This window comes from Arachis hypogaea, chromosome 18 (assembly GCF_003086295.3).
Source record: "Arachis hypogaea cultivar Tifrunner chromosome 18, arahy.Tifrunner.gnm2.J5K5, whole genome shotgun sequence".
NCBI lineage: Eukaryota > Viridiplantae > Streptophyta > Magnoliopsida > Fabales > Fabaceae > Arachis > Arachis hypogaea.
Window position 1 is genome coordinate 46,265,528 of NC_092053.1, and position 72,089 is coordinate 46,337,616.

General features: G+C 35.3%; 1 protein-coding gene across 29 annotated transcripts; it reads left to right on the forward strand.

Moving 5' to 3' along the window:
* Positions 1-28,430: 28,430 nt before the first annotated feature.
* On the forward strand, positions 28,431-33,028 carry LOC112772474 (beta-ketoacyl-[acyl-carrier-protein] synthase III, chloroplastic). 29 transcript variants are annotated; one of them, XM_072225335.1, is made up of 11 exons: positions 28,431-28,785; positions 29,026-29,499; positions 30,275-30,320; positions 30,409-30,538; positions 30,774-30,841; positions 30,949-31,094; positions 31,324-31,428; positions 31,508-31,626; positions 31,992-32,045; positions 32,552-32,731; positions 32,856-33,028. In XM_072225335.1, exons 3-8 carry the CDS (start codon positions 30,281-30,283, stop codon positions 31,619-31,621), a joined length of 603 nt encoding a protein of 200 aa, XP_072081436.1. In that variant the 5' UTR covers positions 28,431-28,785; positions 29,026-29,499; positions 30,275-30,280; the 3' UTR covers positions 31,622-31,626; positions 31,992-32,045; positions 32,552-32,731; positions 32,856-33,028. The 29 variants fall into 29 exon arrangements, with proteins under 29 accessions (XP_072081436.1, XP_072081442.1, XP_025673218.1 ...); XM_072225341.1 differs by having other exon boundaries at positions 28,452-28,785; positions 29,050-29,499; positions 30,958-31,094; XM_072225340.1 differs by having other exon boundaries at positions 28,550-28,785; positions 30,958-31,094.
* Positions 33,029-72,089: the final 39,061 nt, after the last annotated feature.

Consider the following 72,089-nt stretch of genomic DNA (forward strand, 5'->3'; position numbering starts at 1 on the left):
TTAAAGGACTAACTCTCTTCTGTCCACATCAATCACAGCTCTTGCTGTGGCTAGGAAGGGTCTTCCAAGGATGAGGATTCATCCTCATCCTTCCCAGTGTCTAGGATTATGAAGTCGGTTGGGATGTACAGGCCTTCAACCTTCACTAAGACATCCTCTACAAGTCCATAAGCCTGTTTCATTGATTTGTCTGCCATCTCTAATGAGATTCTTGCAGCTTGTACCTCAAAGATCCCTAGTTTCTCTACTACAGAGAGTGGCATGAGGTTTATACCTGACACCAGGTCACACAGAGCCTTCTCAAAGTTCATGGTGCCTATGGTACAAGGTATTAAGAACCTTCTAGGATCCGGTTTCTTCTGAGGTAATTTCTATTGAACCAAGGCATTCAGTTCATTGATGAACAATGGAGGTTCATCCTCCCAAGTCTCATTACCAAATAACTTAGTATTCAAATTCATGATTGCTCCTAGATACCGAGCAACTTGCTCTTCAACAATATCTTCATCCTCTTCAGAGGAAGAATACTCATCAGAGCTCATGAATGGCAACAGTAAGTTCCATGGAATCTCTATGGTCTCTATATGAGCCTTAGATTCCTTTGGTTCCTCAATAGGGAACTCCTTATTGGTTAGTGGACGTCCAGCAAGGTCTTCCTCACTGGAAATCACTGCCTTTTTACTCTCTCCAGGTTCGGCCACTTTGGATATATTGATGGCCTTGCACTCTCTTTTGGGATTCTCTTCTGTACTGCTTGGGAGAGTACTAGGAAGAGTTTCAGTAACTCTTTTACTCAGCTGACCCACTTGTGCCTCCAGATTTCTAATGGAGGACCTTGTTTCAGTCATGAAACTGAGAGTGGTCTTAGATAGATCAAAGACTATGGTAGCTAAGTCAGAGAGGCTCTGCTTAGAATTCTCTGTCTGTTGCTGAGAAGATGATGGAAAAGGTTTGCTATTGCCAAACCGAGTTTTTCCACCATTATTATTATTGAAGCCTTGTTGAGACTTCTGTTGATCCTTCCATGAGAAATTTGGATGATTTCTCCATGAAGGATTATAGGTATTTCTATAGGATTCTCCCATGTAATTCACCTCTTCTATTGCAGGATTCTCAGGGTCATAAGTTTCTCCTTCAGAGGAGGCTTCTTTAGTACTGTCAGATGTAGCTTGCATTCCAGTCAGATTCTGAGAAATCATATTGACTTGCTGAGTCAATATTTTGTTCTGAGCCAATATGGCATTCAGAGTATCAATCTCAAGAACTCCTTTCTTCTGAGTCATCCCATTATTCACAGGATTTCTTCCAGAAGTGTACATGAACTGGTTATTTGTAACCATTTCAATGAGTTCCTGGGCTTCTGCAGGTGTTTTCTTAAGATGAAGAGATCCACTAGCAGAGTGGTCCAATGACATCTTGGACAATTTAGACAGACCATCATAGAATATACATAAGATGCTCCATTCTGAAAGCATGTCAGAAGGACACCTTCTGATCAATTGTTTGTATCTTTCCCAAGCTTCATAGAGGGACTCACCTTCCTTCTGTCTGAAGGTTTGGACTTCTACTCTAAGCTTGCTCATCTTTTGAGGTGGAAAGAATTTAGCCAAGAAAGCATTGACCAACTTTTTCCAAGAGTTCAGGCTTTCTTTAGGTTGTGAGTCTAACCATATCCTAGCTCTGTCTCTTACAGCAAAGGGGAAAAGCAGAAGTCTGTAGACCTCGGGATCAACCCCATTGGTCTTAACAGTGTCACAGATTTGCAAGAATTCAGCTAAGAACTGATGAGGATCTTCCAATGGAAGTTTATAAAACTTGCAATTCTGTTGCATTAAAGAAACTAATTAAGGCTTAAGCTCAAATTTGTTTGCTTCAATTGTAGGAATTGAAATGCTTCTTCTATAGAAGTTGGAAGTTGGTGCAGTAAAGTCACCAAGCATCTTCCTTGCATCTCTAGCATTGTTGTTGGGTTCGGCTGCCATATCTGCTTATTTTTCGAAATTTTCTATAAGGTCCTTTCCGGAGTGTTGTGCTTTAGCTTCTCTTAGCTTCCTCTTCAGAGTCCTTTCAGGTTCAGGATCAGCTTCAACAAGAATGTCCTTATCCTTGTTCCTGCTCATATAAAAAAGAAGAGAACAAAGAGAATAGTGGAGTCCTCTATGTCACAGTATAGAGATTCCTTTATGTGAGTATAAGAATAGAAGAATAGAAGAATAAGAAGAGAGAGGAGATGAGTAATTCGAACAGAGAGAAGATGGAAGGGTTCGAATTATGAGTAGAAGAGAAGTGTTAGTGATTAAATAAATAAATAGAAGGAGATGAGAGAGAGTATTCAAATTTTAAGAAGAGGGAAAAGAAAATATTTTTATTTTTATTTAATTAATTAAGTTAGAATTCAAAATTTAAGAAAAGAAATAAAAGCAAATTAAAAACTAAATAAATTAATTAATTAAAAAGATTTTTGAAAAATTTGTTAGGTAGTTTTTTGAAATTAATGAGAGAGAAAAATAGTTAGGTGATTTTGAAAAAGATAAGAAATAGTAAAATTTTTAAAATTAAAACAAACAAGTCAAGTAGTTAGTTGAAACAGATTTGAAAATAAATTTTGAAAAGATAAGAAGTTAGAAAAAGATTTTGAAATTAAAATTTTAAAAAGATATGATTGAAATTTATTTTGAAAAAGAATTGAAAAAGAAATTAAAAAGATTTGATTTTTTTAAAATTAAAGTTGATGACTTGACTAACAAGAAACTAAAAGATATGATTCTAGAATTTAAAAATTGAACCTTTCTTAACAAGAAAGTAACAAACTTGAAATTTTTGAATCAAAACATTAATTGTTAGTAAAGTTTTCGAAAATATGAAATAAAATTAAGAAAAAGATTTTGAAAATTTATTTAAGAAATTCGAAAATATTAAGAAAAAAAATGAAAAAATTTGATTTTTGAAAAAGATTTGAAAAGATAAAGTTTTTAAATTGAAATTTTGACTTGACTAACAAGAAACAACTAAATTTTAAAAAATTTTTTACCAAGTCAACTCAAAATTTCGAAAATTATGAGAAGAATAATGAAAAGATATTTTTTTTTTTACTTTTGAATTTTTAATGAGGAGAGAGAAAAATAACAAAATGAAACAAAACATAAAAATTTAAGATCAAAATAAATAATGCATGCAAGAACACTTTGAATGTCAAGATGAACACCAAGAACACTTTGAAGATCATGATGAACATCAAGAATATATTTTTGAAAATTTTTAAGAAAAGAAAGACATGCAAGACACCCAACTTAGAAATTTTTAATGTTTAGACACTATGCATTTGAAAATGCATATGAAAAACAACAAAAAACACAAAACAAGAAAAATTAAAGATCAAACAAGGAAAATTATCAAGAACAACTTGAAGATCATGAAGAACATAATGAATGAATTTTCGAAAATTTTAAGAAAATAAAAAAAATGCAGTTGACACCAAACTTAAAATTTGACACAAGACTCAAACAAGAAACATAAAAATTTTTTTAGTTTTATGATTTTATTAAATTTTTTTGTATATTTTTCGAAAAATTATTTTGGAAAAAGAAAATAAAGAAATTCAAAATTTTTAATAAGAATTCCATAATTCATGCAATGTTAGTCTAAAGCTTCGGTTCAAAAGAATTAAACATGGCCAAATGGCCAACCAAGCTTTAGCATAACAAATACAGACATGTCCTTTCTACAATGGAAAGTGGAAACCTTAGTCCAAAAGATTAGACAAGGCTTAACAGCCAGCCAGGCTTCAACATATCTCATGAAACTCTAGAATTCATTCTTAAAAATTTTTTTATGAATTTTTCGAAAACTAAAATTTTTTTTTTGAAAATAAAAATAATAAAAACTTAAACATAAAATAAAATTACCCAATCTAAGCAACAAGATGAACCGTCAGTTGTTCAAACTCGAACAATCCCTGGCAACGGCGCCAAAAACTTGGTACACAAAATTGTGATCACACTTTTCACAACTCCGCACAACTAACCAGCAAGTGCACTGGGTCGTCCAAGTAATAAACCTTACGCGAGTAAGGGTCGATCCCACAGAGATTGTCGGCTTGAAGCAAGCTATGGTCATCCTATAAATCTTAGTCAGGCGGATTCAAATGGTTATGAGGTTTTGATAATTAAAAGATAAATAAAACGTAAATTAAAATAAAGATACTTATGTAATTCATTGGTGGGAATTTCAGATAAGCGTTTGGAGATGCTTTGTTGCTTCTGAACCTCTGCTTTCCTACTGTCTTCATCCAATCATGCGTGCTCCCTTCCATGGCAAGCTGTATAATCCTCTCAGTGAAAATGGTCCAAGTACGGTTTCTGCACGGCTAATCAACTGTCGGATTTCTCGTCTCGGATGAAGAATACCAGGTACAGCTACCACACGGCTAATCATCTATCGGTTCTCACTTGTGCCGGAATAGGATCTCTCTATCCTTTTGTACACTATCACTGCGCCCAACATTCGCGAGTTTGAAGCTCGTCACAGTCATCCCGTCCCAAATCCTACTCGGAATACCACAGACAAGGTTTAGAGTTTCCGGATCTCAGGAATGCTATGAATTGGCTCTAGCCTCTACCACGAAGGTTCTAACCTCATGGACTCAGTCCGTGGATTAGAGACCCAAGAGACTATACTCCGGCTGTCATCCAATGACTACGTTGAACATCATGTAGACCGCTTGTGGTTGTCAGGCACGCGGATCTTGGCTAAGCGAGTAACGAAGATAGTGGGTGATTGTCATGGGTGGCCAGCCTCCAAATTGTAACATAAAAAGTCCCAAGTGTCAAGAGGTACGAATACAATAGTAAAAAGTGCTATTTATATTAAACTAGTTACTAAGGATTACAGAAAATAAGTAACCAAGTGCAGATAGTGCAGAAATCCACTTCCGGGGCCCACTTGGTGTGTGCTTGGGCTGAGCATTGAGCTTTTCACGTGCATAGGCCATTTCTAGAGTTAAACGCCAGCTTGGATGCCAGTTTGGGCGTTTAACTCCAGTTCTAGTGCTAGTTCTGGCGTTTTATGCCAGAAAAGGGTCTCTGGCTGGCGTTTAGACGCCAGTTTGAGCCATCAAATCTCGGACAAAGTATGGACTATTATACATTGCTGGAAATCCCAAGATGTCTACTTTCCAACGCAACTGAGAGAGCACCAATTGGGCTTCTGTAGCTCCAGAAAATCCACTTCGCATGCAGGAGGGTCAGAATCCAACAGCATCTGTAGTCTTTTCTCAGCCAGAAAATACATGAAATTACAGAAAAACACACAAACTCATAGTAAAGTCCAGAAATATGATTTTTGCATAAAAGCTAATAAAAATATAATAAAAAGTAATTAAAACATGCTAATAACTACCTAAAAATAATGCCAAAAAGCGTATAAATTTTCCGCTCATCAGTATTGAATTCAATTTAGTTTATGCAGTTTCCATTTCTTCCCATCTGCAATTTCCCCTTCTACAATTTTTCATTTGAGTTTTCTTTGAGATGAGTTTACTTTTCATACAATTTACATTTCCTGCACTCTGCTTCTCTACCAATGTACTTTCTGCAAATTTAGTTTCTCTGCACTTTTTTCTTTGAGCTATGATCCACTAAACCCTAATTCATTAGGAGGAGAAACTCTATTTTAATTCACATGATTAAGTGAACATCTCCTTCTTCTCAATTCATTTGGATAGCTAAGAAACAACTTCTGTTTTGATTGAGACTCATTCACTCCGGAAGGGGATTTGAATCTATGAATTTTCATGTGAGCCTCGGAAGGGGAATCATGGAAATTAGAACTGAAGCTCTATTTCTCACAGCTCTCTTAATCAACACCATTCTGGAGGAATTGAGATCTTGAGATGTCTGTGTGGCTTATGAATGAGAGAAAATGCTTAATCTCTTCTCATGACAATTGGATCAAGGAATTGACGAGATTGATTGTGATTAGAGAGATTGGATTGCCAAGGAATTAGGTTCCAATCAATTTCAATCTGCCATAGATCTATTCATATGATTGAGAAAGAAGTTGAGACTGATGACAAGTCATCTTAGCCTAGTTTCACTAGCCTTTTTCTTTTGTTTTCAACTGAATTATGCACTTTCTTGAGCCATAAGCAAGCCAATTGGGTAGATTTTCATGTTTCCTTTGATTTAATCAACCATGTATGAATTCATGCTATTTCATGAGGTTTTATGCTATAATTGTCACATATTATGAAAGAATGAATATCTCATGATCTTGAGCATAGCTTTGATGTGTTTGGTTGATTAATGATAGGTGAAGAAAGCTTGGAGAAAGGTTGAAGCAAGAAGGAATGGTTAGGAGGAAGAGAGGACAAAAAGTTTGAGCAAAAGTTTGCCTCAAACTTTAGCTCAAACTTTTGGATTAATTGAAAATGAACCAGGAAGCAAAAAGCTGGAGCAAAAGTTAGCCTCAAACTTTTTGGCTAACTTTTGGCATGAAAAACACTCCCTGGATGAGCAAAAGTTTGCGCCAACGTTAGCCCCTAACTTTTTGGCTAACGTTGGCGCATGAAAAACTCTCCCTGGATGAGCAAAAGTTTGCGCCAACGTTAGCCCCTAACTTTTTGGCTAACGTTGGCACCATGAGTATGCAAGGGGAGGCCAACGTTGGAGCAAAAGTTAGACCCCTAACTTTTGCCCCAACGTTGGTATCAGCAAGGAAGGGTGGCTGATGTGAAAAGTTGGAGTAAAAGTTAGCCTCCAACTTTTACTCCAACTTTTACTCAAGCTTTCATGATTCCAACCCGGTTCAATTCGGTTCTTCTCCAAACTCCAAGAGCAATCAACCAAGGCCTCTATCAACCCAATTCCATCAAGAGCAAAGGCCCAATTGAAGGCTTGAAGACCATTTGAAGAAAGTGTATAAATAGCATAGGATTTAAGTTTTTAAGGGAGCTTCCCTTTTAGTTTTTGAGAATAGATTTCTTTTCGGTTTGCTTAGAGCTCACTTTTACATTTCTTAGCATTGTTGTTTTAATTCAAGAGAATTTGGGAGGAGAATTGATCTCTCTTCTTCCTTGTTCTTGCCCAGCACTCTTTACTTTTCTTGTCTTGGATTTTGGGTGGAGAATTGAAGAAATTCTGTTTCAATCTCACCTTGGGATCTTGTTTAATTTTTTGCTTAATTGAATTTCAGTCTCGGTTACTTGCTTCTTCATCTACTTTCTTTGCAATTTACAATTTCCTTTGCAATTGTGCTTGTTGGATCTAGGAAGGCATTGAGATCTAGACTCGGTTTTCTAGTCTCTTGGGTCCTGAGATCTGAATTCCAATTTTACATCCTCTGTTTACTGCTTTTCATGCTCATTTACTTTTCTGTTTTAGATCCGATTCGATCCAAGTCTTCTTCTATTTCTCTGCTTGTTGCAATTTTACGTTTCCTTGTTTAATTTCTGCAAATCCAATTCCCAATTCACTTTACAATTCAAGCCATTTACATTTCTTGCACTTTAAGATTCTGCAATTTACATTTCTTGCGTTCTAAGTTTCTGCCATTTAATTTCTTGCTCTTTAAGATTCAGCACTTTAAATTCCAGTTCTCTTTAATTTCATGCAATTTACCCATTTCCTTCACTTTCTATGCAATTTCAATTCTGCAAATCACAAATCTCTCAACCAAATCTTGATTCGCTTGACTAAATCAACCACTAAGCTAAAATTGCTCAATCCTTCAATCCCTGTGGGATCGACCTCACTCCCGTGAGTTATATTACTTGATGCGACCCGGTGCACTTGCCGGTTAGATTTGGGTGTTTTGGAGAAATTCGTTTTTCCACAAAAATATCCCATCAGAGACCCATTTGATTCATGATGGATTTAGATACCTCCAATCCCTGATGAATCTTTGTTTCTGTTATTCCTCATTTGATTGCTTTGAGTTTCATTTACTACCTCTGATTTACTGCTTTCTCTTCCTTTCGTTCTGTTAAGTAGATTTCACCACACTCTTTTCACTGTTAGCTTAACTAAATTCATCACTCACTAAAGTTGCTTGATCCATCAATCCCTGTGGGATGGACCTCACTTTTGTGAGTTATTACTACTTGATGCGACCCGGTATACTTGCCGGTTAGTCTGTGTGGAAATCTAATTTTCACGCCATCAGAGAGTAAAGAAATAAGTTGCAAATAGTCACTTTTTAACTTTGAATAATTACCTTTAGAACTCTTTAAAACTCACTTTAAAGACTTTGGTTAGTTCTTAGTAAGTTAAGTCATTTAAGAAAATTCCAGTCAGCAGTAACAACCGAAACCTGCAAAAAACATAATAACTATAGCACATAAAGAAAAACAAATACAACACGTACACAATCATAGAAAAATACAACAAGCAAGAACAATCAACTGCAAATGTGCAAACATCATGATGCATGTCTATCCCTAACGCAGGCCATGAACTCATGTGTCAGTTGCCTATCCGCTCCCAACATTACCCGGGCACGAGTCCCAGATATGGTTTTTCAGATGCATACAGTGTGCTCATAAGTCTTACGGCTAGGCCGCATACAGTGTGACTTTCAATGTTTTTCAATGTGCTTATATCTGAAAAACAATTCTCAGTGTGTGGGCGTCCCACTATACATTTGGCACTAAGGTCCAAATAATGTCACATCTGCTCTCCTGTGGCAGACAGTTTCTTAAAGTTTTTCTTTAACTTTGCTCTCTGCTCTCCTGTGGCAGAGGTTCTTTTAATTAATATATTCCTTTAATTTTTGTTCTCTGCTCTCCTGTGGTAGAGATTTCTTTAACTATCTCTCTTTTCTTTACTTTTCGTTCTCCTTCTTTTCTTTCTTATCAAACCAAACTCATATCATAATTTAAACGAAATCTCTTCTCAAAAGATTGGATTTAAAACATTATACTTTTCTTGATAAATTGAATTCAAATAGAATAAATCTTTTCTTAACTAAATAAATCTCAAATAATTTAACTTTTCAAAACCAAATCTTTTAAAATAGCATTTCAAACAAAGTCTCAAAGATTATAAAATTTCGGCAGCATTTCCTTTAAAATTCAGACTACGCCACCCTTCCAGGGTCCCAACCAAACAATCTCTCAATCATTTTGAATATCAAATCCTTTTCAATAATCAGACCATTTTCAAATATCAAATAATTTTCAATAATCAAATTGTTTTCTTTAAATCTAAGCCTCTTTTTGTTTCAATAAAACTCAGCTCTCTTTCAAACCTTTTGCTATTAAAACCAAAGGAACAAGCCGTACGTTCATTCAAACTTTACAAAACCTCCCGATCATATTCTTTTTACATTTAACATTAAACAAAATCACCTTTTCATTTATGGTTATAAGAGCCCAGACAGAACCTCCCTCACTTTCATAATTCCTTAATTCATATGTCATTTAATCAAAGCATAAATGTAACGTATTTTCAGCCACAATTCAAACAATCAAGAATTTAGATACGTTCATCAAACTCAATCATTCTCACAGTCAACAGTTATTCATCAAATTCAATTAGTCCAGACAAACACAATTTATTTGTAATTACTCAATAAACCTTTTAGCATTCTTAACTTAAAAACTATTAATTATTTTAAAATAAGACCCCCTACCTCCGTACAAAATCAAAGTCAACGAAGATTTCGAAAAAGCTTTCTGACCGAGCTGCTGAAGAGAAAAAATGTCAAAAATCGTCTGTGCCTCTTAGAACTTCAATTGGCCGAACTCAAGAGGAAGGAGAGCCACGCTACCGTCAGCTTCCACCGAACAAAAGTAACATCAACGCGTAGAGAAAGAAGATATGAATACTTTACCGGATTAAATTTTTTATTGGAATTACGGATCACAAGAAATCAAAGAAGATCAATAAAAATCACGGTTCTCTCTCTTTCTCTCGGTCACCTCCTTCTCTCTTTTCTTCATATTAGTTCGGTGATGAAAATATCCAAATGAAGCAAGATGATGATTATTGTGATTAAAGAATAAAATGGGGCATGTGTCATGTTTATATATATATATATATATATATATATATATATATATATATATATATATATATATAAAAGCCACTTGGCTTTCTTTCTTTTCGATTTTCCCTTAACGGCTTCCAGGGAAACTAGATGATGATGATGATGATGATGATGATGATGATGATGATGATGATGATGATGATGATGATGATGATGATGATGATGATGATGATGATGATGATGATGATGATGATGATGATGATGATGATGATGATGATGATGATGATGATGATGATGATGATGAATTTAAGTTTTGCTCTAATCAAAATATTTTTTTAATAAATAATTTAAATTTAATAAAATAAGTAGTAATTAAATTAAACTTCAATAATTATAAAATTCTATTTAATTATTTTTATTAAAAATAATTTTTTTTAAAATTATATTTCAATATAATATAATAATTTATAAATAGTCAATTATTTAATTTTTAAAAATCTGGGATCTTACATCAATTCTCACTAAACACATACAAAATCTCCCACTGAATAGATTGTGGAGGTTTTTAAAAATCCCAACAAAAGATCTCTGGCACCTCAAATTTTGGGGGTTTTAGAAACTCTCACAAACTACTTGGTGGGGGTTATAAACCTCCACATATAAAAAAATGCCATAAATAAATAAAAATTTTGTAGTGATAGTTACCTATATACGAGATAAATAAATTGTCATTATGCCAACACCTCGACTACAATCAAAAGAAACAGTGGTGAGATGATTAAAAAAAAACCACACCGTTTAAGTTTTTGGGAAGATATTTATTATCCCTAGTACTCGGATGGTTATTCTAGATAGTTTGGGAAATGTTCATTTTGTAACTCAATAGCCCATTATACACATTGTACAAATAGTCCATTGTCTCTCTAGCGGGACGCCATAGGGAAAGTATGAGGAACCAATGGAATATTTGTACAATGTGTACAATGGAGGTTTAGGGAGTATTAGAGATATAACTATTAGTGTTACATTTTTCATCAGCTGAAACTTTTGGGAAGAGTTGTATCATGACATGGTATTAGAGCGCTAGATCCGAAAGGTCAAGAGTTCGATCCTTGGTGAACCCCAAAATCAGTTTAAGCTTTTGGGAAGATGTTTCTTATCCCTAGTACTCGGATGGTTATTCTAGATAGTATGGGATGTTCATTTTGTAACTCAATAGTCCATTGTCTCCCTAGCGGGACTCCATATGGAAAGTATGAGGAGCCAATAGAATATTTGTACAATGTGTACAATAGAGGTTTAGGGAGTATTAGAGATATAACTATTAGTGTTACCTTTTTCCATCAGCTAAAACTTTTGGGATGAGTGGTATCATGACATGGTATTAGAGCGTTAGATCCGAAAGGTCAAGAGTTCGATCGTTGTTGAACCCCAAAATCAATTTAAGCTTTTGGGAAGATGTTTATTATCCCTAGTACTCGGATAGTTATTCTAGATAGTATGGGGGATGTTCATTTTGTAACTCAATAGCCCATTGTACATATTGTAGAAATAGTCCATTGTCTCCCTAGCGAGACTCCGTAGGGAAAGTATGAGGAGTGATAAACCCCTATTTTATGATGTATTTTGTGCTCAAATTGAATGTTTTTATCAATTCTTCACCCACTTATTCATATGAATTGCATGGTTTTACTTTTCCTTCCTTATTTTATGATATATGTGAAAAACATGTTTCTTATGCTTTAAAAATATTAATTTTATCATCCTTTATTACCATTTGATGCCGTGATTTTTGTGTTAAGTACTTTCAGGTCTCATAAGGTAGGAATGACTTAGAAGACAGAAAGGGAACATACAAAAATGGAAGGAAAAGCACAAAAATGGAGTTTTGAAGAAAAGGCAGCGGCGCGAACTCATGGACGACGCGAACGCGTGCTTAGCACGAAATGGCATCGACGCAAACGCGTGGATGACGCAGACGTGTGCCTTGAGCAGAACGCAAATGACACGTACGCGCGACCGACACGTACGCGTGACAAGGAAAACTCCAAACCATGCAAACGCGTGACAGACGCCACGTACAAGAATCTGCAAAAACACCCCCAGCGATTTCTGGACCCTTTTTCGGTCCAAATCCAAGTCAGAAACACAGAATATAAGCCAGAGAATGGTGGAATCAAATAACAACTCAGGATAGATACAATATTCATAGTTTAAGGTTTTATATGTAGTTTTTAGAGAGAGAGGTTCTCTCCTCTCTCTTAGGATTTAGGATTAGGATTTCTATTATGTTTAGGCTACTTCTCTTCATCACAGGTTCAATATTCCTTTAATTTATTTTCTACCTTTATTGATTCTATTACTTTAATTGTCATTTATCTTTTCAATTTGGCTTATGAATCATTCATGTGAGGATTTTCTTAATTAATATAAATTGAGGTATTTTCAGATTTAATTTTGCTTTATTTTATTTATGAATGCTTTTAATTTAATTTAAGATATTTTTTCCTTTTGGCTTTGGTTAAGTAATTAATAACAATTGAGTTGTCAAACTCAGATGTTGATTGAAATTGGAATTCCTTGCTGGTTAATTTGTACTCCAATAACTCTAGTCATTCCATAGGAGTTGACTAAGACTTGAGGATCAAATTAATTAGTCCACTTGACTCTCCTTTGTTTAGCAAGGATTAATTAAAGTGGGAGCAAAATCCAATTCTCATCACACCTGATAAGGATAACTAGGATAGGACTTCAATTTCTCATACCTTGCCAAGAGATTTTATTAATTATTAATTTATTTTTCTTGTTATTTAAATTACTTGTTCCCTATTTCAAAAACCCAAAAATATATCTTTTTTCATAACCAATAATAAATCATACCTCCCTGCAATTCCTTGAGAAGACGACCCGAGGTTTTAATACTTCAGTTATCAATTTTATTGGGTTTTGTTACTTGTGACAACCAAACTTTTGTACGAAAGAATTCTCTGTTGGTTTAGAAACTATACTTACAACGTGATTATATTTTTATAAAATTTCTTTACCGATAGAATTCCGATCGTCAAAATGGCACTGTTGCTGGGGAATTGCAAACGTGTGCCTTATTATTGGTTATTGTAAATATTTTATTTTGCTTGTTTATTTGCTTTGATTTTTGTTTTTAATTTTTTTATTTGTTACTATGAATTCTCACCCCCGTCGCTTTGAGTTTGGTTCTAATGTTATTGAAAGGAATGGAAGCTATAACAGGAACATGCATCAAGGTCAGAACAATCAGAGATGGACGGAGCCACGAGGATCTAATCAACCCTTTCAGCAACAACACCCTCCAAGATACCTTGGACCACGACCATTCCAGAATGCATGCCCAGACAACAGATATGGTGGACCCTTTCGTGACAACCAACACCTACCAAATTACTATGGTCAAAAGCCATTCCGAGGTGCATACCAAGATGATAGATATGGTGGACCCCCTTGTAATTACCGACAAGCCCCATCATATGCCTATGAACCACCTCCTCAACACAGCTTTGAACCACCACACTCACAAGCCCCCTACCACCATTCACCTCCATATGACCCTAACCATTATCCACACCAATTCTAATTCAATTACTCCCAAGAACCACCACTTCCCTATGCACCGTATCCATATCCATCAACCTAGGAATCCATTAAGGAACGTCTCAAGGAAACAGTAAAAAAATTTCACGCAACCCTTCACCAATTGAATCAAGCGATAAATCGATTACCTCCCCGATGTTCGGACACTCAAGAAACCCCCATGGCTTCATGTGGATAATATAATGAAGAAGGTAACATGAAGGAGATACTAGAAGCTCCAGTGGACAGTACGGAGCATGACTTTGTACTGGAACAAGTGGAGGAAGCTGTAATTATCGAAGAAGAAGAATTGGTTGAAGACTTAGGAGACGCTGAACCCCATGGGAATCCAGAATTGAGGAGAATTCTGTCAAGAATTTTGCAACTGATGCTAAGGAGGACAGTGCACAACCCCCAAAGCAGGTATCTTATGAAGAACTAGACGGAACAACTCAACAAGCGAGTTTCCTTGGTAATGAAAATCACAAGTTAAGACCTCCTAGTAATGAACTTGCTACCGCAAGTGAATTCTTTGAGATTGAAGAACTTTCCCCAAGTGAGTATGAAGATGATGCAGAGGTAGACTTTTCTCAACCTCCAAATTATGACTCGAGTGATGAGGAAGATATCGAAGACTTTGATCAAGACGTGGTTACAGCTGAAGAAAATTGCAAAGAAGTGGAAGAATTCATAGAAGAATACAAGGGAGTAAAGCTTGCAAAACCACTGGAAATACCTATCCCAAGGCCATTACCGCCCAATACAAAATTCAAGTGGGTAAAATCCTTAGCTTTTATCTTTACTTTTCCACTTGAATATGGTTTACTTGAAACAGATGGCCAGCTTAGAGCTATTTGCGGCTTTAAGAGTAAAAGGAAAATGGCTCACACTCAGAGCTGGTATGCAAGATTCAATGAGACTTCACACTTCAAATTGAAGTGCAAGGATTGGTATCAAGTTTGATTGAATGGGTCTCAGAAGACGTTTGGTCATCTTGGTGAGAATACAACTTCCAAACCGCCCGGCTGGAAAAATATAGATCGAGACAAAGGCGGATACAAAAGCAAGGTTTGGGATCCTGGAATCTATTCTGACATTCAACACCCCGGAAGCCTGAGAACCTGTTTGAAACTGCTCAAAGGCTTTACATGCCTTGTTTGGGACCCCGGAGGCTGTTAAAATTCCAAACACTGGTGGATATTTTTGGATGAATTCAAGCACAAGCCACCATAACAAAGAGCTCCCCAAATGTCCAACTTAAGGACTTTAACTAAAAGCGCTAGGTGGGAGACAACCCACCATGGTATGATCGTTCCTTTTTCAATTTTATTTCGTTTTGTTTGTTTTTGAGTTTTATTTTATTTTATTTTCATTGAACCTGGAATTATTCATAGCATCCACATTAGTATTGCATATTGCATACTGCATAATTGCATTAAAAAAAAAAGAAGAGCACCCCACGCGTGCGCATGGGCCACGCGTGGGCGTCGATTGGAAATCGGCATAAAGATCCAACACCCAGAAAGTTGGGCTGGAATCGTGCGGCTGGTGTGCATTTAGCACAAATTGACCCATGCATTCGCATCCCTGACGCCAACGCGTCGTTTGCACTACACACGCCCCACGCGAAAGCGTGGGCGACGCGTACGCGTCACATGGATTTTATGGACCCTATTAGAAACAGAGAGTTGCGGCAAAACGACGCTGGAATTGTGCGTTTAGCACAATTCTCAGCGACGCGTTCGCGTGCTTCACGCGTACGCGTCACTTACATTTTACCTTACTCACGGGATTGCGTCACTGACGCATTCGCGTCATTCCCCTTTTCACCCCAATCACGCGTTCACGTGACCCACGCGTCCGCGTGGATTCAAAAATCCCTAACCCCAAACCACGCGAAACCCTAACCATTTCACGTCACCCCCAAACCCCCCTTTGCACTCTCTCTTCTTCTTCATCCCCCAACCACCACCACTCCCAGCCATCCAACCCCATCGCTGCGCCGCCATCCCGATCGCCGCACCACCCTCGCCGAAACCCCTTCTTCTTCTTTTCTTTCTCTTCTTCTTTTCCCCCTCTCTTCCACTCCTTTCACCCATTGCCACCCCATCACCGGACAGCCACCACCGCGCCACACTCCCAAACCAAAATAATTAAAAATAGCATGTGCATTGAAAATGTTATGTTTATGTTTCAAAAAAAATCCTTTTAGTTAAATAAATAAATAAGGGGACAAAATTACCCCAATAATAAGTTTAGTAGAGAAATCAATGCACATGGAAGTAAAAATCAAAATAAAATTGGTACATGAGTATGTGACACAAAGTGGGAAAAATTGGGAAGACCAGGATAATTTTAAATTTTTATAGAGTATGTATATGTTAAGTGAGATCTTAGACTAAGCAAGGATTCAATTTATAGCTCACTTAGCCTTATATATACCCTTACCTTTACCTTGGCCCCATTACAACCTTGAAAAAGACCTCATGATGTTTGTATGTATACATTATATATTTGTTGATTGGTTAGATGAAGAACAAAGTTTTAGAAAGCATGAATAGAAAAGAATAGAGTGATTAACCCCAAACACTGAGTGACTAGAGATTAAACACAACTCCAGTGAGGGTTCAATAGCTCATTCCCATATATCCATGTTTAAATTGCTAATTGTCTTGCAAGATTGTGAATTATTAGAACCCAACTCAATTGTGAACATATTTTAATATGGTTTGACCTTAATTGTACATATATGATTCCTTGAAAATATGAAGCAAGTTAACCACATGTAAGCTTTATATATATAGGTGGATAATAACTAGAATTGCATGATTCATGTAGGTAGCTTGTTATTTAAATTACTTGTTCCCTATTTCAAAAACCAAAAAATATATCTTTTTACATAACCAATAATAAATTAAATCATACCTCCCTGCAATTTCTTGAGAAGACGACCCGAGGTTTCAATACTTCGGTTATCAATTTTATTGGGTTTTATTACTTGTGACAACCAAACTTTTGTACGAAAGGATTCTCTGTTGGTTTAGAAACTATACTTACAATGCGATTATATTTTTACAAAATTTCTTTACCGATAGAATTCCGATCGTCAAGGAGCCAATGAAATATTTGTACAATGTGTACAATGGAGGTTTAGGGAGTATTAGAGATATAACCATTAGTGTTACCTTTTTCCATCAGCTGAAACTTTTGGGATGAGTGGTATCATGACTTGGTATTAGAGCGCTAGATCCGAAAGGTCAAGAGTTTGATCCTTGGTGAACCCCAAAATCAGTTTAAGCTTTTGGGAAGATGTTTATTATCCCTAGTACTCGGATGGTTATTCTAGATAGTATGGGGGATGTTTATTTTGTAACTCAATAGCCCATTGTACACATTCACTACAAGAAAAAGGCGCATTTGTAACAAAAAATATTGTTACAAAACGTCAAAATTTTGAAACAAAAGTTTTTTGTAACAAAAAAAGGGTCCATTGCAGTAAGTCCCGTTACAAAAAGTTTCTGTAACGAAAAATGGAACTATTACAATTCAATACCATATTTTGTAACAATTTTTTCTGATACAAAAAACCAGAAGCCGTTACAAAAGTGGTAACAAATTTTGATCTTGAAGGTATTTTTCATGACAGTCAATTCTTTTCCTATCAAAAAATTTTGTTACAAAATGTAACATGATTTTGTAACATTTTTTTCTTTAGTTACGAAAGCAAATTAATTATTTTATAACAACTTTTTTTATTATAAATTACATGCATAATTTACTAAATTATTTTTTAAATTAACTAATATATTAACGATTTTAATAAGCAAGTTTACATTTATATAATATGCAAAAACATACATAAGTCAAACAAGATCCTTTTAGCTAAAATTGTCTTGAAACAAAATAACATTAGCTAGTGAGTACATTGATTAGTTCAACCAAAACATAAAAGTTCTAACATAGATTAGTGTCTCTATGCATCAAAACATTCTTGAGCCCTCAATGTAGCATATGGTCACCATTTCAGCACTCCTGTAAATAAGAAAAACCGAAACAAAAAAGTTAGAAACAAGATATAACACTAATTATAATTTTTTCACTAAGTTTTATCCAAAATGTTTAGAAAAATTTCGGCAGAACCTCCCCTAAAACTTGGATATTTCCACCGTCCACGGTTCCAACAAACACAACCAATTCACAACTTATGTCTCAGTCATACCCAACCAAATTTATCAAACCAAATAATAGGACATTTGTCATTTTTCAACCATGACACAAGTAAAATGTGATAAATAGATCCATATACAAATTAAAGTATACTAATATAAAATGGGAATCATCTACGAAAATGTATTAAAACCATAAGCAACTTTAGGAGTACCTTTAGGGTCTAGTTTGTTTCATTATCAAAGCGCGCTATGAGAGAGTTCACAACAGCTTGTTGAGCTTCCAATTGAGCTTTCACTCGAGTTTATTCTTCCTTTTGGCGTGTTTGTTGCTTTTTAAGTTTTTCTTTGAGCACATCTATTTTCTTTGTTAGCTCCTCACGGTCTTGCATTGCCTCTTGAAATTGTACTTGAATCCTTAACTTAGATTTCTAAGCCTTTATGCCATAACCTAGCATCACAGTGACTATCACTTTCAAAGGGCTCTATGTAAACTAAATTCTAAGGCGGTTCTCTATAACTCCACAATACAAACTATCCTAATTCAATGCATTGTAAAAAACACAAAATCAATAAAAAAATTGAATTAATATTTCTATGTTAATAATGATGATGTAGTTACCTAAAAACACAAAAATTTAAGAAAACAAAAAGTATCAAAATTACCAAAAAAATGCAAAAAATAGAATCAAAATAATAAGGCACTAGAGTAAAATAATAAGGCTCCATAGAACATGATAAAAGAAGAGTTTGCTAGCAAGCTTTCGTCCAAACTCAACAGCCTACACTACCAGACAACAATCACAAAGATAGTAATGACACCTAAGAATTGTACCAAGATAATCAATTAAAATATTCAGCAGATTTGTCTGATCATATGATTAACAAATATAAAATGATCAAAGAATATGAAACAAAGACTACATATGAGGATTTCTGCATAGGTTTTAGTTGTATATAGGGTAATTAAATCCATACCTCTGGGCTTTCTAGATACTGACCTTCAGACAAGAGTACTCTTGTGCATTAGTATTGACTTTAATTTCAGCTTCAAATCCCTTGGAATTACTCCCTTGCACTTCTTGAATAGAACTAGTTTCAGATTACAAATCCTTGCTCTCATCAACATTAATCAACTCAGATTTCACACCTTCAACATCATTCATCTTATCCCGATCTTCAGTATTGCTAACCTTTTCGATCGATTGAACGCTCTCTTCATTCTTATCCACTAAATTTTGATGTTCCATGGTTAAAAATTTAAAATGAACTTAAGATTTCCTCGTCAACAATGTGAAAACTAAAAGTTTACCCAATAAAACATAAGCCCTGCGATATTGCCAGTTACCAGTCCATATTTAAAATACTAATCATCTGATTGTTCTAATTTTAGACGGCAACAGAAAAATATAGTAAGATTAAGACTAAGAACTAGAGCAATAGTGAAGTATTCCAATTCCAATAGCAGAACACATCGAATAATCAGGACTGTGAGAATACAAACAAAACAAAACAAAAAATGGCATGATTAAGAAGCTAGGCAAGGCATGCAAACATAAATTCCATAATAACATAAATTCCATAATAATTTCAATTCTAATCCCTTGCTTCTAAATTTTGGTGAGATTATAGTCAACATCCCTAAGTTTCAGAATCCACAAGTTTCAGGTTTATATCACTTCATTTGATTAATTAATTATCAATTGGAAGTGGAGCCCTGTTTTCATAAACCAGTTCAGAGTTTCCAGCAAACAACCGACCTTCCAAGTGACTTATCTAAGTCTACAAAATAAATATGAACATGAAACTTGTACTCACTTAAAATAGACTGATAGATCTTTAAAATCCTTTTGAAATCAACTCAAAATTCTATTTAAATTAAAAGTTATAGCGTCTGAAAGTTAGTACTGCAGAACCAGAAAATCAGAAAAATCTACAGCAACTACTAAAGTTCAAAAAATCATATCTTCCAAACCACTTGGCCAAATTCCCTGAAATTTTTATGGAATTTTCAGGACACACTAAAGTTTTACAAAAAAATAATTTCATCTAAAAATTAGGTCTGGACTGCTCCCAAAAAGTCATTCGTTCTGCTGCCAATTATGCATATTTCTGTAAAAATTCTGCACAAAGTATTTCCCACAACCTCACATACCAAATCCTATATTCAAGCCTAGGATTCATCTAAAATCACATTTCTAACTTTATTTTGACTAACTAAAGTTGTACAAGAACTCTTAATTCAATATATCACAATTTCATATCATAGGTGCAAAGTAACCATATTATCACAGCATCTATTCTTCAGCATCTCATCTATAACATATCTCAAGTTCTGATTCATCAAATCAATTTCCAGCAGCCATAGCAACATTCCATACACAAAATCAACATCAACAAGTACTAGCAACAAGTATAACTTCAAAATACACAACATCGTCAATAATTATTACATTAAATCATTAAACCAATCACCAACTACAGCCATGATTCAACTCAATTCCAACAATTATTCACACAAAGCAACCATAAACCATTTGCAGTTACTCATTTAATTTTATTGGCATTCATAACTTAAAACATTTATTTTTCAAAACAAATCCCCTACCTCAGCTAGTCGAACTCAGAAATTAAACATGACAAACCCTCTTTTGTTCTAAATTTGCAGCAGCGGCAACATTTCAACATAACCAGAACAACAACAGTGTTAATTTCCTAAGGCAGCGACGATGGTTACACCAGGACAAAGGATTCGAATTGAATAGAAATCAAGAGCAAACACAACTCTGGAAATTTAGGACAAGGAATATACTAAATCAAATCGTTCACAAGCATGGCAGTGACAAATTGAAGTGTGTAAATGAAACAGAATTAAATAAAAGAATAGACCAGAACCAGAACAGTAATAGTGCTACCGACAACAACAGCAATGACGTCCTCCTTCAAGTTTGACGATGGAAGAACAACATCTCTAATAGCGGCTAACTCCGGCGGCAATAGGACATGACGGAGTCAAACCCTAGCAGTGGCGGTGGTGGTTTGACGGCGTGAAGGCATGGCGACGCGGAACAGGGCCTTGCTCCTACCCTGGTCCTTCGTGTTCGTCTCTCTCTCTCTTCGTGAAGCCCGCACACCGCGACAACCACGGCGGCGACAATGAAGCTCCAGCGGCGATGGAGGCAAGGCAGCGGCGCAGGCAGCAACGCTTCTCTCCTCTGCGCTACCTCTTCTCCCTCGACGACTCCTCCCTCTCTCCCGCGCGGTTTCTTGCATCGATGGCGGCTCGGCAGCAGCGGCAGTGACAAGCCCAATTCGACGGCGACATCGCGAACGGCTTCCCCTACGGCGGACCAGACGTGAGCAGAAGAAAGCTGAACGGCGGTGAGGCGCGACGCCGGCGCAGCAGCCTTCTCCTTCCTCTGTTTCCCTCACTCTCGTATCTCTCTCTCTCTTTGCTTTCTTTCTTTGGATTTCTGTTGCTGGGTGTTAACATTTTGAAAGAAAGGGAAGCGGTGTAGCGGTGATGAAAGGCTGAACGTGGCTAATTGAAGATTGAACAAGTAGTGGAGGGGAGGTTACGTGTGTGTGGATTGGGTAAAAAGGGTTAGGGTTTTAATTTGGGGATTAGGGTTTTGTGTATGAAATTGGAAATTTTAGATAATTTAATAATTTTAATAAAATTAGGGTAATAGAGTAATTGAAAACTAATTTTAATCTAATACTAATATTTATAAAAATATTTATTTAATTATGAACTTATTTTATTTTCAAATAAACACTCTAATTCAATAATTAGAGATAATCAAATTAATTTTCTTTAAAATTATAAAATAATCTTCAAAATCTAATTATTCAAATTAGCGCATATAAAATCCTCATTGTTTTTAAATCACTAAAATTTTAAATCAATAAAAAAATACTTAATTAATACAAAAATTTCTAAATATATGTTCTCAAATAAATAAAATAAATCATAAATAATTTATTATTACTTTTTCAAAATCTGAGTAACTGCACTACTAAGCTTCTTTTTACTTTCTGCATTTAGTAATGTAGTTTTTTTTCTTTTATATTTATTTACTTTTATTTATATTTATAATTTAACTTAAAATTTCTTTAAGTTCCATGAATTAAATTTTAATTAATTTTAAAATTTGATTAGGAATAAAAATTGTATATTAATTTTTTAGAAGAATCTAAAATAATATTTATAATTTTTAAAATTTTATTTTTTGAAACAAAATGAAATTATTTTGAAAAAAATATATACACAATTTTTTTTATTCTTAAAGTGTTTAACATTTTGAAAAAAAAAGTTGTAAAATATATTTATATTTTGTGACAAATAATTAACTTGTTACAAACAATATTAAATTTTGTGACAAATTAAATTTTTGTTACAAAACAATTAGAGTTTTTGAAACAGAAGGTTGTTTTGTTACAAAACAATTAGAATTTTTGAAACAAAAAAATATTTTGTTACAAAATATTCTGAATTTTTTCAACTTATTTTTTTGGTTACAAAATATTACTATATTTTGTAATAAAACACCATCTCATTACAAAAACTAACATTATTTGTAATAAAATAAAACAGGTTGTTACAAAATATTATCATGTTTTGTAACAACTTATTTCCTTTGTTACAAAACATTATCCTTTTGTAACAATCACTAATTCTTGTTACAAAATACTATTTTTTTTGTAACAATTTTAAATTTGATACAAATTTTTTGTTACAAATGTTCCATTTTCTTGTAGTGATTGTACAAATAGTCCATTGTCTCCCTAGCGGGACTCCATAGGGAAAGTATGAGGAGCCAATAGAATATTTGTACAATGTGTACAATGGAGGTTTAGGGAGTATTAGAGATATAACCATTAGTGTTACTTTTTTCCATCAACTGAAACTATTGGGATGAGTGGTATCATGCATGGTATTAGAGCACTAGATCCGAAAGGTCAAGAGTTTGATCCTTTGTGAACCCCAAAATCAGTTTAAACTTTTGGGAAGATGTTTATTATCCCTAGTGCTCGGATGGTTATTCTAGATAGTATGGGATGTTATTTTTGTAACTCAATAGCCCATTGTACACATTGAACAAATAGTCCATTGTCTCCCTAGCGGGACTCCATAGGAAAAGTATGAGGAGCCAATGGAATATTTGTACATTGTGTACAATGGAGGTTTAGGGAGTATTAGAGATATAACCATTAGTGTTACCTTTTTCCATCAGCTGAAACTTTTGGGATGAGTGGTATCATGACATGGTATTAGAGTGCTAGATCCGAAAGTTCAAGAGTTCGATCGTTGGTGAACCCCAAAATCAGTTTAAGCTTTTGGAAAGATGTTTATTATCCCTAGTACTCGGATGTTTATTCTAGATAGTTTGGGGGATGTTTATTTTGTAACTCAATAGCCCATTGTCTCCTTAGCGGGACTCTATTTCATATTCTTAATTTATAATAAACGGTAAAACATCTTAAAAAATATTGGTTTAATATCGCTAGATTTGATTTGAATTTTGGTTTAATCTGATGGGCGGTAACATTTGTTGCTCCTGCTCACCAACTCAAGGTCAGTCCTACTTTGAGTTCCAAGTACTAAGTTTTGTCTTAGATGGTCTCATTTTAAATATCTACACTTTCTCTTTATGCTTCTACTGTAGTCACTTCATTTTATTTATATTGAAGAGAAAAAGCTCATATAATCACCAACTCTAATTGTAAATTCTCGATTAATTTTTAAAAAAAAATATTTTTATCTTACTAGTAGAATATTTTAGTCAAGTTTTTTTTTCATTGCACAATAACGGTATTAATTATAACTAAATAATTATATTTAATTTGATTTTATTAGAATAATAATCCTCCATCATTTAATATTTTATTTGATTCATTAAACTACATAAATATTAAATGATTTAATAAATAATATATAAAGCAATGAAATAAATGAATTCATTTTTAATTTATTATTATTATTATTATTATTATTATTATTATTATAAAACGAGTATTAATTAATTGATACTTAAATAAATTATTTAAATTGGTCACATATATTTTTTAATTACTCTCTTGTTAGTACGGTTCAGTAAATAAAATGGTTATTCATCATTGTAGTGAATAAATATTTATTATTTTTAAATAAATTCATTTAATTCATTTAAAAATATTGAAAGATTCCAATTCTATATGCTACGATTTTATTTTGTTATTAATGTATATATACTTCTATATTATATATTCTATGATTCCTATATTCCTATATTATATATTCTATGATTCCTATATTCTCAGATAAATTATTTTTTTATTTTTCTTAAGATAATTTATATGTAAATCAACTAATCTTTATAACATATGATCTATTACACAATTTTGTTCTCTTAATATAGATAAATTGATGAATTTACTATATAAAATATAATTTATATTATTTAACATTCGAAATAAATAACTTAAGCCATTATCTAAGACAATAAATATAATAGTACAAATATCTACATATTTATTAATATTAAAAAAATATGCAAATAATATAAACATAATTTTTTTGGTAGAAAAGCAATAATAATGATTATTAATTAAGTTAATTACGTAATAAAAAATTGTGAATAATCTTTTAAATAATAATAAAAAATAAAATCACTTTTTTCACATATTATAAAGTTTATAAAAAAAATTTAGACAATAAATTAATCCTCAATAAATTATACATTAGCTCTGTTAAAAAAAATTAAATTATATATTAGAAATTATTATTTATGTACTAATATATATATATATATATATATATATATATGTATTATCGATTATTAAGTTATAATTAATTTTTAACTCAATTTTTGGTAATTAAAATTTAAATGCTGGATATTGTGCACCTAACTAATTTTGTTTTTGTTATTAAAATTTTAAAAATGTGACTTGTTAATCAATTTTAAATTCAAATTTAAATTTAAATTTGTGTAAGAAAATATTTTAAATTTTTTCACTAACCAGAATTAATTTTGAAATAAACAATTATTTTATACATCATATTATAAGGTATCATATTATAAGGTATTGTAGTCATTCATTTTTTCTTTAATGACAATTATTGTCAAATAAAATGATATAAAAATGGAAAAAATATATTTACTAATCTAAGAATAATAATTCATTTTTCAATAGAATAAATTATATATTGAATAACAAAAGTTATTATAGTTTCTTTTTACACAAATTAATACTCAACGCTAGTGTTTTGGTAATATTATCAATTAAGAAATATTAATTAATCTAATAGCTTTTGTAATGACATAAGTTTATAAGTTTAGAAGCTTGAAAATCATGTCATAAACTATAAAATTTTAATCGGTAACAACGTTGATCATATTGTTTGACTTCCTGAATTAATATGATACCAATAAATAAATCTGTCACAGTTAAATTTCAACAAAGATAAATATCCATAAGTATTGCTATCATCAAGGAGAGTTGTGCTACTTTCAAGACAAATACTATTTTCTTTTACTGTATTTTCTAACTCGGCAGGTCGAAAATTAATCATCCACGGATTGAAGCTCCATTTATTAAGGGTCTGCTGCTAGCCAATGAGGTGTTACATACACAACGCGAAATTCAAAACTCTAATACTTACTTAGATAGATGAGTGAGATGACCACTCAATCAATCTAAATCAGTTAAAATAAATACTAATTATTTTAAATATTTTTAATATTAAAAATAATTAAACTTTAATTTTAATTATAACATTGTAAAATATTTAATTATAATAACTATTATTATATATATTTTTTGTTTAATCTCTTTTAATAAAAAAAATTATATATTTTTATTAATTATCCCGTACAGTATACGAAAACATACACTAGTTATAGGTTTAAAACTAGGGATTAAATAACTTTCAACATATTTCATATTCTTTATTCATAATAAACAGTAAAAAATCTTGAAAAATATTGGTTTAATCCGTACTAGATTTGATTTGAATTTTGGTTTAATCTGATGGACGGTAACAGTTGTTGCTCCTGCTCACTGACTCAAGGTCAGTCCTACTATGAGTTTCAAGTACTAAGTTTTGCCTTAGATGGTCTCATTTTAAATATTTATACTTTCTCTTTCTGCTGCTTTTACTTACTTCATTTTTTTTTATATTGAAGAGAAAAAGCTCATATAATCACCAACTCTAATTGTAAATTCTCGATTAGTTTTTAAAAATATATATTTTTATCTTACTAATAGAATAGTTTAGTAAAGTTTTTTTTCATTGCACAATAACTTACTATTAAAATTTTTTATAGTAAAATTAGTATAAAATAACTGTCTTTTTGTCTCTTAAATTTAACAGATAAATACGACAGTAATTATTAATTATTGACAATATTTTACATGTCAAATTAAATCCAACGATAATATAAATTATTGTTGAATTGTGTAGTAAAATTTGACCATAAATTTATCAAGATTAAATAAATATTTTATGTCCATAGAAATATATGTTTATTTTTATTAAACAAAATTAGCCTTAAATTTTATTTGGTTGACGACGACTTTAGCTATAAACAATTAAAAACACAATATAATTAATTTATTCATTTACTCTATAACAATTTAACAACATGGAACCGGACATGGCTTAGGATGATCTGGATTTGGATAGATACAAACGCATCCCTTGTCTGGAAAACATTCTCCAGTCGTCAAATGGTTAGAATGAAAAAACACGCAAACATTATAACATGCCTCATTTGGGTTATTTGGATTTCTTGGAGGGGATGGACAATATTGTTTCCCTGCATAACCTACGCATGTTATCACGTTTCCCTCTGTTACCTGCATTTGGTTATTACCTACAAACATTCAGACATAAAATACAGTCATTAGCTAAGAAACTAAAATCATATAGCAATTGCTAAAAACAAAATATGTTATAACTAAAAAATCATACAATGTTTTGGTAAATAATTTTTTGAAAAATATATAAAATTTAAATTTTTAATGCATTTGTTATACGTGTATTAAAATAAAAAATTTAAGAACTTATGTTAAGAATAATCTTAATGTATGCGTTTAGATTCTATTTTATTTTTATTCTGAAAGAAAAATATAGAGAAAGAAATAGAAATACAAGAACAAGAATATTTTAAATGAACGATATGGACAAAAATTAAAAAGAAAAATATTTTATCCAAGAATAAAAAAAATGAAAGCAAAATTTATTTTTAAATTTTTTCTGTCTTTATATCTTTATTTTTATCAAATAAAATAGAGAGATGCTTTTTTTTTTCTATCTCCATCTCAAATATCTTTTTCTCCTATCTTAGGACAGCATCTACACAGAATATCTTAGGACAGCATCTACACAGAATCTCATAGTATGTTATCTAAACAATATATTGAATTGTTTTAATAAATTTGGTGCATACCAAAGCCTATGAAAATAATTAGTAAGAAGACGAGGAAATAAAAATATATTTTCATATCAGTGGGTTTGAAAATTTAATTCATACAGTATAGAAAAGATTGAAGAGATAGAGTTCTTAATATTTAACTATTTATAGGCATTCAACTGCAATAAAATTTTTTTACAAAATTGTAATTTGAATTAATTTAAAAATAATTTTCTCTTTATGTATATTTATTACAATAAATGGAATTTTATTTTAGTTATGTCACCTTTTCGCTCTTTAATTTGTGCATATTTATGTACTATTATAAACGAAAAATTAATTTTTTTTCCAATCATCCATTCTAAATCTATTATAAAAAAGATTTTTGTAGATATCTACCTATCGTACAGACAATAATACATATTAGAATTATATCTTTCTAATTATTTTTAAATTTATTTTTAATATATATATATATATATATATATATATATATATATTCCTTTTTATATCACATTGAATATCCCCATATTCCAACAAAATATTAAATGATGAATTAAAGCACAGTAATAAAATCTTAAAACAAAAAATTATATTTCTCTTTTTTGATTGAATTTCAGTAATAATTAGTATTTCAATTTGTTATCTGATTGTTCTTATCCCTTTAGACTATATATTTTGGAATTAAAAAATATATGAAATAAATAGAAAGAATATCTCATTCAAAATTTATACCAGAAGTGTCACATACTATCAAATTTTTACATAGTTTTTCCTATTAAAATATCTATACCTATAATTGATTATCGTTATATCTTGAAAATATATCCTAATTTTAGTTTATTCAAATAAATAAAATTAACCCTAATTGATTACATTTCTATTTTTGTTTATTTATATGTCATGATTGATTCATCCCTTTAAAATAGTGCATTAATTTGAAGACTCGCACCGAAAATATGATGCACCATGTTCTTGAGTTTTCCACCCACTCGTCGCCATTGATGAGTTTTATTATGTATATGTATATCTCAATCATATCTTTTAATTGATTATTTCTATAAATAAAAAGTTTAGTTGACTACATTCTGATTTTTCTAATTATATATACTTGGTAATAATTTCATTTTTAAATGGATTTATATTTCAGAACTAATTTAAAAAACAGATACTAGAATACATCAAGTCATTAAATTTTGTGTGCTGCTTTATCTAGCTATTTAAATATGTGGATAATTTATCTAAATAAAATAATTAGAATCCCTATAAGAAAAATGGGACTTAGCAGCCACAAATTGCCGGCATTTTTTCAAATTGCCGCAAATTGATTGAATTAGTGCGGTTCTTATTGCGTAAATGAACTCCGTTATAAATTGATTTGACTTGAGGCAGTTTTGGGTCCCAGGCGCAGCAAATAACCTTGTGTGGGGGTGGGGGAGGGGTTTCGTTTCGCTAAAATACCCAAACAAAAATTAATAGGCACCATTAAGCTTCACCTTTTGCACGCGAAGCCCAGCAGAGCAACGACGCCAATCGTCGACGTCCTCCCCAGCCATCCGTCTCGGTGTCGTCGTCGGCAGCCTTCCCCCTTGCCTTGTGAGTTGCAGATCGGCGCCGCTCCCCTCAATCTCGTACGTTCTTCTCCCTTATCCCAATTTAATTTTAGTGGCTGTTGATAAATTAATTTTGCATCAATTTCATCTCTATGCCTTCTGAATTTTGGTTTGAACAACACTAATCGATTGATTTTGCCTAAAATTTCCTTTCCCAAATTAACATTCTGATTCAATTTTTTCCCAATTTCTGAACTCTTGAATTCAACCCACCACCACCCTTCGTGTTTTGTCGTTTGTCTCCTATCATCCAACAAGGAGTTGCGTTCAATTTCTCGTCAGGCCAAAGAGAGACCCTCCTAATAGCCAAGAACCAACTGCCGCTCGCGGCCGTTCCACCCGTGACCGCCGCTTGCGAGTTCAGATGCGGTGGCTTTGGTGGTGGCCTCCGTATCATCGCCACTCTTACCCGAAGATCTGCGTTCGCCCCCATTGCTCCATGAACAAGGGTCACAAACGCTCTCTGCCTCCCCTTCACGGCAGCGTCGTCCCCCACACTGCTTGCTACCACCTCGTCGTTCGTCGCGTTCTTTCTCGTAGCTGCTCCGCCTACGACCGCCGCGTCTGTGAACCAGCAACGCAGCTTTGGTGTCGGTTCCCGATCCAATAGATCCTCGTCCTCCACCTTCCCCTTCGCGACGGCGTCGTCCTCGGAGCCACTTCTGGCCGTAAGTTCTCCATCGCCGTTGCCCCGAGTGGTGCCATGCAGCATCACTGTCCAACGCCATCGCGGTAGATAATTTTATATGTGCTTCTAAATCTTCTACTTGTTGAATTTCTTGTGTTATAATATCATAGATTGGGATTGATGATGCTGGAACTAGACCTTGAAATTTTGATTGGATTTCTAGATTTGAGATTTGAAATTCTGCTTGCTCTGTAGATTCTGTTGAGTCTTCTTGTTGTTGCTGTGGCTGAACATGAAAATCAAAAGTGGTTGTTGTTGAGCAGTTTATTGTTGAAGTCCCTGATGAACCTGAACCTTGATTTGCAAATTATTTTTCATAAAATTTTGCCAAAGATAAATCAGAGAAAAGAGATTTTGGATTTTCAATTAGATGAATCCTGTTTAGTACTTTAATTTCTGAGATTTTGTATTTTATAAGCGCAGTTGTGAAAGTTTAATTCCTATTTAGTATTTTAATTTCTTGAAGAAGATGAATCCTTTTTGTGTACCAACAAATATTGAATCTGACATACTTGCGATGGATTTAGTCTGTTGTTACATGGACACCATAAATTGGTGTTTTGTTTCGTACCAGGCTTTTATTTTGTCTATGTTATCTTCACATTTGTATATTGAATGCAGCAAACCACATCATAAGATGTGAAACTGTAAGTATTCATGCTTTAATATTACTCTCAGGATGGTGAATTTTTCGTATCCAATATTATACCTTTTATTTATTTATTTATTTAACTTTCTTTTTCAGAGACAATTTGGTGTAATGATACAATCATTGCATCAAAATGTATTGATAAATTTAATATGAAAATATTCCTACAGGATGTGATGCTTTGTGGTGGTTCAGATGCTGCTATTATACCCATTGGTATGATTCACTATTGATTCTTTTTCACCTGCATAAGGTTATCGTGCCATAAATCTAGCTGATATGAATCCACTAATCATTGGTACAGGTTTGGGAGGTTTTGTGGCATGCAAAGCCCTATCACAGAGGAATACAGACCCTACCAAAGCTTTACACCCTTGGGACATTGAAATACAACAAAAATCCTGCTCATTCTTGCTGCTACTCACCATGTTTTTGTATTGCTAATCTTTCAACATTTTTTAGTTTTAAAACAATACAACTATAATTATAATGAGATTTGATGAGCAAGTCTTGTATCCTTTCTTGTAATCTGAAAAGAATAGTTTATTAAAAACTAATGTTTCAATGGTCACAGATACAACTTTTTTTTTATCACAAAAATTCTGTCTTCTATGGATATGAGCTATGGCAAATTCAGTTTTTCTTATTAGGCTGTTTATGATATTTCAGAACCGAGATGGATTTGTCATGGGGAAGGAGCTGGAGTTTTACTTTTGGAAGACTTGGAGCATGCAAAGGTACAGGAAATCTGATCTAATAATTTTAGGATAGAACATCCTCACAAATATAATCAGAACATTTTAAAAATATTTTTGGAAATCTGGGATCATATTGCTTCATGAAGTGCATGCAGGCAGAGATAATTTGATAGCTTTAGGGGTAGATGCATCTAGGAAAGCTCTTGAGATGGCAAATGTTGACCCTGATGATCTTGACCTTATATTGATGTGCACGTCTACACTAGAGGATCTATTTGGTAGTGCTCCACAGGTATGGGTTCGGGATGTATCATCGTAGGCTCATAGCCATGTAATGTATAGTTTTACATTAGCAAATTTTTAGTGATAAATTAATGGAGCATTTGACCAATAATGGTGTTGCCAACTTCTTACAAATGAATTGAGTATTGAACCTATTCCTGTATTGATATCATTGCAACATTGGGTATCCAAACTTTGCTTTCTTAGCCTCTCCTATTGCTTTAACTTATGAATTTCAGATACAAAAACAACTTGGCTGCAAAGCAAATCCATTGGCTTATGACATTACAGCTGCATGTAGCGGATTTGTGTTGGGCTTAATATCAACTGCTTGTCACATTAGGGTATAAATTTGTTTATTTTGTTGACTCAATACTTGCTCAATGCAGTGAAGATAATTGTCCTTTCTCTTTATGGATGCAGGTGGTGGATTTCGTAATGTTCTTGTTATTGGGGCTGATGCTCTGTCAAGATATGTTGATTGGAGCGATAGAGGGAGTTGTATTCTCTTTGGGGATGCGGCTGGTGCTGTGCTAGTACAGGTAATTGTATATCTTCCTGGAATTTTCCAACATAAGTTTGTAAGAGAAAATCATAAATTACATCCTGGCTCTCATAAATACGACATATTGACCAGGGAACTCAATCCCTTGCCTCCATATTACTTTCTTAGTGTATACCCTTTTAAATATGATGTTCTTAGGAGATGTTACACACATGGTACTTTTCTTTCTTGTACTTGTTTATGCTGCTTCCACCAATTAAAGTTATTTTGCTATTTCATTTAATTTTGTTAGACTTCTATCAATTTCTTCAGAAAGGTATTCAGGTATTATATTTGAAAATTTGGTGAAATTTGGTATGTTGTATGTACCAAAGTGTGACCCTACTCTTACTATGTGATCAGCCCCATCAACTGGACATTAAATTTGCTGCAGTGGTTCAGGCATGCCATGACAAGGTAAACTTTTTTTTTTTAATATTTTTCTTCCCTTGAATCTTCATGAAGCTGGAAAAAGAGTTTTTTTCCTACAAAAAGAAAAAAAAGAAAAGTTATGTAGATGATGAGAGAGCTAATGATTTGGAAGTTGATGACTTGATTCATACTCATGTCTATAAAATATATATACACGAGTTTAGAAATGCTGTGTTTATTACTTTTCCAATATTTTAGCTGCTAATTGTTCTGGATATGAAAAGAGGAAATAATGGAACAAGTGAAGTTGAAATTTATAAATTTGAAGAGAAGTGAACCAAATCAATGCTCCTCAATTGGAGTGGATGCTCCTTTTAGTGGTTATGCCTTTCTAAGATACCAAAATGCATTTGTTGCTTTAGGCATTTGATTCTTCATTTTAAATTCTTGAAATATATTATTGGAACCAAACAATTCTGGTGATCTTTGAATGTAAAGATGTTGTCACGTTCTAATTTATGCAGAAAAGTTTGTTCTTCTCATGTTTCTAGATATGAAGCTCAACTCCAAAAGTTCTGTAACTTAATGGATTTTGTTTTCGATTCACCTACACCTGAAGCTCTGCATGGGAGTGCTTCTACAGTTGACCGGTTGAAGTATAAATTGGAGAATTCTAAGTTTTGGGCTCAGCTCCTGCGGCGTACACTCTCCTTGGGACAAAAAGGCATAGTGTAAGATTTACTTTCTCCAGATCAGTTTTAATTTCGTTGGAACTGGGACTTCATCTTCTCAAATGGATGTCTTATCTGTTAACGTATACTCTGATTTTGACTATAATACATCATTACTTGTCAGGGATTTGATGGAGTTGTTACTATCTCCAATCTCAAAAGTCCTGGACATGGTGTGAGGTTGTCATCTGCTTAATTACTATTTACATTTTTTAACTCAGTTAAATCTGTTCCCGAGATTGATGATGTTTAACATTTTAGTGAACTTAATTGATTATTCTTATTTGAGTGAGACAAGATCCAGAAGGATATTTCTTCTACATTATTTATATTCATTTCTATGTGTGGCTTTGAAGTATTGACAAGGTGACAGAGTTAATGAAAAATGGTCTAAACAATTGTAATTAGTCATTTTTAAGCACATGTATGAAATTGCGGCGGTTCAAAACCGTCGCAATTTTTTTTAAAACCCACTGACCGAATAGCGGCGGTTTCAGCAAAATTAATTATCTGATTTGCAGCGGTTGTGCCAGTAGTTCTGAGAAACTGCCGCTAAATCAAATCTCCACCCCCTAACTAGTGACGTTTCCAGAAGCGCCGGTATGCTGTTTTACGGTGGTTAAAAACCGCTGCAAATCCCACAAAAAACCGCTGCAATTTCCCGCTTCTCTTGTAGTGAATTTATATTTATGTAAATATAACAATTTAAAATTCATTACATTCGTATTTTTTTTTAATTTTATATAAATGGCTACTAACCACGATTTACTATTTGTACATAAACCGCGAGATTCTTACTGCGATTTCTGAAGAATATTGTTTGTGCATAAATTGTGAGATTTCTGCCACAATTTATGAAGATCAAAGATTGTACATATAAACTGTACGATCCCTACTTTGATTTATGAAGGCCGTAGACTTTATATATACCAATTAAAGGTAATTTGTCAAGGACAGAGTCATTTTCACAATGTATAGTGAGGAAGATAGTTTTTTAGCACTATTGTATTGCTTTGGGAAAATTTATAAAAGCAAAAGAGAGGGAATAAAGTTTTCCGACAAGAAACTCTTAAGTGTATTTATCCGTTTATTGAATATCTTGTTAGATCTAAAAACTAGTATTTTGCAGAAGCTTGAGGTGTTTGTGTAACAACTCTAATTTTTGAAAATTAAATAATTAGTTATTTGTGATTTATTTTATTTGTTGATAATTTTATTTTAAGAAAATTATTTTACTAAAGTTAATTAATGTTCAAGTACAATTTTTATTATAATTAGTTATTCTACACAAATTGAAATTAGAGTTTTGATAATAGAAAAATAATAAAAAGTTATATCATTTAATTTGAATAATTAATATTGATTTTAAACTATATTTTATAAAAATATGATTAATATGCTTATTTTATAATTTAAACTAGAAATAATTAATTGAACTTAGCAATATGTTGATAAACAATATTCTTAGATATTTTTAAGAGAATATATTTGGTTTTAAAATTACTCTACCCTCCAATTTTATCAAAATATATATTCATATCTATCCATATTCTTTTATAAAATCCCTAATTTCTAACCCTAATTTCCAAATTGGAAATCAAAAACCCTAATTCCCAAATTCACAAAAAACCCTAACCCTAGCACCCCTCACCACAGCCGCACCCCACCCCCTTTCACCCCCCTTTAGTGCAACTTCAAAAATGGGAAAATCAGAGAGGGAGAGTGAGGAAACGGAGAAGAGAATAGAGGAAGCAGGGGTTGTTCACCGTCACTGCCGCCTCCCTAGAGCTCGTCGCCGAGCTGCTTCACGTCGTCGTCCCGTCCATGGAGCCATAAGCTCGCGTCGCCGCTGATCCGTCCACAAGTCATCGTCGAGGGCACAGAATCGCGAAGAGAGAGAGACGCATGAACAAGAGAGGCCCGCAACCAGCCTTGTCACTGCCATCTTTGCGCCGCCACCGTCGCCCTCATCGCCGCTCCGTGGAGCCCGCTTCGTCACCGCCGTCGAGGTCTTCATCGTCGCCGTCATTGGAGGTCTATGAATAGAGAGAAGACGCAACAGAGGAGGAAGGAGAAGTCTTCTGTCACTGCAGCCACGTCTCTTCGCCGCCGCTACTGTCGATGGAAGTCGTCGCCGTCGCCGAGCCGCTGCATCGCCGGACACTGTATGGAGAAGCTAGGCAGTTCTGCTTCTGCCTCTGGTTTCTAGAATCCGAGAAGACGCAATCCCCGCTGCTAGAACTGTTATTGTTGGTCTGGCCCTGTTCTGGCTTTACTCTAAATTGTTACTGCTGCTGTTTGGCTGATGCTGAGGCCTTCCACCATCCCTGGAGCTGCCCAGAACTACTGTAGTTGCTGCCAAGGGGACAGAACAGATGTCGGAACCTGACAGAGTGCTGCTGCCGTCGATCGGAGATGCCAAACTGTTGCTGCTACTACTTTAAGATGATATGGCTACTATTAGAGTTGTTGCTGATGAGTGCAGTATTCCCAATTTCTATGGATTTCGACACTTTGAGGTAGGGGATTTATTTTTAAAATCAAACGTTTTTAATTTAGAATGCCTACAAGGTTAATTGGATAATTACAAATAGTTAACAATGGTTAAGTATTGATTAATTGATGTGAATTGCTTGACATGTGTTTGAGAATAGTTAGCTATTGTGATTATTGTGAATTATGAATTAGAATTGGATGCGGTTGTGATGACTTTAAATTATAAGTGAAATTAGATGCGGTTGTGAATTGTATTTTGAATTACTGATTTTTGTGATAAGTTGGCTGAGATTCTGATCTTGAATGAATTATTTTGAAATGTCTGATATATGATTTTGATAATCAAAAACAAAATTTTTTGGAATTTTCTATAAAATAGAAACGCGATATCGAACTAAAGGCTCAATATTAAATAGTTAATAAAAGAAATAGGTTAGTAACTCTTTACTTTTGGTACGATCATGACGTACTGGAAGTTGGGTCATTACAGTTTGGAATCAAGTGGATAAAAAAGTTATTTTATGAGATCCCTATTGCAGTTGTGTCAACCGGTGTGAAGTATGATACATTTGTGATAGGGTCTAATGAAGATCTACAGGATCTGATTAAGATCTACGAGTTCTATTTTAGGCTTCAAACACAAAAATCTCAATAAAACTCAATAAGTTAATATGTAAAATAATAAGAAAATAAAGAAAAGATGCTCACGCATCACTTGTGGAGGGAGAAAATGCAAAGTCGTGGTCTTTTTTCTTATCCAATCTACGACAGCATGTGACGCCACAAGAGGGCATTCTTGTTATCTCTGACAGGCACAATGGCATCAAAGCTGCCCTGGAGGCCCCTGACAGTGGTTAGCTACCACCACGTGCTTATCGAGCATTCTACATTTGTCAGGTGTTGGCAAACTTTTCAATGCTACTATTGAATGCTATATATGCGAAGACCGAGACAGAGTTTGACTATTGGTTTAATATTATGCGGACTGAGAATCTGGCTATGTGTGATTGGGCCAACCAAATAAAATATGATAAGTGGACCTAACATCAGGATAGCGGGAGACGGTTTGGCCACTGACCACTAATATCGTTTGTGAAGTCCATTTATGACAGGCTTGCAGAGTTGTTTGTTATCCGAGGACAAATGGTAGAGACGCAATTAGGGACTAGGCATCAATTTTGTCAGGCTTTGGTGAAAGCAATAGAGCGCAACCTGAGAGACTCCAGATGCTTCACCGTTACTTTGTTCAACAAGAATCATTTTGAGTATACTATGGCTGAGACGACTCCTACTGGTAACTTTTCGCTTGGCAACTATCGAGTTTCACTTAGATATCATATTTGCGATTGTAGGTATTTTTAGGCCTTGCATCACCTATGTTGTCATGCCATCGCATGCCGTGCTCACTCGCGCTTGAATCGGTCGACATATGTTCATGATGTCTACAGTATGAGTGAGGTGTTTAACGTTTACAAGATGGGGTTTGCACCACCTATTCGTCTTTTATCTGTGAAATATTTAATTTATAAATAATTCTGGTATTAGTCTTTTTTTACTAAAATTTGATTAGTACCAAATTAATTTTGTTACATAATGCAGCCAACTAGGTGTACTTATAATGTTAGGAAGCAACAAAATATGCCTCTACATGATCAGATCATACTTTATTGAAAAACTGTGGGTCAGAATTATTTATAAATTAAATATTTCACAGATAAAAGACGAATACATAAATTAATAAAAAATTTAAATTGATACCAATCAAATTTAATAAAAAAGACTAATACTTGAATTATTTGTAAATTAAATAATTCACATACAAAGGATAATACATACATTATCAACAAAATTAAATTCGTACTATTTAAAATTTAATAAATAAATCCTTAATGCTTAAATTATTTATAAATTAAATACTTCACACGTAAAAGTTTAACATATCAATTAACTAAAAAATTAATTTTTTACTAATTAAATTTTAACAGATAAATCACTAATACCTAAATTATTTATAAATTAAATAATTCAAAGATGAAAGACTAACACATAAATTAACAAAAAAAATTAAATTGGTACTGATCAAATTTTAACGGATAAATCACTAACATCTTCAAATTATTTATAAAAATATCCTAACCACACATCAAAGTGACATAAGATATGAACGAAACAACAAGCAACTAACATATAAAGAGAACAACTTATAAATAACTAACCTTTTTATTGATGCTTCCAGCTATGTGAGCAACACCGTTCAATCGGTACAAACGATTTTGTTCTCTCATGACCCCATCCTGCCGGAAAATCGCTGTCAAGTGATTCTCTTCCAAATTCTCTCAAACCCAAACACTCACACTCAGGAATGCAATTCGTCACTGGCTATCGCGGTTTTATGGAGATTTCATTTCCTTTATAAACCGCGGTAGGAATCTCGCAGTTTATGTACAATTTTTGGTCTTCATAAACCGTCACAGAGGTCCCGTGGTGTATGCACAAACGTTTCTCTTCATAAACCGCGGTAGGAGTCTCACGGTCTATATACAAATGTTAAACCGTGGATAGCATCCTCGATTTATATAGATTTTAAAGAGGACAGGCATGTAATGAATTTTAGATTATTGTATTTGCGTAAATATAAATTCCAATTATTTTATTTAGGTAAATTATCCTAAATTTATATACCAATAATGATAGATTGATTTTATCTCAACTCATATTTCATCTTTTTTATAAATAAAATCAATAATTAATTACATTTATATTTTTTAATTTTTTATTATTGAATCATTCTTAAATATAAAACGTGTACTTTTGACTCTTAAGTGTTCTCCATATATAAAATATTCAATATCAATAAAACAAAAAATCATAATGATTATAAAAGAGTAATATTAAAAACAACAACAACAATGGGTGCTACTCACATGTCATCTTCATTCCTGACTAGATGTTCTATCGGTCTTCTTCTCACATGTCCAAACCACCTGAGACGCGATTCAACCATCTTTTTCACAATGGGTGCTACTCCAACTCTCTCCCTTATATCTTCATTCCTTATTTTATCCAATCGCGTATGACCACTCATCCATCTCAACATCTTCATCTCTGCCACACTCAGCTTATGTTCGTGCTCCCCTTTAGCCACCCAACACTCCGTACCATACAACATAGCCGGTCTTATAGCGGTGCGATAGAATTTACCTTTAAGTTTTAAAGGCACTTTTTTGTCTCATATAAAACCAGATGCACTCCGCCATTTTAACCAACCTGCTTGGATCCTATGATTTACATCCTGTTCAATCTCTCCATTATCCTGTATAATGCACCTAAGATACTTAAAACTTTTAACTTTTCGTAGGATGTTTTCTCCATTCTTCACCTCTATATTGAGATTTTCCCTTCTCAGACTGAACTTACATTCCATATATTCCGTCTTGCTACGGCTTATGCGCAGACCATACACTTCTAGAGCTTCTCTCCATAACTCTAACTTCTTATTTAGGTCTTCCCTTGACTCTCCCATAAGGACGATATCATCGGCAAAAAGCATGCACCATGGCACAGGCTCTTGGATGTGCTCTGTGAGTACTTCCAAGACTAATTTGAAAAGGTATGGACTTAAGGATGATCCCTGGTGTAATCCTATACCAATAGGGAATTCCTCTGTCACACCACCTTGAGTCTTCACACTAGTTGTGGCCCCATCATACATGTCTTTAATTGCCCGAATATATGCGATCCTTACTCTCCTCTTTTCTAAAACCTTCCATAAGACCTCCCTTGGTACCCTATCATATGCTTTTTCCAAATCAATAAACACCATATGTAGATCCCTTTTATTACTATGATACCTCTCCATCATCCTTCTTAATAGGTATATCGCTTCAGTGGTAGATCTACCTGGCATAAATCCAAATTGGTTCTCTGTTACTTGTGTCTCTTTTCTCAACCTCCGTTCTATCACCCTTTCCCATAACTTCATAGTATGACTCATAAGCTTAATCCCTCTATAGTTTTCGCAACTTTGTATATCCCCCTTATTCTTGTAAATAGGTACCAAGGTGTTCTTTCTCCACTCATCAGGCATCTTCTTTGACCTTAAAATCTCATTAAAAAGCATGGTTAACCAGTTGATGCCTTTTTCTCCAAGACCCTTCCAAACCTCAATCGGGATATTATCAGGTCCTACTGCCCTGCCATTTTTCATCTGCTTTAGAGCCTCTTTTACCTCGAAGTCTCGAATCCTTCGATAGTAGTCAAAGTTTTGATCTTCTTCCCTTGTGCATAATCGACCAAGGCACGAAAGAGTCTTCTGTCCCTCATTAAATAACTCGTAGAAGTAGCTCTTCCACCTTTCATTAATCTTCTCCTCTTGAGCCAACACCTCTCCATCCTTATCCTTTATGCACTTAACCTGATCCAAATCTCTCGTTCTTCTTTCCCGGCTCTTTGCGATTCTATATATACCTTTTTCTCCTTCTTTCGTGCCCAAAGACTGGTAGAGACCCTCATATGCTCTTGTTCTTGCTTCACTTACAGCCACTTTTGTCTCTTTCTTAGCCGCCTTATATTTTTCCCAGTTATCTGCGTTGCGGCATAAAGACCACTCTTTAAAGCATTCCCTTTTTATCTTTATCTTTTCTTGTGTACTCGCATTCGACCACCAGGACTCCTTGTCTCTTAGTCCTATTCCTTTAGATTCACCAAAACTTTCTTTTGCTGCTCTTCTAATAACTTCTGCCATCTCCCTCCACATCTCTTCCGTGCTTCCATTCCCATCCCACTTTACCTGTTATCCTACCCGTCTTAGGAAGCTTCTTTGTTCCTCACCTTTCATCCGCTACCACCTCGTCCTTGGGTTCTTCGTATGATGTCTTTTCCTCAACTTTTGCTCAACGTGAAAATCCATGACGAGCACCCTATGTTGTGTTGTCAAACTCTCTCCCGGGATAATTTTACAGTTAATGCAAAATTTCCGGTCGACTCTCCTCAACAGGAAGAAGTCGATTTGAGAGCTTGTCATGCCACTCTTATAGGTTATAAGATGTTCGTCTCTCTTTTTAAAACATGTATTTGCAATGAGAAGATCAAATGTTGAGGAAAAGTCCAAAATAGTTTTACCCTCGGCATTGATCACCCCAAAATCATGGCCTCCATGAATACTCCCATATCCAGTCACTTCTCTCCCAACATGGCCATTTAAATCTCCTCCTAAGAAAATCTTATCTCCCAAAGGTATGCCTTGAACCAAACTCTCTAGATCCTCCCAAAACCTTATCTTGTGTTGTTCGTCCGAACCCACTTGCGGTGCATAGGCGCTAATCACATGGAAAGCACCTCCCTCCACCACAAGTTTGATAGAGATGATCCGATCTCCCACCCTCTTGACATCCACTACGTTCTTCTTCCACTACTTATCCACAATTATTCCAACCCCATTCCTATTCTTCACCTTTCCTGTATACCAAAGTTTGAAACCAGAAGTATCCAACTCCCTAGCCTTTGCACCAACCCATTTTGTTTCTTGTAGGCACATAATGTTAGTCTTTCTCCTTGTCATGGTGTCCACCACCTCCATGGACTTTTCTGTTAGAGTGCCTATGTTCTATGTCCCAAATCTCAACCTTCTGTCGCTTCGACCTTTACCTTTTACTTTGTGAACTAGCTTATTTATCCTCGTCCGTTCACGAAAACGCGAGAACCCTTGCTCTTTTAACACTACATCCGGGCACCGATGCAGCGGCTTTTGCTTTGACACTGTACTCCAGCCATACGGCGCGTTGCTTCTGGGCAACGACCTAGCTTTAGGGCAATAATATCTTTGATTCATGTCATGGGGGTTCGGCTATATTTTTATGTTGGTTGCCGAAGACCTAACACAACCCGCCTCTTTTATCCGGGCTTGGGACCGGCTATGTACCGCAAGTGTAACATAGGCGGAGTTAGTAATATTAAAAAAAGTAAAAATTTAAAATAATCTTATTTAATTTAATATTTTATTTTTATGTATATAATATTTATAAATACATAATTATTATTATAATTAATATTAGGTATATTTATTCCAGTAACAATTAATGTAAATAAAAGTTAAAAATATACCAATTCTCCATAGAAAAATGAAGTGAAGTTAGTTTTGAAAAACCTGGTTAAATCGAAAATGAGTTTTATTTTATTACTTCTACTTAAAGAGTTATGTTTTGCGAATTTCTAATGAATTTTAAAAAAATGGATAATTGCAATAAACTCAACACAGAGTTGAAGTTGGTTTGATAACTTGGTTAAGAAAAATTAGATTTTTATGGTTTTGTTAATTTGTGAAATCAATTTGTGATTTAACTTATTTGATTTTGATTGACAACAAAAACAGTAAAGAAGTGAGTAATGTTAACTAAGAAAGGAGATTTCATTAATTAGTTAAAGAGTTAAAAAGGTAAATTATTTTATCAATCAACAGGTTCGAGTTTAGGAAGTGCGAATACGAGATAATTTTAATGGAGCTAATTAATAGATGTTGAGTTAAGAAAAAATAATTAACACATTAATGATAACAAACATGTTAATTGGGTTAATAACCCAAATGGGTGTTCGATGAATCAGTTCAAGTGTGCAGGCCCAAAGTTATTTTGTTACAGCCCAAATCAATAAAGCCTAATGCACTCAAAGCTGCGGAATGAACATTAATCCACTAAAGAACCCGATTGCAATCAAGCAAAACTGAAGCTACCCTAAGCTAACTTCACAAGTTCACTTCGGATAAACACTAGAAAGAGAAAGAGAGCTTCACTTACAAACTCAAACACCAAAGATGAACGAAAGAGAAAGTTATTCAAGAAAGCAATGTCCAATCAAGCAAATCAAAAGCATGTTAAGCAAGTTCAAAAGTTAAAGGTAATTTGTTTCCATTTGCATGCAAGTTAATTGCTTGACATCTTCTCCCACTCTTTTCACCACCATTTCGAGCAACAAGAGAAAAGTGGTGGCTGAACTTTACCTGCTGTAAATTAATGCTTACAATGTTGACGATTAGATTCTTGCTAGTAAAGAATTTTATAAAAATAATCGCGTTGTAGATATAGTTTCTAAACCAACAAAAATTCTTTCGTACAAAAATTTGGTTGTCACAAGTAACAAAACCCAATAAAATTTATAACCGAAGTATTTAAATCTCGGGTCGTCTCTCAAGGAATTGCAGGGAAGTATGAATTATTATTGGTTCTGGAAAAGGGTATATTTTTAGGTTTTTGAAATAGGGGACAGGAAAATAAATTGGCAGGAAATTAAATCTTAATTATCATAAAAACCATTGCAAGGTATGAGAATTGGAAATCCCATCCTAGTTATCCTTATCAGGTGTGATGAGAATTATTTATTGCTCCCACTTAGTTAACCCTTACTAAATAAAGGAAAGTCAAGTGGACTAATCAATTTGATCCTCAAGTCCTAGTCAACACCTGTGGAAAGACTAGCTTTAGAGCAATCCAAATCAATCAGCAATTCCCAAATCTCAATCAACTGTTGAGTTTGACAACTCAAGTATTACCAATTACTTAACCAAAGAAAAGAGAGATAAATCTAAATTAAATTAAAAGCATTAATAACATAAATTTGAAGAAAGCAATCTTAAATCTGAAATACCTCAATGTGCATTAAATAGAATATTCAAATCTAACATGAAAAGGTTCATAAGCCAATTTGGCAACATAAGTCAAATACAAATAAAAGTATTAGAATAAATAAAAGTAGAAGAGAAACATAAATTAAAGGAACATTGAACCTTGAATGAAGAGATGTAGCCTAATCATAATAGAAATCTTAAATCCTAATCCTAAATCCTAAGAGAGAGGAGAGAGCCTCTCTCTTTCTAAAACTACATCTAAATCCTAATAATTGTGAATGTGAATGTATATCTGAATTGAATAGATTCTCCCACTTTATAGCCTCTAATATGTATTTTTTGGGCCGAAAACTGGGTCAGAAACAGCCCAAAAAATGCTGGTTACGAAATCTGCCATGCTGGTTTTTTGTCACTGCGACGCATCCGCGTGAATCACGCGTTCGCATCACTTATCATCAGGGAAACTATAGCATATTAAATATCATTTTGAAGCCCCGAATGTTAGCTTTCCAATGCAACTGGAACCGCATCATTTGGACCTTTGTAGCTCAAGTTATGACCGTTTGAGTGCGAAGAGGTCAGGGTTGACAGCTTTGCAGTTTCTTCAATTTCTTGTATTCCTTCCACTTTTGTATGCTTCCTTTCCATCCTCTGAGCCACTCCTGCCCTGTAATCTCTGAAATTACTTAACACACATATCACGGCATCGAATGGTAATAAGAGAGGATTAAAATTAGTAAATTTAAGGCCAAAGAAACATGTTTTTAATCATAGCACAAAATCAGGAAGAAAAACGTAAAACATGCGATTTCTATGAATAAGCGTGAGAATAATGGATAAAATCCACTAGATTAAGCACATGATAAACCATAAAATAGTAGTTTATCAACCTGCCCACACTTAAACATTAGCATGTCCTCATGCTAAGCTCAAGAGAACTAAAAGAGTGAAGAGGAATGGTAGAATGTATGAAATGTAACCTATCTCTATGAATGCAGCTAAATGCAAAATATTTTTACCTACTTGCTGAAAAGTAAATAAATCTTTCAAGAAAAAATATGAACTAGATCTCACTAATTCAAATCATAAAATAAGGTACAAGTAAACTTGCAAAAGAAAATAGCTCGTGAAAGCCGGGAACAAAGAATCGAGCATCGAACCCTCACTAGAAGTGTATGTACTCTAATCGCTCAGGTGTTTAAGGTTCCATCTCTCAATTCTCTACTAACCTTGCTTTCTAAGGCTTGCTCTTCTTCTACCAATCAACACAAATTTGATGCACAAATATACATATCAAGAGGTCTTTTAAGGGTTGTAATGGGGTTAGGGTCAAGGTAGGATTGTATTTGGTCAAGTGGACTAAAATCTGAATCCTTAATTAACTTAAACTTTCCACCTAACTTAGACAATCCATGTAATCATAATACCACATCTAACTATCCATTAGCCATGTTTTCCACATATTCATACATCCTGATTTGAGTACAGTACATATGCATTGCTATCACCATTTTCTTTGGGGCATTTTGTCCCCTTTTTATAATTTGCTCTTTTTCTTTTCTTTTTCTCTCTCTTTTTTTTCTTTTTTTTCTATTTTTCTTTTCTTAATAATTTTTTTTTCAAATTTTTTTCTTTTTTTTTTCAATGCATATGATTATGGTATTGAATGCATAAACATGTTCTTAACATTCTTGTTCATATTTTCTCAAGAATACATAACACCCAATTCTTAAACCAAACGTTTCCAAACCCAATTTCCCGACACTTAAATCATAAGCACTCTCACTAGTCTAAACTAACCAAAAATTCAAATTAAGGACATTATTGTTTTTCGCTTAGAGTTAATGATCTGATAAAGTAAAGAACAAAGGGGTATAATAGGCTCAAAATTGGTTTGCAAAGGATAATGAAAAGGTAAGGCCATATGGGTATGTAAGCTTAGTGAAACAGGGGCCTCAATCATATAAGTGCATGCATACATCAAACCATGGAAATATAGAATTAAGCAAGACAAATATCACAATTTTAGAGAGAAAAACACACACCAAAAAATAAAATATTGGTTGATAAAATGCAACCAATCAAATAAGCTCAAAAATCTCACAGGTTTTGTGTGTTCGAGCTCTAAACCATGTTCCAATATAATATTTCTTCAAACAGGTTTAACAAAAAAATTTATTCAAATTAGTGAAATACTCTAAAAAGTTTCTTGAAAAAGAAAATATTACTTTAACCAAGTGGTGGTAAAATATGCACAAAATCAAATAAATATGCAATCAAACATGCAAATGCAACAATGAACGAACAAAGAAAATAAAACATTGGTGTTGAGATAGAAGAGTAAGTAACCCACAGAGATCAGTATCGACTTCCCCACACTTAAAGATTGCACCGTCCTCGGTGCATGCTGAGATGTACAAGTGGACGGGTTGCTCCGCAGCTAGTGCTCTTTTTGTTCCTTTCCTTGCCGGTGGTTTGGGAGTAGCTTTCTCTTTCCCCTTCTTGGTGGCCATCCTGAAAAGGGAAGAGGTAAGTACATGTAAAGCTAAGGGTTCTAGCAAGGGAGAGGATAGTACAAGTGATAATCAATGCACGGTAAAGAAGGATGTCGTTAACACATGGTCATGACTAGATGTGAAAAGTTCATCAATGGAAATATAGCAAGTGCATGTGATGGCAATTAAATGCAAGATGTTTATTGGCATGTCGGCAAAGGCATGAGTAGCATAGATCAAGCATTAAATGTCCAAGTTTGATTATCAACTCTTTCAAACTAACAATCTGTTTGTATTGACAATTATATTTAATCAATAAAATATAAAAGGGGTTTTGTGAAAAACAACAGGCATTTAGAATAGTAGAATAGAATGATTTAAAATAATGCATAATGCCATACGGGCTTTTTCACAAACACATATCATGCATGAGAAATATGGTATTGAAAGTATTAAATTTGAACATGCAAGCAACCCTTAAGAAGTAATATTAATTGTCAAACAATTCTTTAATATAGTCACAAGCAAAATGTAGAAAAAAAAATAATAACCCAATTAAATTTTTAACACCAATTAAAGGAATAAAAAGAAAGGAAAGAAAATATAGATAATGAAAGTGAAAAAGAAAAAAGAGATCACAGATAAAAATAATAAAGGAAAAGTAAAAAGTAAAGAAAGAAAGAAAAGAACCTTGATAATGGTTGTGAAAAATAAGAAGAAGGTAAAAAGTGAGAATGAGTAGAGAAGGAGGAAGGGGGAAGAAAGAAAGAATAAGGGAAAAGAAAAATTAGGATTTGGGGAAGAAAAGATAAGATATTTTGGCTGATGTGGATAATCTGTGCGCCGCATGTGACGCGGAGGCGTGGGTCACGCGGTCGCGTGGTGTGTGATATCTGTCAAGTGACGTGGACGCGTGGGTCACGCGGTCGCGTGACTTGATTTGTGCAAATGGCGCGAGGGTAGCTACGCGTTCGCGCAACTCTCTATTTCAAACCCATTTTGCCAAATTTTTGGGTGACGCGATCGCGTGAATGACCATTTTTTGAGGGCGACGCGACCGTGTGGGGCACGCGGTCGCGTGATGGAGCTGGTGCTTCCAGCATCATTCCAACCCAGCTCCATCATAATTTGCTGCCATACACCTCTTTTACGTCTGTTTTTTAGGGGCACGCGTTCACATGGGTGACGCGGACGCGTGGAGGCTCATTTCCAAAATGACGCGGAAGCGTCATTGACGCGGTCGTGTGGGCATGATTGTGCCTAAGGCACGCCTCCAGCCATGCTTACGCGTGACTTTCTGTTCAATTTTCTTTTCTTCATAACGCACATTTGACGCGGACGCGTCAGTGACGCTTACGTGTCGCGTGCGTTTTTTTTAATGCAATATGTAGAATGTAAAGCACAAATGCTGATGCAGATATTATAAATGATTACTAAGAAAATTAGAATAAAATAAAATTAAGAATAAAATGAAATAAAATAAAACTAAGATTGAAAAAGAATGATTATACCATGGTGTGTTGTCTCCCACCTAGCACTTTTAGTTAAAGTCCTTAAGTTGGACATTCGGGGAGTCCCTTGTTATGGTGGCTTGTGGTTGAACTCATCCAGGAATCTCCACCAATGTTTGTAATTCCAATGGCCTCCGGGATCCCACACTAGTTGCATAAATACTTCAAGCAAGTTAAAGCGAGTGACAAGGCTCCAAGAGTGTTGATTGTTGGAATGAATTCCAGGGTCCCAGACCTTGCTTTTACACCCGTCTTCTTGTTGATCATCATTTTTCCACTTGGGTGGTGAACAGTCGGAATTCTCACTGAGACATCCAAACAGCTTCCTAGACCCATACAATTCAGTATTCTTCCAACCGTGATACTTTAGCCGTGAGCTTCCTACCACAATGAACCTAGGATTGTGTTGCCAACCACTAACCATCCCCCTCTTACTCTTATAGCCACAAAGAGCTCTAAGTTGCCCATCTGTCTCAAGCAAAGCATATTCAAGTGAGCTAATTAAGCTTAGAGATGAGAGATTTACCCACTTGAATGAAGGGATGGATGGTGATGGCTTTGGGGGAGAGGTCTCCAATAACCTTGGCAAGGTGATCTCCAGTTCCATTCCTCTGGACTCCTCTTTGACAACTTTCACCTCTTTGCAAGCTTCTTCAATATCAACCTCTTCCCCTTGGTAGCTTTCTTCCAATTCGATCTCTTCTTCATTGTTCACCAAGGGCATGGGAGGTTGTGCTTCTTCTTCTTCAATCTCCATGTCAAGTCCAATGGGAGAGGATTCAAATGTAGATAAGAATTCATCAATGATTGAATCCATCTCTTGATCATCCCCTTCAAAGTCTTCAACCATGATATGCCTTGGAGGTTGTACACCCTCCTCAACATCAAATTCAAACTCATTAGAAGGGGGCTCTATGACTGGATTTTCCCATGGAGGTTCTGCATCTCCTAAGTCTTCAACCAATTCTTCTTCTTCGATAATTTCAGCTTCCTCCACTTGTTTCAGTACAAAGTCATGCTCCTTACTGTCCACTGGAGTTTCTAGTATCTCCTTCATGCTATGTTCTTCATTAGATTGTCCACATGAAGCCATGGGGGTTCCTTGAGTGTCCGAACATCGGGAAGGTAATCGATTTATCGCTTGCTCCAGTTGATGAAATGTTGCATGAAATTTATCCACTATTTTCTTGAGACGATCCTTTGATTCTTGTTGCGCTTGGCTATCATAAGTAGGATCATAGTGCTCTTGGATTAATGGATATGGACATGGTGTATATGGAAGTGGTGGTCCTTGGGGGTAATTGGGTTGGAATTGTGGTGGATAGGGGTTGGGGTCATATGGAGGTGAATGGTGTAAAGGGGCTTGTGAGTATGGTGGTTTAAAGCTATGTTGAGGAGGTGGTTCATTGGCATATGATGGAGCTTGTTGGTAACTACAAAGGGGTCCACCATATCTATCATCTTGATACGCACCTCGGAATGGTTCTTGACCATAGTAATTTGGTGGAGGTGGTTTGTCATGAAGGGGTCCACCATAACTATTGTCTTGGAATGCATTGTAGAATGGTTGTTGGTTATAGCGCATTGGAGGGGGTTGTTGCGAAGAGCGTTGATCAAATCCTTGTGGCTCCTCCCATCTTTGATTCTTCCAACCTTGATGCCTATTTTCATTATAGTTTCCATTGCTTACAACAACATTAGAACCAAACTCAAAGCGACGGGGGTGAGAACTCATAGTAATTAATAAAAATTAAAAACAAAAACAAATAAACAAGCAAAGGAAAATAAAATAAAATAAAATAAGAGAAAAGGTTTGAAAAATATTTTTAAGATTAACAAAGATAAGATAAGTTAGGTAAGAGAAGATAAGTTTTTAAATTAAAAGGTTTTGAAATTTGAATTTTGAAAAAAATCAAGAATATAAGATAAAGATTTGAAGAAAATTTAAATTTTGAATTTTGAATTTTGAATTTTGGAATTTAATTAAAATTTAAAATTTGAATTTGAAATAAGATAAGATAAGATTTTGAAAAAGATATGATTTTTGAAAAAAGATTTGAATTTTGAAATTTAAAACTAAGATAAGATAAGATAAAAAATTTTAAAATAAAAATCTGAATTTATTTTTTGTAATTTTCGAAAAAATCAATTAAAATAAAGAGAAAATATATTTTTGAATTTAATGAGGAAAGAGAAAAACAATAAAATGACACCAAACTTAAAATTTTTTAGATTAAAACAAAGAAAACAACCAAGAACAACTTGAAGGTCAAGATGAACACGAAGAACAACTTGAAAATCAAGAAAGAACAAGGAACATTATTTTCGAAAATTTTAATAACTAAATAAAAACCAATAACCTCTTAATTTACGAAAAAGCAAAAATAAAAACAAAAATAAAAACAAATAAACAAGGAAAAAGCAAATATTTACAATAACCAATAATAAGACACACGTTTGCAATTCCCCAGCAACGGCGCCATTTTGATGATTAGATTCTTGCTAGTAAAGAATTTTATAAAAATAATCGCGTTGTAGATGTAGTTTCTAAACCAACAAAAATCCTTTCGTACAAAAATTTGGTTGTCACAAGTAATAAAACCCAATAAAATTTATAACCGAAGTATTTAAACCTCGGGTCATCTCTCAAGGAATTGCAGGGAAGTATGAATTATTATTGGTTCTGGAAAAGGGTATATTTTTAGGTTTTTGAAATAGGGGACAGGAAAATAAATTGGCAGGAAATTAAATCTTAATTATCATAAAAACCATTGCAAGGTATGAGAATTGGAAATCCCATCCTAGTTATCCTTATCAGGTGTGATGAGAATTGTTTATTGCTCCCACTTAGTAAATCCTTACTAAATAAAGGAAAGTCAAGTGGACTAATCAATTTGATCCTCAAGTCCTAGTCAACTCCTGTGGAAAGACTAGCTTTAGAGCGATCCAAATCAATCAGCAATTCCCAAATCTCAATCAACTGCTGAGTTTGACAACTCAAGTGTTAACAATTACTTAACCAAAGCAAAGGGAGATAAATCTAAATTAAATTAAAAGCATTAATAACATAAATTTGAAGAAAGCAATCTTAAATCTGAAATACCTCAATGTGCATTAAATAGAATATTCAAATCTAACATGAAAAGGTTCATAAGCCAATTTGGCAACATAAGTCAAATACAAATAAAAGCATTAGAATAAATAAAAGTAGAAGAGAAACATAAATTAAAGGAACATTGAACCTGGAATGAAGAGAAGTAGCCTAATCATAATAGAAATCCTAAATCCTAATCCTAAATCCTAAGAGAGAGGAGAGAGCCTCCCTCTCTCTAAAACTACATCTAAATCCTAATAATTGTGAATGTGAATGTATATCTGAATTGAATGGATTTGCCCACTTTATAGCCTCTAATCTGTGTTTTCTGGGCCGAAAACTGGGCCAGAAACAGCCCAGAAATCGCTGGTTACGAAATCTGCCACGCTGGTTTTTTGTCACTGCGACGCGTCCGCGTCACTTATCATCAGGGAAACTATGGTATATTATATATCATTTCGAAGCGCCGGATGTTAGATTTTCAATGAAACTGAAACCGCATCATTTGTATCTCTGTAGCTCACATTATGATCATTTGAGTGCGAAGAGGTCAGGGCTGACAGCTTTGCAGTTTCTTCAATTTCTTGTATTCCTTCCACTTTTGAATGCTTCCTTTCCATCCTCTGAGCCACTCCTGCCCTGTAATCTCTGAAATCACTTAACACACATGTCACGGCATCGAATGATAATAAGAGAGGATTAAAATTAGTAAATTTAAGGCCAAAGAAACATGTTTTTCAATCATAGCTCAAAATCAGGAAGGAAAACGTAAAACATGCGATTTCTATGAATAAGCGTGAGAATAATGGATAAAATCCACTAGATTAAGCACATGATAAATCATAAAATAGTGGTTTATCAAATGTTACTTGGAGCCAAAGAACAATTTCAAGAGTTTGGATTTGGGATTATCGCTGAGCAAACAAATTACCGCTGCTCTGCCCTCCTCGGTCAAACCAAGAACCAGATTTCAAATCCTTAATTTTATGGTCTGTGTGAAGAAAAAGAAAAAAGGGTTTACAGCTGGTTCAAGGTCCAAGAATTTGACTTTGAAGAAACCTTAACCGTGGCTCAGAACAAGGTATAAAAGCAAAAATGATTCTCGTTAGAGCTCAAGGAGAGAGAACTAGAATCTGAGTTTGTTTGAGAGCTTCATTGAGAGAGTTCAACATTTTGGACAGTATTTCTATATCAAAGAAATATTCTACTAAGATGGAGAGCTTCATCAGAGAATTCTGAATCCGGTTTAACTTATAGCACAAAGGTTGTGAATCATCATCTCCTTCATATTTTACTACTTGTATTTCTATTTATATGTATATCTTTCTTTGTATTCTGTCTCAGGTAAAAGGCAAGAAAGAAAGATGCTGGGAGAAAGCCATAGACTAAAAAAGGTTGAGTAAAACACTTGATAAAAAAGCCAAGAGTAATTTCAGATTTCTTTTGGTTATTTTTTGTTTTGAATCAAGTACCTAAGAGGTATCCTTGCTAAGTTGGGTAAGAACATAGTGTGTCTAGTTTAAGTTATTTCATAACCAAATCAAGTTTATGTTGAAGCTTGATGTGTCTCAGATAGGATTATGTTGAATCCTAGAGAATTGGTGTATGTAATACTTAAAAGATAGTAAAAATTCTACCAATGTTGTGATGGAGACTGGATGTAGGTTGCATTGCACAAGGTAACTAAACTGGGATATATGGCTATATCACCTTCTTCCTTTCTGCTCAATTCTGTTTTTCTTGTTTTATGAGACAAAACTGAATTATCTCCGGCATAATCCACCGCTCAGACTGAACAGAAGCAAAGTTTTAATTTCTGGTTTGAGGCTTAATTAATCAAAGTAAAATAAGGCCATAAATTCAACCCTCATTCTCTAAGCCTTCTAAAACCTTCAATTGGTATCAAAACTAAGTTTCAAGAATCAAGCTTCACAGCTTGGAGGAAAGGTCCAATAGCAAACAACTTGGATTCAACTACAGTGGCCTATACTCTAATAGAGGGTCAGTTAAACAACAGGCCTCCCTTCTTCAATAGGAAGAACTATGCTTACTGAAAGGAAAGGACGCAGATCTTCATTCAATCAATTGATTACAACATATGGAAGATTGTTGTGAGTGGTCCCAAAATCCAAACAAAGACTAGTGCTGATGGAGTTGTGACTCCAAAGGAGGAAGCCAAATGGAATGAGGATGACAAAAAGAAGGTTGAGCTATATGCTAAAGCTATAAAGTTGTTACACTGTGCTCTCAGCTTCGAGGAGTACCAAAAGGTGTCTAGATGCAAGACAGCAAATGAAATCTGGGAGAAACTCCAAGTTACACATGAAGGTGATGACAAGTCATCTTATGCTAGCTTTTCAAGCATTTTTCACTTGTTTCATTAGGTTTTATGCACTTTCTTGCATTATAAGTAAGTGGTTTGGAGTGGATTTGCATGGTTAGGTCAATTCAATTAACCATCATTTATTTGACACAAAATCATAAGGTTTAAGCTAGAATTAGTTGGTTTTTGAATGATTTAGAAACCTTGTCAATTTGGAGATGCTTTGATTGGTTGTTTTGGTTACTTGTAGGTGAAGAAATGGTGGAAAAAAGAATTTTTGGCACACTTTTGAAGTTAGAACACGCTTTGGACCTTAGGCCACGCTTTGAAAAGCGTGACCCATGACATAAAAGCGTGGCACTATCTAAAGGAGAAAAGGCATAGCGCTACATTGAGAGTGTTAACTGAGCGCTAGAAGGAGGCACTCAAACATGTAGTGCTCCGTTAATTTATTTCACTTTTTCGTGGATCTCAACAAAGAAAAGCAAGGAGCAAGCACTCAAATTGGGGCACCCAAGGTTCAAAATGGGGACAAGCGCATGAAAGAAAGGGCGCTACGTGTACTTAGTTCACTGAGCGTTATGCTTAACAAAGAAATGGGCACAATTGAAGCCACCAAGACTCGAAGTGGAGACCACACAAGGCACAATGTAGCGCTACGTTAACTTACCTCACTGAGCACTATTGGCATGAGGAAATTGCTACCAAAGTGGGACGGCCAGGGCTCGAAGGGAGAGACAAGTGCAAGCAAGGGGTGCTACGTTACATTAGTTAACGTAGCGCTATGAATGAAGCTTGGCACGAGCCCAGGAACAAGGCAAGGGACGCTACATTATTTGACCAAACTGAGCGCTCTACTGGGAGGTGGCCCATGGTTCATTTTCAAATCAAAAGCCAATTTCAGATCCACTTCTTCACCAATTTGAAAAGCCCACTCCAAATTCTAAAATAAAAATTAAAAAGTGTATAAATATGAGTTAGTTTGATTTGTAGAGGGAGACTTTCTTTTTTTTTTTTATTTTACCTTTTGCTCACTTTTCAATTTTACTTTTAGCTCAATTTTAGTTATTTTTTTATTTGGGAATTTGGATCTGAGTTCTTCTTTCTACATTTTTCATTCTGCAACTTCGGCTATCTGTTCTTGGAATTTGAATTGAGATTGAAGAGCTTCATTGATTCTAAGTTTGAGAATCATCTTTTACCTCTCTTCTCAATTGTTCTAAGAATTGGATTTGAATTTAGTTTTCTGTTTTCATTTTCTTTCTTCTGCAACCTCTACTTTCTGTTTTGAATTTTGGATTGAGATTGAAGGAATTATGTTTCAAGTCTTGATCTGAAATCCATCTTTGTTCTTCTTCTGCATAATTCTGAGAATCATCTTCCACTCTTCCTCTCAATTGATCTAATTGGGTTTTAATCTTCTCTGCTATTTTTAAATTTCATTTTCTTTTGCAATTACTTTTCTATTTGATCTAGAGAGCAATTGAGATCTAGATATGCGTTCTAATCTCATTTCTCTTCTTCGATCTTCAATTTCTCTTTAGGATTTCACAATTAAGCTAGGTTTCTTTTCTGTTTTGCTTCTTCAAGAAAATTTCCATTTCGGTTTAGATCTTCTGCAATTCATTTCATCTTCTACTTCTCTGATTGATTGCATTTTACATTTTCTTGTTGAATTCCAAAACCCAGCACCCAAATCCCTTTTACTCTTCAAGCAATTTACATTTCTCAGCAGTTTAGATTTAGTAATTTAGTTTTCTTGCACTTTAAGTTTCAGTTATTTACATTTCTTACAATCTAAGTTTCAGTCATTTACATTACTTGCACTTTAAGTTTCAGATCTTTTACTTTCTTGCACTTTAAGTTTCATGCAATTTACTCTTCTGCACTTTATTTTTCTATCAATTTCCCCTCTCCCTTTTATTTTCATGCAATTTAGCTCTGCTATTCAAGTTTCACTCAAATCATCAACTATTTGCTTAACTAAATTCATCACCTAACTAAAATTGCTCAATCCATCAATCCCTGTGGGATCAACCTCACTCTTGTGAGTAATTACTACTTGATGTGACCCGGTACACTTGCCGGTGAATTTAAGTGTGGAATCTGATTTTCACTCATCAGAAGGCACCAAACAAGTCAAAGAAACAAGGATCGATATGTCACGAAAAGAGCATGAAATGTTTACCATAAAGGATGGAGAAAGCATTGATGAGATGTTTGCAAAATTCTCAATCATCATCAACAGCCTTGATGCTATGGGATTGACATACACTGAACAAACTCTTGTGAGAAAAGTCCTTAGAAGCCTTACGAAAGAATAGAAAATAAAAGCCATTGTCCTAGCTGAGAGTAACAACTTGAGTCCACTAACCTATGATAAGTTAAGAGGGAAACTTCTAGCCTATGAAATCACATACACAAGCCAATACACAAAGAAAAAGGGAGTAGTCTTAAAATCAAAAGTAGAACCTAAGGAGAGTGAATCTAGTGATTGTTTTTCAGATGATGAACTTGTATTTTTTGGTAGGAGACTAAGGCGGCTAATGAGAAACAAAGGCAGGCACAAGGGCTCAAGCTCAAAAGAGTACAAGAAGAATTTGAGCAAAGTAATTTGTCACAATTGCAAAGAGGCTGGACATTTCAAGTTCAATTTCCCAAAGCTTAAGAAGCAGGACAAAGGGAGGAAAGAAAAGAAGAAAGTGCTCATGGCTTCTTGGGAGGATTTAGAGAATGATTTGGATGAGGAAGAGGACTCTGAATATGAATCTCAAGTCTGTTTTATGGCTGGTGAAGATCAACTAGATGAGGTAAATTACTATGACCTATCTATGGATGATTTACATGTTATTGTTGATGATCTCAGCCACTATTATGAGAAACAACTAAATAAATATAACAAATGCAAATCTAAAAATGAAGTGTTGAAAGCCAAAAATGATTTCTTGAAAGAAAAAGTGAAGGAGAACAAATGTGCTATTGATCTTATTGAAGAAAATAGATTCTTGAAATCTGAAATTGAAAAGTAAAAAAAAAAGCACATTGTTGATCCTTCTCAAGAAGTTGTTGCTGAAAATAAAAGATTAAATAAAATGATTAAAAGATTAAATAGTGATTTAGCACAATTTGCTCATAGTTCAAGCATCTTGGACAAATTACTTGCAAATCAAAGACCATTGTTTAAAAAATCAATTGCAAAAATCATGGCTTCTTCTTCAAAAACAAAACCAACTTTTAATAAATCTGGTCTTGGATATTTTTCCAACAATGATGCTACCTTTAAAAAGCCATATTTTGATGAAATTGTATCATCCTCAAGAACCGAACATGTTCCAAACAATTCGGGTCTGGGCTACTTTTCTATAATAAGGTTGCTTTCAAAAAACTACATTTTTATGAAAGAACCTCATATTCAAGAAACCCATTTACTTAAAAAAATTCTGATTTAAGACCTTTTGCTAAAAGAGGTGCTAATACTAGAAATGAATTTGTCAAAAGAAATGCACCCTTTTCAAGAACCTGAAAATTTCACTCGTTTAATCATTATCAGCATCAATGCTTCAATCAATCTCAGTAACATGCACACAGTAATCATTGCTTTAATTGCAATAAACCTGGTTACTCTTACTCCCAATGCTTTATTGACAAAATAAGAACAGGGAACAAAACATACAAATTTGTTTGTGATTTTAATGCATTTGGGCAACCAAGATGGATTAACTTCAAAGGATCCAAATTAGTTTGGATACCTAAGGTTACTGGTGCGGATTTTGAGAATATCCATAACTAAACTGGCAAGTGCACCAGGTTGTCCAAGTCTTATCTTAGGTTATTGAGGGTCGATCCCACGAGGACTGATGGGTGAGCAATAATGGTCGACTGATTAATTTAGTTAGGCAAGCAGAAAAGTTGGTTTGGTGATTTGAAATAGCATTAAATAGTAATTCAAGAGTAAAGAAAGCAAATAAAGGACTTGGTGAGAAATCAATAAGAGAAAACAATTAAGTTATTGAAAATGTTTATTTTTCTGGATTAAGTTTCCTTACCAACTATTTTAATCATGCAAGATTCAGTTCATGGCAAATTGTAATTGACTAAACCCTAATGTCTTAGTAATGTAGTCTCCTCTAACCTTCATCAACTGTGAATGTCTTGGTCACTTGATTCCGATTAGAGGATTAAGTTCAAATCTAGTTTATGGCCACAAAAACCCTAATTACCCAAAGCTTAGAGGATTATATGTCACGTATCTCAATTAGTTCAAGTAATTAGTGTAACACCTTAATTAGCCTAAGCCTTACCTTGCGTCGTAAAGCAAAGGTTAATCAAAGGTTACGACAGTTCTAAGCTTATACATAATATATATAGAAGGAATTAATAATATCTAGAAGCCCGATGAAGGATATAGCTCAAAAACAGGATTTGAAAAGTGCAAAACATACTAGCAAAGCTACTAGCTTAAGGCACAAGGAATAGGTATAGCATAATAAAATATCATAGTATAATATCATAAGGATCTAGCCACGGCTTGCGGAGTTTAAGCTGGCTAGTCATATATACAGACAAACAGAAACTTGACAGTAAAACAGCTTATACAAATTTTGTTCTCTCAAATACAAGCCTCTAGGCAAAGCAAAAATACAGAAGTGAGAGACATATACAAAATAAACCAAAAGAGACTCAAAAAGTATCCAGATCCTCCGCTCTTGTCACCATCCAAACAACTCACCGAGGTGGGTTGTGACCTGCATCTGAAAAACAACAACAGAATATGGTATGAGAACCGGAGGTTCTCAGTATGGTAACAGTGCCCAGTGATGTAGGATATAAGACCCCGGGATGCTGAAGGCAATCCTAGGCTCCAATCCATCACAAGATTCGATCTTAAGGCATACTAAACAATGAAGCATAACTTAAACCATAAAACAAATAAAGCCTTAGCAGTATAAAATGGATAATCTAACATATGGGATTACTAACTAAACTAGTCACCGCTGTCCCACAGCCTTCGCCAACTTACCCTCCGTGTGATCCCATCGCCACCTCCTACCTAACCTCCTCACAAACCAGACAAACACAGATAATGCAAACAAGGAAACCACAGGTAATATTCGAATATATAGCAAGTAATTCAAGAAGCAAGTAGGCATATTATACAACTAGGCAAACCCAAGTAATCAAAGCAAGCAAACATATAGAAGATGCATATAATGAATGTCTACCCTATTGACTGTGATATCACATGTCGGTTATGGTGCTAAATCTGACGGCAAATTCGGTCGACAAGTCCCGGATTTGTCTCTCTATTGCGCATAAGGAGGAATAATTCCGAGGGAGAGTGCCCTACCACCTTCTCCTTTCAGAGGAAAATATTCTGAGGGAGCATGCCCTACCACCTTCCTCTGGTTGTCGCATAACTCCATGGGTTAGTGCTCTACCACCTCGCAATCAGAGAGAAACCCATGCTCAGGAGGAAAATTCCGAGGGAGAGTGCCCTACCACCTTCTCCTTTCAGAGGAAAATATTCCGAGGGAGCGTGCCCTACCACATTTTTCTGGAGCAATCAAAATGAGTGAAAAGCTCAACTTTAAGCCTCACATCCGAACGTAGGTGGGATACTGCCACAACCCCTATGACAGATAGTAATGCATTTTATAATTACGTAATCAAACTCAGAGGCCACTCCTCATAGCACACTTCCACTCATTCTCATTCCATTAACCATAATCATCCATTTCCAAGTTTTCAACTCATCATAACCATCATCTATCCATGACTTTCTATTCCAAACTCGCTAGTTCATCAATTTCTCAATTCATATACCATTCTCTTTTCACACTTCCCCAAACCTATCCTCAGTACCAGAAACCTAAGCCTCCATTCTCTAACCTTTCAAACTAATACCAATTCAAATCTCCTAGGACATTTCCCATATTTTAATACCCAAAGATAAGCCTAAGAGTCTTAAAATGGTGTTATAGAAGTGTACAACCTTGTTGGGAAGGCGAATTAATTGAAAAGAAAGTTTAAATTTGTGAAACAGGGCGTGTGCGTACGCACAAGGGTGTGCGTGCGCATGCCCGGGAAGATTTTATAAGTGTGCGTATGCATAGGGGTGTGCGTACGCACAGGTACTAAGATTTACAAGCCTGTTCACTCGCACAAGCTGTGCGAGCGCCCCCAACAGGCAACCCTTCCCGACTTGTGCGTGCGCACATGGCTATGCATACGCACAGGTCGTATTTCTTCATTGATGTGCACGCGCACAAGCTGTACTAACGCTACAAGCAGAGAGCCTTTACCTTCCTGTGCATAAGCACAGGTCTGTGCATCCGCACAGATTGAGAATTTCACAAGATTGTGCGTGCGCACATATCAGAAATCCTGAAATTCTGCAACTTTGCAGAATTTCAGATTTTTAACACCAACTTTGAGTGATCATAACTCCCTCTACAAAATTCCAAATTTTACACACTTTATATCGATTCGAAGAGTTTTCAATGAAATTTAAATCTAAACTAATTCCAACAGATTTTGAAAACCGTGGCAAAAGTTATGATCAGACAAAGTTCATCAAAAACCTACTTTTACCAAAAGTCTCAAAACTTCAACATTACCAACATCTCCAAACAAAACCAACCAAAACCCCTTCAAACTCTAATTCTATCATAACCTACCCTTTATAGCATATTATACCATTCTCAACCACCAAACCTCAATTATGTGATACCAAAATCAATCCTCCACCAAGACTTTCCTCAATCCTAATTCAATCATTACCCAAACCTCAAAATCTATCCCATTTCATATCTATTTCAACTCTCACACCATCTTTACTAATTTCAACATCATAATTCATCAACATATTCCAAAATCATCAACTCATCATAATTCACATCATTTAGCAACAATCTTAACACTCACCTTCATTATATTAACAACATCACTTACCATCGTCAATTACCAACCACATCAACAACAATAAATCACATATCCAACATCAAACATCATAATCCCTAAATACCAACAATCATTATCAAATTCACATATTTCTTATCTCAAAACTCCATATCATCATTATCTATATACAAGTTATCCTCGCACATCAAAATCACACACAATCATTATAATTCATTCCTATCCTATGGGTCACTAGCCTAAGTGTCCATGAATATTATATACTACATAGAGGAAACCGAAACCATACCTTTGCCAATTCCCAAAATCTCCTTAACCCACAACGAGCACCACAAGATCACCAACAAGCTTTCCAACATTATCCAAGTTTCCAACAATCACCAACAAGCTCCAAACTCACAACAAACAAGCTATATACACACAAAACATCACTAATCAAACTAGGGCTCAATATAAACATAATTTCACAAAGGTTTCAAGAGCTCTTACCTTGTCCAACAGTTTTGGAAGCCAAAACCACCAACAATCAAATGCTAGAGTGTACCTAAAACACCCAAGACACAAGATTTCACTCAAAACCAAACCCTAAAACTCAAAATTCTCAAAGGCACAAAAACTGGGCAGGGAAACTCGAGAAACTTACCACAATGCTTAGATAGAAAGGACGGGCTCGGTAAGAGCATCGCGTAGCAACTGACGGCATGCGAATCGGAGCACCGTAGCTTAGGATATCGCGGATTGAATGGAGAAGTGAATAGTGCTTTTCTCTCTTCTCTTCTTCTCCTTGCAGCTGGTGTGTGTGTGTGTTTATGGGTGAAGGGTTCATTAATGAACCCTTATATATGTTGGACTTGGGCCCAACTTGGGCCCGGTCCAACCCGTTAGCATTTTTAGCCCGTTCGGCCCAACTTTAGGCCAAACCTTTAAAATTAACGCCCGATTTTCTATTTCTAATATTTTCTAAGATTTTTTACTGTTTTCACTTTTTCTTGCGCAGCACCGGGCAGACTTGAACCGGTTGAACCGGTTCAACTACCGGTTCACAATTTTTATGATTTTTCGCAGAAAACACATTTTCTGACTAGGAAGGACCTACTGAGCCCAAAAATCATGTTTAAATCTCCAAATTCTCATCCTAAATTTCCAAAATTTAATTTGGGCATCTAAATAATTTTATCTGTGAAAAATCCGGTTCTTACATCCTCCCCTCCTTAAAAAGATTTTCGCCCTCGAAAATTTGAATCACGCGATGTAATATACATATACATATTCTCCACGAAGCATCCTACTCTTAACGTTACCAGCCCAACAAATTGGCAACGCATCTCGTTCACCATCATCCTACCGTGTCGACGTTCTCTCTTGCTAACTTCTCGATAGAATAGTTCACTCGGATAGGCAGAAATTGAGCGGATTTGGTTAAGCGAACCACGATCACCCAAACCGCATCAAATCCCAACCTAGTCCTCAGAAACCTGGTCACAAAATTCATCGATTCCTTCCTACTTCTATTGAGGAATCTCAAGAGGCTGTATCATTCCTGACGGCTGCTGATGCTCTATCTTCACCTTTTGACACGTCAAACATTTGGATACCACTGTAGTTGCATCACCTTTCATCCTAGGCCACCAGAACATCTTCTTTAAGTCATACTACATCTTTGCACTTCCGGGATGAACAGAAAATCCACTGTAGTGAGCCTCTGACAACAAGTCTTGCCTCAACCTCCCGATATTCGGTATGCAAATTCTCCCCGTATATCTCTTCAATCCTTTACCATCCTTAGTGAAATCCTCACAGCTCTTATCACCGACTGGTTGAAACAATTTCTAAAGCTTCTGCTTATCCTGCTGAGCCCTCTGAATCTCCATCTTAAACGTGCTTAAAATCTGCAACTGGTTCAAACAAGTTCTTCCGACAAACTCACCAATAGATCACGTCATCGAATGGAATAAAGGAGAATTAAAATACAAAATTAAAAGTCTCTAGGAAGCAAGTTTTCAACCATGAAGTATTTTTAGGAAGGAATTATAAATGCATGCTAATCATATGAATAAGTGGGTAAAGATTTGATAAAACCGCACAGTTAAGCATAATATAAACCATAAAATAGTGGTTTATCAATCTCCACACACTTAGTCATTAGCATGTCCTCATGCTTAGTTGAAGGAGATAAAATAAATGAGTAGGAACATGTAAAACTCATGCAATGCAATGCAACCTATATATGTGAATGCAACTATATGATTCTTGTCCACTTGGTCAAAGTAAATAAGCTCTTCAAGACAATCACAAATCAAATTCCACTAATTCAATTCTTATACAGTAAGAACAGATAAAAATGCAAGAAGGTAGCTCATGAAAGCAGAGAACATAGAACTTAAGCATTGAACCCTCACTGATGATGTATGTATGCTCTAATCTCTCTAGTGTATAGGGTAATCACTCTATCCTTCTCTAATCATGCTTTCTAATTTTTGTTCTTCACCTAACCAATCAACAACAATTAATATACAAATGCAAACATCATGAGGTCTTTTCAAGGTTGTAATGGGGCCAAGGTATGGGTAAGGGTACATATATGGCCGAGTAAGCTTATAAATTGAATCTTTAATTAACCCAAGCTTTCACCTAACACATATATATATTCTTTATAGCTTAAATTTCACACCTAGCTACCCAAAATTTCCCTTTCATATTCCTTACTCATGCATCAACTTTATTTTGATTTTATCGTATATGCATCGATCTTTGAATTCTTAACTTAACATTGGAGTAATTTTGTCCCCTTATTTGATTATTGAATACTTTTGGATTTTTTTTTATCAAACATAGTTTATCAATGCACATAGATTTTTAATTTTCTACAGTTTCACATGAGTGGGTACCCAAATTCCCATTATATCATCATGACACATTCCCTTATTATCTTTTGTTCCCACAATTTTCCCATACTTAATTAACACATAATTCTATCTTAAGCTAACCAAAGATTCAGTTGGGATATATAATTGTTTTTCCGCTTAAGGCTGGTGATGTGGTAAAGTAAAGAACAAATGGGATTTAAAAGCTCAAAGTGGCTAACAAAGGTAACTTGAGGGATAGGCTTAATTTGGATAAGTGAGCTAAAAAAATAATGGCCTCAATCATATGCAAGCATATAAATATAATAAACATTGGACATATAGGATGAAACAAAGTATAGATTACAATCATAGAGAAGTAAACACACAAGAATAAAATAATTATGGTTAAATAATATAAGCATGTATTTAAGCTCAAAGTCTCACAGGTTGTGTCTTCTTTAGCTCAAAAACCATGTTCCAAATATAACTTCAAGCAAATTTAACACAAAAGTTTTGATTAAAATTAGTAAAATTTTGTTCTAAAAATAGGGTCTTAGAAGAAACTTATTGTCTTTTCAATCAAGTAGAACATGCATGCAACTAATCTATTACTATGCAATCTATCCTATTCTAAAAAGAAAAACTAACTAAATATCCTATTTTATTGGTGTTAGGGAAGAGAATTTACCTCCAGAAGTCAGGTACTGACCGACCTTCCCACACTTAAGGCTTTGCACCGTCCTCGGTCCATCTGTCAGGAACAAGGGTGGGCTGGTAGCAGTATCTCCACAGTCGGGACCATCATGGCTCCCTGTGCTGGTAAAGAAAGTGGAGTCCGGGGTGTCTAAGTTTCGGTATTTTCCCTTAAGTAGCTCCTTGAGGTATGTGAATCGGCGCTTGTTACGGTACTCTCTTAGCTTTGTTTTGAGTTCCTGCCGATCCAACCTTTCAAGTATTTGATGGAGCAGTTGATTGGTTGTAGGTGCTTGTGGTGTTGAAGGAGGAATATCTTCAGCCAATTCAGTAGGCTGGCTTGTAGTGGCTGCTGGAGGTCTGATATATTTCCCGTTAGGGACATACTGATCATCCCGTGGAAGCATGGCTTTGGTGTCCCCAGCTCTGTAGGAGACTCCGGCTGCTGAGACGAGATCCCAGACCAAGGCGGGAAAAGGTAAGTTGCCCGCGATTTGTACGTGTCCCATAGCGTTCCGGATGTGTCTTGGTAGGTTCAGAGGGTGATCTGTAAGGATGCACCATAGTAGAACAGCCATGTCTGCAGTGAAGGAAGACTCGTGAGTGCTCAGAAAGACGTAATGGGACATAATCTGTGCCCAAACGCAAGCCTCCAAGGTAAGTGCGGAAGCCAATATTCCCTTAGGACGGGAACGATGGTATCCGTAGATCCATCTGCTGCCAGGTAGGGCGATAACTCTGAGAACAGCGTCCCAGTCAAATTGGTACATTTGGTGCTTGAGTGCGGCTTCTTAAAATGCGTCCAATCCTTTTGGAGTAGGGGGAAGATCTAAAGCTCATTGAATGGCCTCTTCTGTAATGGGGACTTGCTTCTGTCGGACATAGACAGACTGCAGGGTTGGCAGGTGAAAATTGGAGTAGAACTCTACTACCCAAGAAAGATTAACCTGCCGTGGCTGTCTCTGTAGGAAACCCCATTGTCTTCGTTCAATTTGCGGCTCAACAAATTTAGCAATACGGGTCGGGAGGATAAGAAGGTATTCGTTGTTGTAACTCCTTTCTGCCACGATGGGGAACATCTGTTCACAGAAGCGATTGGTAAATCGCGCAGTGTCCTTTGCTGGGAAAGCTTTCTCTTTTTCATCAACCTTTATAATCCTCTTAATTCTCTTTGTTGAGGGCTTTACTGCAGTTGAAGATGGCTCTGCCACTAATGCTCTCTTTGTCCCTCTTCTTGCTGGTGGTTTGGGAGTAGCTTTCTCCTTGCCTTTCTTGGTGGCCATCCTAAAAGGGAGAAAAGAGAAAGTATGTCAAAATGTCATGGGATAGAGTAAGGAAGAGGGTGGGTAAGGTGGTAATCAATGCACATTAAAAGATGAATGAAATTAACACATGGTCATGACTACATGTGAAAAATCATAAATAGAAATATAGCAAGTGCATATGATGACAATTAAATGCATGGTATTTATTGGCATGCAGGCAAAGGCATGAGTAGCATAGATCAAGCATTTAATGTCCCAGTGAGGTTACCAAGCCTTTCAAACTAATAACCTGTTTGTAACAACAATTAATAAAATATAAAAAGGGGTTTTGTGAAAAGCAAGCATTTAGAGTAGTAGAATAAAAGAAATCTAAAAATAGTGCACAATGCCATACGGCGTTTTCACAAACACATAGCATGCATGGTAAATAAGCTATTGAAAGTATTAAATTGAACATGCAAGCAACCCTTTTAAAAAGTAATATATAATTGTCAAACAATTCCTGAATAATTTACATGCAAATCATAGGAAAGAATAGTGACTCAGATAAATTTCCAACACCAATTAAAAGAAAAATAAAGAAAAAAAAACATGGATAATGCTAGGAAAAATAAAAGAAAAAGATAACATAAAAAGAAGAAGAATAGAAAAGTAAGGAGGGAGGAAGAAAAGAAAAACCTTGTTAATGGTGGTGAGAGAGAGAAAAAGTAGAGAGTAAGAAAGAAGGAAGAAGGAAGAAGGAAGAAATAAGGAGGGAAAAGAAAAAATAGGATTTGGGGAAGAGAAAGATAAGATATTTTGGCAGATTATGTTAATCTGTGCGGCGCAAGTGACGCAGACGCGTGGAAGACGCGTTCGCGCGGATGGCACTTAGATGAGTCGACGCGGTCGCGTTGGTCACTCGGACGCGTGACTCGTTTTGTGCTACTAGCGCGAGGGCAGCCTCGCGCTCGCACAACTCTCTATTCAAAATGCATTATTGCCAAATACCAGGGTGACGCGGTCGCGTGGTTGACGCGATCGCGTGGGTGGCCAATTTTGGGAGATGACGCAGACGTGTGGGGCACGCGTTCGCGTGGTAGGGACTGTGCGTCCAGCGCCAATCCAGCACCATTCTAGCACAACTTTCTACCATGCACTCTCTTTTACGTCAATTTTCAGGTCACGCGTCCGCGTGGGTGACGCGGATGCGTGGAAGGAAATTCTCCCACATGACACGGACGCGTTAGCGACACAGTTGTGTGGGGCGATTTATGCCAAAGGCACGCCTCCAGCCACACTCTCACGTGACTTTCTGTTCGATTTCTTATTCTTTCTTAGCCACCTACGACGCGGACGCGTCGGCGACGCTGTCGCGTCGCGTGCTCTCCCTCTCTTTTTTTTTAAATAAAAAATATGCAAATGCAGATGCAAACTAAATGTGCTAACAAAGAGAAGAGTTATTGAAAAAGAAAACTAAGAATAAAGAAAGAAACGATCATACCATGTTGGGTTGTCTCCCACCCAGCACTTTGCTTTAACGTCCTTAAGTTGGACGCTCCACTAGCTCAGTCTTCTGCTGTGGGTGGATACTCCAAGAAGAAGATCTCTAGCTCCCTGGGTTTTGCCTTCGCATCATGATATAGCTTCAGGCGATGTCTATTAACTTTGATGAATTCAGAGCTTGAAGGATGACTCAGGTGGAAAACTCCGTATGGCTCAGCCTTCTCTACTCTATATGGACCTTCCCATCTTGATCTCAACTTGCCTGGCATGAGTCTTAGTCTAGAGTTGTAAAGGAGGACAAAGTCCCCAGGTTGGAACTCTCTCCTCTTGATGTGCTTATCATGCACAGCCTTCATCTTTTCCTTGTACAGTCTTGAGTTCTCATAAGCTTCTAGGCGTAGGCTCTCTAATTCTTGCAGTTACAACTTTCTCTCAGTTCCGGCCTTCTCAAATTCCATATTGCACTCCTTCACTGCCTAAAAGGCTTTGTACTCTACCTCTACTGGGAGGTGACAGGCCTTTCCAAAAACTAAGCGGAAGGGACTCATCCCAATGGGTGTCTTGTATGCAGTTCTGTATGCCCAGAGTGCATCTTGTAGCCTGGTGCTCCAGTCTCTTCTATTAGGTTTGACTATCTTCTGCAATATACTCTTTATCTCTCTGTTAGACACCTCAGCTTGCCCATTAGTCTGGGGATGGTAGGCTGTTGCCACTTTATGAACTATCCCATGCTTCTTCAGTAATCCTGTTAGTCTCCTGTTACAGAAATGGGTGCCTTGATCGCTCACGATTGCTCGTGGTGATCCAAAGCGACAAATAATGTGGTTTCTCACAAATGAAACAACAGTGTTAGCATCATCAGTGCGGGTAAGAATTGCTTCCACCCATTTAGAAACGTAATCTACAGCTAACAGTATATAAAAAGAACCATTAGAATTTGGAAATGGACTCATGAAGTCAATGCCCCAAACATAAAAAATTTCACAGAAAAGCATAGTCTGTTGAGGCATCTCATCCCTCTTGGATATATTACCAAACCTTTGGCACGGGGAACAAGATTTACAAAATTCAGCAGCGTCTTTAAAAAGGGTAGGCCACCAGAATCCACAGTCTAAAATTTTTCTAGCTGTTCTTTGAGGGCCGAAATGTCCTCCACTCTCAGATGAGTGATAGACCTCTAAAATGGACTGGAATTTTGATTGAGGCACACACCGCCTAATTACTTGGTCAGCACCACATCTCCATGAATATGGGTCATCCCATATATAATATTTGGACTCGCTTTTCAGCTTGTCTCTTTGATGCTTAGTAAAGTTTGGAGGAAAGGTGCGGCTAACTAGATAATTAGCTACAGGTGCATACCAAGGGATTACTTCAGATACTGCTTGTAAGTCATCAAATGGGAAATTATCATTTATAGGAGTGGCAGTATCCTTAATGTGCTCAAGGCGACTCAAGTGGTCTGCCACTAGATTCTGGTAACCACTCCTATCCTTAATTTCTAAATCAAATTCTTGTAGTAGCAGTATCCAACGTATAAGCCTTGGTTTGGACTCCTTTTTAGCTAATAAATACTTTAGAGCTGCATGGTCTGAGTACACTACTACTTTAATACCAAGTAAATAGGCTCGGAATTTATCCAGAGCAAAAACAATAGCAAGAAGCTCTTTCTCAGTAGTAGTATAATTAGAATGAGCTGTGTCAAAAGTCTTAGACGCATAAGCAATTACAAAAGGATCCTTACCTTCACGTTGAGCCATTGCTGCTCCTACTGCATGGTTGGAAGCATCGCACATGATCTCAAATGGCTGGCTCCAGTCAGGTCCTCTCATAATTGGAGCTTGAGTCAGGGCAGTCTTCAGCTTATCAAACGCTTGTTTGCAATCCTCATTGAACTCGAACTCAATATCTTTCTGCAGTAATTTGGATAAGGGAAGTGCTACCTTACTAAAGTCCTTAATAAATCTCCGGTAAAAACCTGCATGGCCAAGGAATGAACGGACTTCCCTCACAGAGGAGGGGTAAGGTAAACTAGAAATAACATCCACCTTTGCTGGATCTATAGAAATGCCAGTATTAGATACAATATGTCCTAGTACAATCCCTTGTTTTACCATAAAGTGACATTTTTCAAAATTCAATACAAGGTTCGTACTGACACATCTATCTAATACTCTAGATAAATTGTCCAAGCAAAGGCTAAATGAATCACCATAAATGCTAAAATCATCCATAAAAACCTCCATACAGTTCTCAATAAGGTCAGAGAAAAGACTCATCATGCACCTTTGGAAAGTAGCTGGTGCATTGCACAAGCCAAAGGGCATTCTCTTATAAGCATAAGTCCCAAAAGGACATGTAAAAGTAGTCTTTTCCTGATCTTTAGGAGCTATATGAATTTGAAAATAGCCTGTATAACCATCTAAAAAGCAATAATGGGATTTACCTGACAGGCGATCAAGCATCTGATCAATGAATGACAAGGGGTAATGATCCTTGCGAGTGGCTTGGTTAAGACGCCTATAGTCAATGCAAACTCTCCATGAATTTTGCACTCTAGTTGTCAGAAGCTCTCCATGCTCATTTCTTACTGTTGTGATTCCAGACTTCTTGGGCACCACTTGTACTAGACTGACCCATTCACTATCTGAGATGGGGTAAATGATATCTGCTTCAAGTAGCCTGGTCACTTCTTTCTTGACAACTTCTAAGATGGTGGGATTCAGTCTTCTCTGAGGTTGAAGGAAAGGCTTTTCTTCCTCTTCCAGGAATATTCTGTGCTCACAAACTTGAGGGCTGATGCCTACTATATCCGCCAGGCTCCATCCAATTGCTTTCTTGTGTTTCCTCAACACATTGAGTAGCTATTCTTCTTGATGGGAAGTGAGTTCCCTTGCAATGATAACTGGAAATCTCTGCTTGTCCTCAAGGTAAGCATACTTGAGGTTTGGAGGGAGGGCTTTAATTCCAATTTCTGCTCATGGTCAGGCTCTGGATTATCTGGGGCTGGTGATAATGGCAAAGTGCCCTCATTGTCCTCCAAGAGTGTCCCCACACTTGGACCTTGTCCTGTGTACTTCTCTTCTAACTCCTCCTGGTAAACTTTAGCCACAGTTTCATCTATGATGTCACACTGGAAGATAGAAAGGTCATCCGGAGGGTGCTTCATAGCTCCATTTAAACTGAGTTTCACTATTCTTCCATCTATTTCAAAGGAATAAGTTTTGGAAAATGTGTCCAGCTTGAAATTTGAAGTCTTTAGGAATGGTCTTCCAAGCAGGATTGATGATGGCCGTCTGATGGTGCACAGAAGCTGGTGAATTAAAAATTTATTAAAATGGTTACGTTGCAAGTATAGTTCTTAACTCACCGAAAATCTGCCTATCAATTTAGAAATATGTCACAGAGAGTTTAAATTAAAATTACTGGGAGTTTTAAGTCCCAGGTCGTCTCCCAACGAGTTGCAGAAAAGTGTGCTATTTTATTAATCAGATGTTCCAAGAAGTTGAGCTAAGTAAATTGGAATTTAAATTGATGAATTTTAAATAATATAAATAAAATCCTTGACTGGGAATTGATTAGTTAGAATCTCTATCATTGATGGAGTGATTTTTAAGATTGATTTATAATTAATGGTTACTCTGTTTGGTTATCCTTTACTAGGTAAGGGAAAGTCAAACAAGTTGGAATGCCAGATCTATTCATGAGTTACAACCCACTTAGTTCAAAGGGATTGGCGTTGGTGACAGGATAGCAATCCAACATTTAACCTAACTACAAATTTTTCCTTCAATCCTTCCAACTCAAGAGTTCCTTTTAATCAACTCCCCATCAAATAATGAAACTACTCACGCATTGTAAATAAAGAATCCATAGCACATGAAAGGGAATTAAAAGAAGACATGATTATTGGAATTGAAATTGAATTAAATAGAAATAATCCTTGCATTAATTAATCATAAAAGTATCTGAATGACAAAATTGAACATAACAAAGAACATGGAAGAATAAAACCAAGTTAAGAGAACAAACTAGAATGATGAAGTCTTGATGAGGAAATAACTCTTCTCAATGTTCCAATGCTAAGGCCAATTGAAAATTAAAATCCTAAAACTAGAGAGAAAAACCTAAGAGAGTAGAAAAAACTAGATCTAAAACTACTGAATGAATGTCTGTTGTTTCTGCATATTTTCTGACTCTAGTCTGCTGTTTCGGGCCGAGAACTGGGCCGAAATAAGGTCCAAAATCGCCCCCAGCGAATCCTGCAGATTATGCAGATCGCACATGTCACGCGATCGCGTCATCCATGCGGACGCGTCGCTTGCTCTTTTTCCTCTCCACGCATTCGCGTCATTCACGCTACCGCGTCACTTGCGCTTTCCAATTCGCGCGGCCGTGCAAGCCATGCGGCCGCGTCACTGCGATTTGCGCTCCTTCGCGTGGTCACTTGAGCCATGCGACTGCGTCACTTCTCGCTGGTTATCTCCTCAAATTCTTGTGTTCCTTCCATTTTTGCTAGCTTCCTCTCCAATTTCCATCTCATTCATGCCCTATAAAGCCTGAAACACTTGACACACAGATCACGGTATCGAATGGAATAAAGGAGAATTAAAATTAAATAACTAAAGTCTCTAGGAAGCAATTTTCAAACATGTACTGAATTTAAGAAGGAAATCTAAATGCATGCTAAATTGATGAATAAGTGGGTAAGGATCATGACAAAACCACACAATTAAACACAATATAAACTATAAAATAGTGGTTTATCAACCTCCCCACACTTAAACATTAGCATGTCCTCATGCTAAATTGAAGGAGACAAGGAAATAAGTATGAACATGTAGAGACTCATGAAATGCAATGCAATCCTACATATATAAATAAATGCAACTATATGATTATTGTCCACTTGATCAAAAGTAAATAAGCCCTTCAAAACAATTACAAATCAAATTCCACTAATTCTATCATTATACAATAAAACCGATAAAAGTGCAAGAAGATAGCTTATGAAAGCAGGAAACATGAAAATTCAAGCATTGAACCCTCACTGATAATGTATGTACGCTCTAATCTCTAGTGTATAAGGTAATCACTCTATTCTTCTCTAGTCATGTTTTCTAACTTTTGTTTTTCTCCTAACCAATCAACAACAGTTAATATACCAATGCAAACATCAGGAGGTCTTTTCAGGGTTGTAATGGGGCCAAGGTTCAGGTAAGGGTATACATATGGCTAAGTGAGCTTTATAAATTGAATCTTTAATTAACCTAAGCTCTCTCCTAATGTACATATATTCTATAAACTTTTAAATTCATGCCTAGCTACCCGTAATTCCCTTTTTCAACCCACACTCATGTTTCAACTTTGTATTTTAATTCTATCATATGTGCATTGATCTTTGAATTCTGAATTTAACATTGGGGTAAATTTGTCCCCTTATTTAATTGTTTATTATCTTTTTTTTTTGAATTAAAATAAATAAAGCTTATCAATGCACATAGATTTTTGATTCTTATAGTTTCACATGAATAGGTATCCAAATTCCCTTTAAATTTTCATGACATATCCCCTTAACAACTTTTGTTCCCACAATTTCCCATACTTAACTAGCACACACAATTCTATCTTAAGCTAACCAAAGATTCAATTTGGGATATGCAATTATTTTTCAGCTTAAGGTTAGTAATGTGGTAAAATATAGAACAAATGGGGTTTTAAAGGCTCAAAGTGGTTAACAAGGGTAATTGAAAAGGGTAGGCTTGATTTGGATAAGTGAGTTTAAACAAATAATGGCCTCAATCATGTGCAAGCATGTAAATATAATAAATGTTGGACATATAAGATAAAACAAAATATAGATTACAATCATAGAGAAGTAAACACACAAGAATAAAATAATTATGGTTAAATAATGTAACCATACATAAAGGCTCAAATCTTTCACAGGTTGTGTGTTCTTTAGCTCAAACATCATGTTCCAAATACAACTCAAGCAGATTTATCATAAAATTTTGAAAAATTAGTGAAATTTTATTCCAAAGATAGATTTTTAAAAGAAACTTATTGTCTTTTCAATCAAGTAGAACATGCATGCAACTATTCTAACCTATGCAATTTATTCTATTCTATAAAAGAAAGAAAATCTAACTAAAATATCCTAATTATTGGTGCCAGAGAAGAGAATTTACCTCCGGAAGTCAGGTACTGACCAACCTCCCCACACTTAAGGCTTTGCACCGTCCTCAGTGCCATCTGTCAGAAACAGGGGTGGGCTGGTAGCAGTATCTCCATCATCGGGACCGTCATGGCTCCCTGTGCTAGTAAAGGAAGTGGAGTCCGGGGTGTCTGAGTCTCTAAAGTGTCCCGTGAGTAGCTCCTTGAGGTGTTTGAATCGGCGCTCATTACGGCGCTCTCTCATCTTTGCTTTCTGTTCTTGCCGATCCAACCGTTCGATTATCTGCTGGAGCAATTTCTCAGTTGTAGATGCTTGTGGTGTTGAAGAAGGATTATCTTCAACTTGAGCAGTAGGAGGGCGTGTAGTGGCTGCTGAGAGTCTGAGGTATTTCCCGTTAGGGACATATTGATCATCCCGTGGAAGCATGGCTTTGGTG

What these genes read in the sequence shown, in the direction of transcription:
- LOC112772474 (XM_025817426.3), top strand. Translation starts at nt 30,257, where the DNA reads ATGAAAATATTCCTACAGGATGTGATGCTTTGTGGTGGTTCAGATGCT. An exon ending in CTGCTACTCACCATGTTTTT is followed by an intron (nt 30,539 to 30,773) that starts GTATTGCTAATC and finishes ATGATATTTCAG; the next exon opens with AACCGAGATGGATTTGTCAT. An exon ending in AAGACTTGGAGCATGCAAAG is followed by an intron (nt 30,842 to 30,948) that starts GTACAGGAAATC and finishes TGCTTCATGAAG; the next exon opens with TGCATGCAGGCAGAGATAAT.